Source organism: Tursiops truncatus, chromosome 3, assembly GCF_011762595.2.
Source record: "Tursiops truncatus isolate mTurTru1 chromosome 3, mTurTru1.mat.Y, whole genome shotgun sequence".
In the NCBI taxonomy this organism is placed as follows: domain Eukaryota; kingdom Metazoa; phylum Chordata; class Mammalia; order Artiodactyla; family Delphinidae; genus Tursiops; species Tursiops truncatus.
This window is the reverse complement of record NC_047036.1, coordinates 150,040,208-150,111,557: the sequence shown is the minus strand read 5'-3', so window position 1 is coordinate 150,111,557 and position 71,350 is coordinate 150,040,208. Positions and strand designations below refer to the sequence as shown.

The following is a 71,350-nucleotide window of genomic DNA, read 5'->3' as shown; positions in this document are numbered from 1 at the left end:
CTGGCTCAGCCTGGTAATTAGATCCTTCAATTGCAATTACGTTTGCAATTAGCTCAGCTGGTAATTGGAACTGGAGGTGGTAATTTCTGTCCTTCATGGAAGCTCTCTATGAATTGGGCTTTGCTCATCTGTCCAGGGTACAGGGTGGTGCTCTGGGAGCCCTGGGCTCTGTGGCGGGAGCCATAGACACTCAGCCCAGGGCTTTTGGGTTCTGCTGGAGCCCCTGGGGTGGGACGTTTTGGGCACGGCAAGGGGGTGCTTTGTGTTCTCCCCTTGAGTGCAGGAGAACACTCTGGCTTAGTGACTTGCTTCTAACCAACGGACTATGACAGAGGTGATGGGTGCCACTTCCATAATAGTTTACGAAACTCTCCATGTTGGTTTCATGGCTTGATAGCAGACTCTCTTCCTTGCCTCTGGGTCAGCTGCCATGTGGGGGAGGCCCACGTGGCAAGGAACTGATCCAAGTTCTGTGAGGAACAGAATGCTACCCACAACCACCGAGCGAACCTAGTCAGGCCTTCAGTTGAGACCGTAGCCCCTGGGCCTACACACCTTAGTTGCAGCCTCCTGAGACTGTGAAGCAGAAAAGTCAACTTAGCAGGTCCCAGATTGCTGATGCTAGACACTGTGAGATAATAAATATGTGCTGTTTTGGGCTTCCCTGGTGGCGCAGTGGTTGAGAGTCCGCCTGCCGATGCAGGGGACACGGGTTCGTGCCCCGGTCCGGGAAGATCCCACGTTCCGCGGAGCGGCTGGGCCCGTGAGCCGTGGCCGCTGAACCTGCGCTTCCGGAGCCTGTGCTCCGCAATGGGAGAGGCCACAACAGTGAGAGGCCCGCATACCGCAAAAAAAAAAAAAAAAAAAAAAAAAAATAATAATAATAAATAAATAAATATGTGCTGTTTTAAGTTGCTAAGTTTGGGGGGTAATTTGTTATACAGCAATAGGTAACCAGTACACAGACAAACTATTAAAAGTACATACGTTCTATCCTTTGACCTTGACAAAGTACACTTTAAAAACTACCTGGAAGGTCAGGTTCAAATCTAGAATCTTTAGACTCCTTGGAGATCTGTACCAGAGCACGGTGGGAGAGAACTTGGCATGAGGCCACCCCTCCTCTCTTCCACCCTGGCTCCATCCCCTATATCCCAGGTCTTGTAACATACCCAAGGGTTAAAACCCCATACGTCTCCCTCTGCAAATAGCCACCGGGGGCCCAGCCATGCATGTAGTGCACAGTCTGCCCTCTCGAGGTTAGATCTGGCGCAAGGGCTGCACAGGACCTAGAACTGGGCTTTGCACCATGTGGCTAAGGAAATCCAGGGATCTAATTCCTCCAAGTGTGTTTACAAGGCAGGAGTGGGTTCCTGTGAGCACATCCTCTTGGCCCGACAGACTCATGACCCCGGGAGGTGCAGCTGGAGGGCCAAAGAAGGATTTTCCAAAGCACAGGAACCACAGTGGGGGCCCTCTTGCTTCGCATCCATGGGAGATCTTGGGAGAGACCCTCATTCCAACCTTCTCAGATGGGTGAGGTACCCCCAGGGATACACCTGAGCAAAAGCCACTCCAGAGAGACAGGAATGAAAGGTAGGATAGAGGTCATGAAAAAATACCAGCCCAGGGTCAGGGCTGGTGCCACACATCTGCTCCCTCCTCCCTGATTCAATATTCATCGGGATCTACTCTGTGCCAAGCTCTTGCCAGGCCGAGGCAACCAAGGATTTGAAGGGCACAGCCCCTGCCTTCTCAGTGAACCAGGGAAGACATAACTCAAAGCAGAAACAGCCCTTCTCCCCAAGCGTGCATACAGGTTCTTGAAAAGCTGTGCCCAGCAGAGGTTTCGGTTCGACAGACCCTCATTCAGTGAGAATTCACTGAGGACCTATTACATGCCGGGGGCTGGGTATTAGGCAGGAAAGGATTTATCAGCACAGGGGTTATTAGAAAGCTCAGAGATTTGTGGCAGAACTGGCTGGCCGGAGCTGTGACTGCGTCCCGCCCACCAGCTTGAAGCACTGCTGCCTGAACCCACCACTTTCTGCACAGAGCTTCTTTTTATTTTATTTTATTTTATTTTATTTAACATCTTTATTGGAGTATAATTGCTTTACAGTGGTGTGTTAGTTTCTGCTTTATAACAAAGTGAATCAGCTATACATATATCCCCATATCTCCTCCATCTTGCGTCTCCCTCCCTCCCACCCTCCCTATCCCACCCCTCGAGGTGGTCACAAATCACCGAGCTGATCTCCCTGTGCTATGCGGCTGCTTCCCACTAGCTATCTATTTTATGTTTGGTAGTGTATATACGTCCATGCCACTCTCTCACTTCGTCCCAGCTTACCCTTCCCCCTCCCCGTATCCTCAAGTCCATTCTCTAGTAGGTCTGTGTCTTTATTCCCGACAGAGCGTCTTTTTAAATCAAAGGCTCTTACTGCCTTTGATCGGGGAAATTCTAAGTCACATGTCTGCATCCGAGGGGCCGAGGAAGCTGGCAAAGGCAGATGCTTGCATTCTCCATTGGGCAGGAGAAATTCACAACAGAAGATACTACAGAAAAAGGGAGGGGGTGCTCGCAGGTTTGGGCAGCCATGATTGATAGCTGCCTGCCAGGGCAAGAAACAGACTAAAAAGATGGAAGAACAAGTTTAGCTGGGAGAGAACCCAGCAGCCTTAACTCAGCAACGTGCAAAAGTGAAACATTTCCATTTTCTCCTAATAGCATGTCACTTTTGTTTTTGGAGACCACTGGTTGGAAGGAGAAGGACTGATCTGATCTTGCCAAATAAAGGATTTCAATCCTTTCCAATTCTTTGCAAGTCACATGCTATTTAAACGTTGGTTAAATATTTAAACAGCTCCAGGAGTGCTCCAACAGCAGTTGCCGCAGTTTATAACCTTCAGCTCAGCGCTTCCTGCCCTTCTCACTGGTTCGTCACCCTCCCCCGTGTGGCTTCTGCCTCATATTATTCCAGAATATAAAAATAAGACTGCAAAATCAAAACGAATCAATGTTTATATTTAAACATATTCTGCAAGCAGTAATATTATGCCAGCTGGTGAACTGCAATTGAATTCAACATTAATAGTCATTTGAGATGGGGTCTGAAAACATCTTCATATGTTGATAAGATGTGGAGTAAGTCTCCCAGGTTAGTATATCTTCATCACTCATCAAACTACAGAATTATTTAAAACCTAGAAACCTTTACTACCTTCAATTGGTGACATGTGAAGTAGTTATTTACTTTAAAATGGTGGGAGTTATAAAGCAAATATTTACTAGGTACCAAATAGGTGCTGGGTACTATGTAGACATTGTCTTATTCAATCATGACCTGATCCTTACACTAATGACCACTCCCATTTTACAGATGGGGAAACTGAGGTACACATGAGGAAGTGACAAGCCCCAAAGTTTCCTTAGGACTTGAACTGGAGCAGGAATTCAGATCTTAAGGTTTTGAGGCTGAGAGAGGAGTGGGGTTCTTCTTAGTAAAAACCTTGAAATCCAAGGCTTACGTATTTGCTTTCTCCTCCTATCTTGGGTCAAAATAGAATTTGGCTTTGTCAACAGTGATAGGGTGGGCCAGACCACAATTTCAGAGAAGTGGGAATGGGAGCCTTAACCTCCACTCCATGGCTGTTAAGAGTGATTCTGGTGTGGTTCAGTTTCTTGTGCTTGAAACAGATGGTAATGCTATTTTATAATGTTACTTTCTGTCCATGGCGGATCAAAATCGATACTTCTAGACTATCAGACATTGAGATGAGGATCTTTAAAAAAACTAGCTGATGACCCGACCTTGTGGACGTGAGGACGTGAAATCCCCGTTGAGACCTCTTCTTTGCCCCTAAATGTTACCATGGTTACCAGTGGTGAATGGATTACCCAGAAGACAGCTCAAAACCAGAATATTCTTAGTATTTCTTAGTGCCAGGTCCTCACGGCCTGCAGCAAAGATTCTATGACGCCAAACCAGTTGGATGGCTGTTGTCACCAGGTCGTAGAAGGAGCCTCCAATTAGTATGGTTTCCCATGAAGTTTGGTGGGCTATGCAGAGGGGGAGGTGGGTTTTGTTGCCAGGATGGACAGCTGACGTGCATCACGACCCCAGCCTAACCCAGAGGCCCTGAAGCATGGCACCTGACAGAGAGAGATGACACAGTGGTTTGGAGGTGTAGGAAGTCACAGGAGGGCATAAGTTGTGCCCACCCTCTCCCACCAGATCCTGGAGGTCCCAGGTGGGTTTGGCATGTGGACCTGGGATTCTGTAGCCTAGAATCAATCTCATCTTAGAAATAGGGCAGGTGGGACCAGCTGTCCCTCTAAGAGATTGTCTCCAAGTACATAGCTATTCTTATTTGCATTTTACAGTTGGTGAGACTGGCACACAGAATATGCCTTCCTCTTTTGTCTTGAGGGATTCCTGACAACAGAAGTTGTGACCACAGACAATATCCCATATTAAAAATAATTTCTTTATAATCGTGAGTTGAGGTGATCTATGAGTGATAAGCTATACTTTACATAGACATTTAAAATATTGTATTTTGTAGATATTTAACTAAGCATTTATTGGTTCTTTAATTTACTTTTTTTTCCATATTTTGGAGGCTCTGAATTTATTTCAGGTCCCAAATACCTTTGTACATCTTGGAATTGCTTGTGCTCATGGTGTCCAATGGATAGAATGACACTTCCAGCCGCATTAATGCTCACTAGCTGTGGTTAGAAACATAACATTTTGTTAAAGTATAATTTTCGAAAGATTAAAATCATGACATACAAATGTATAGTCAACATGTGACAGATTAATTTAACCCATTAATGAGGGAACAAGAAGGAATGTAGAACCAGCTCAAAGAAGTATCTGAGAAGCAGCTATATATCTGGAAAGGAAGAATCTTGAAATTGCTAAATCAGACACAAAACTGGCTGGTGTCCCACAGAACAATAAACCATAACCTTTGGCCTTATCTTTTCTACTGTACAGAAATCCTTTGCATTTCTCCTGGTCCAAAAGAAAATTATTTGCAACTTAGCACTCTTAAACAAGTTATGTAACTTTGCAGAGTCTGGTCTCTAATCAATAGTAAACAGTAAATCAAACAAAGAGATGTTCCCCTAGAGAACCAAGTAATCCCGGTCAGGACTGCTAGGTACACTCCCGTATGACATTCAAAGGACATGTTGTCACCCTTTAGCTTTATTCCCAAGTTTTGAATGAATTTTCTTAACAGTAGAAAAGGGGTTTCCTGAGCAAGTCTTTGCCACGGTCATGGCTGGACCTAGATGAATGGGTACCCAGGCAGGTAAAATAGTTCGGCACCCCTTCAAATCTATGTCTTTCAATCTCTGTTCCACGTTTATGCAGATGGGTCAGGGGAAAACTGATTTTTCTGTTAGTAAAAACTACATACAGAAAGAAAGTCGTTTACTCCTTCATGTCTATCATCCCAGCAGAGTCAGTTCTGAAAGTATTCAGCTGAACATTTCCTTTTTTTTTTTTTTTTTTTTTTTTTGGGTATCATGGTTCCTTCCTCAGGTTCCTTAGGGGAGTATCTAAATCAAATAACTTAGTGGGAGGTAGAGCAAAGAGTTTTAATTTTAGGTAATACATGTTTTTTTTTATTGGTAAGTAGTGTGATTTTTATTGGTAAGCAGCAGAAACGACTGAGTTTCTAAATTTCAGCAGATATCACTGTGGACTCCAAGTGCTCTCCGACTGCACGTGTATATGCAAAATGTCCAAAACAGGTGACTCCACAGAGAACAGAAACGAGATCAGTGGTTGTCAGAACTGGGGCAGTGACTGCCAGAGGGCATGGGATTTCTTTGGGGATGATGGAGATGTTCTGGAATTAGACAGTGGTGATGGTTGGACAACTTTGTGAATATACTAAAAAGTACTGAATTGTATATTTTAAAAGGGTGGATTTTATAGTATGTGAATTATATCTCAATTTACAAAATTGAAAACCCAGGGAAGGATCAGCACAGCAAGAGATTTATTTTTAATTTCAAAAGAGAGTGACATTTACTTTGTTGCAAGTGTAGGGGTCAATGCACATTTTGCCATCTAAGAGAAAAGAATGGTCTGGATATCAGAGTGAACATATTTGAGGCTTATTTCCATGGTGTTTCAGAGCTCCCTACCCTGCCTGCCTGGCTCAAACCATAGTTCAGCTTGGGCTGAGCCTGTCTTTAGTGACCTGTGTCAGTGGAGACAGGCTCTAAGAACGGAGAGGACCCTCTCATCTCCTCTTCCCACGTGTAATATGAGTCTAAACTTTTTCAGACCATTTGAAACACCTGCTTCGATCCACCCGGTGCTTTAGCATTTGATGTTTGTGAGGCCTGCTCATCAAATTAGAGATTTCACCACGTTGTGTCTAGCATTACGAGGCAGCCATTATTTGGAGCGTGTAACCATGAGAAAAATCCACTTCAAATAATTGTCTCAGTGTATTCATCAATGCTTTGATTCTTCATATCTCTTAAACCTACAAGGTAGATTTTATGAACACTGTGTAACCAAAATGACATCTGAGGCCTCCCGATCCCTTGAGATCTGGACAAGGTTGGTCTGATCTCACTCATTCACTACCCTCTAAGAAGTCCACAGCCCTCCCCAAAACTCTGGTGGCTTCCCAAAGGGCTCAGGCTCTCAGATTCTTACAGTTTCCTCTGCCTCTAGGTACCTAGCTCCTCTAGGGTCCCTTCTGTTATGTTCTACATGGACCCAGGTGTGAAATTCCACTTCCCAGATTCCCCCCCAAAAGCCACTCATACGAAATACGCACAAGGACAGTGGACCCTTCTGGAGATCTTTCTGGAGGAGGAGGGGTGGAGAAGGGTTTACATCACGTCAATGCTCACAAAAACAACATGAACACTAGGCATTCCCTTTTCCTTGAAGTGTCATTTGGGGCATGTGCATGATTCCCATCTTGGTGGCTCTTGTCTCCTTCCTCTTTTCCCATCCCTCCTCCTCACCATCTGCCACCCCAGACTGTGCCTCAGGAACTCCAAATTCTTCTCCCATCATTTTGCAGATAAATGTGTTTTCAGATTCATGCAGATGCTAAACAGAAAAAAAGGGGACTCAGTTAACAATAAAGGGGCCTTCTCTTAAAAAGGTCATTTAGGTTAAAAATAGCATAAAGGAGAATGTACGCAGCACCACCATTTCATGGATGAGGAAATGAGGGTCAGAAAGGACTGCATCTGTCGCTCTCATTGTCCTGTCTGGCTCAGCCCACTAGATCAGATGCACACTGGATCCCAGGGCGAAGGGCTTGAAGTAAACTCAGAATGATCTTCATCCCTAAATCTCTATGAGATATTGGGTACCCAGGGCAGCCCTGACTTGGTCTCACATCCTGGACTGAGCTCCAAGGGTGGTGGGGGATTTCCCCAACTTTGGGGAAGGGGTGGCTTGCCAGGTCTCAGCATTTGGAAGGCTCAGAACTGACAAAGCAAGAATGCACAGCCATTCAGGGTAGGGTGTGTACATCTCATGACTGGAACCTACGACCAGATGGGAGCACCAAGGGACAGCATGGCTTAGATCAGGCAGTGTTGTGAATGCCGAGCCAAGTAGCCTGGTTTGTATCCACAGGTGATGAAAGCCACACAGGTACTTAAGCGCAAGAGTGCTGAGAATGATTTGCCTTTTAGCAGTAGCAATGGTTGACGTTTATTGAGCATGTATTAATATCTAAGTTCTTTTATTGCATTGTTCTAAGTACCTTGCAAGCATGATCTCCAGCAACTCTGATGTGCAAGGAGGTAAAGTAACTTGTTCACACAACCAGATTTCAAAGCCAGACTGAGACCATGATCTACTCACCCTTTGTGGGTGCAACGAGGTGGCCGGACGTATTAGAGGAGGAGAGAAGTGAGACTGCAAAGCTAGTTGGAACCCAAGAAAGCACAGCTAGGCCTGATCCAGGCTGCTGGCCATGGAGATAGGAGGAGAGAGCACATCGAAGACCCTTTTGGAGGACCTGGAGGCTCTTTGGATCTCTCAAGCGCTGCAGAGAAACCTTTTTCAAGACAGAAGCAATTCACATTCTCTCCATGATTTTTCTCCTCTGCTCTCTCCTCACCCTAACCACCTCACCCAGAGGGAGAAGGCAAACAGGAAGGGCTGGGAGTGTGGGTGGTGGGGATAGCCTCAGTGATGTCTGCTCTGAGTGGGAAGCCACATGCCATATCCCTGCTCTTTCCTCCAAGGTTTCCTGCAGAGAAACAGGGCACTTCTCCTGTATCTGAGGCCGAGAACTGGGCCTTCTTGTCAAATGTAGCCTGTGAAAAGTCTTGGTTTTGCCTGTACAGTGTTTTTAAAAATTTTGCCATCTTTTCAAAGATCTATCTGTCTATCTACCTATCAATCATTCATCTATCTGTCTCTCTCTTATTTATCTATCTTTCTATTATCTATCCATCTATTCATTCATTTATTCTAACACTTCTGCGATATTTATTATGTGCCCAGCACTTTTCTGAGATCTTCACAAATATTAATTCATTGAAAATTACTAATAGAAATCCAGATTTATGGTTTCTCTTAAAAAATAGAATCAGGCCCCACATCCCCAAAAAGTAACATCACTGTACACAGAGTTGCTGCAGCCCCGTTCAGCTGGGGTGTTACTCAGAATATATATAATTAGTACGGCAGGGGCATAGACCAACTGCAGGAATGCTGGTCGAAATCCGCCAGTGTGCCCTTTGCTGTTGTCTTACACCAGTGAACTTATGGGGCCCCTCTGGTCATCCGAGTCTGGGAACCCCTGGGATGAGCAAGATGCGTCCTGTGACAGAGGCGTGCACCAGGGTGAAAGTGATAAGCTATTCTAAGAAGGGGCAGGGATAGCTTTGAAATGAAGGTGATGCTAAAGCTGAAATTTGAAGTATGGCTAAGGGAAATTCTTCAGGTTTGGAAGGGAATTCTGCAGGGGACATAGCCATAGAGTGAGATTGTGTAAGAGGCTAGGGTCTTGGGCTGGATGGGGAGGGTGGAGCATAGGGAGAGAGGTACAAGAGGATCCTGGACCACTAGGCAGAGCCAGACCATAGTGTGTCCCTGAATGCCCTGCTCAAGTGATGATAATTTGAGGGAGCAGGAGAAATGGTGGTGGTGGAACACTGAAGGGTGGTGGAACACTGAAGGGTGGTGGAACACAGCCAGGCAATACCAAGGCCCAGATTTGAGTCTTAAAGATCTTGCTGTAGGCCAGGGTAAAGAACGAGCATAAGGTATGTAGGAGGCTGGAAGCAACTGTAATACTGAGGAGTAGGAGTTTTAGGGAGCTCCAGGGAATTTCCAATCACTTGGGAGACCCAGGTCTCCTCCATCCTGAGGATGTCGAGCTCTGGAGTCAGGCAGACTTCAGTTCCCACCCAGGCTCTGCCACTGTAGTGCATTAGATGGTCATCCAGTTAACATTCATCCTTCACTCCACCTCAATTCCGTGGGAGGGGTAGGTATACTCCGTCCTTGACTTGCCCATGAGACTTACTTTGGTTAATGGTATGTTTGCATGCAAGATGCTCAGGAACCTGAAATGCACTTGTGTTCCTGGGCTTGCTCTCTTGTGCCCCTGCCATGTTTGTGAGAAGAACATGCCTGGGTCAGCCTGCTGGTCCCAAGAGAAAAAGAGAGACTTATGGGGCAAAGATGAACAACCCCAGCAGAGCCCATCCTTGTTAGCCAGCCTACAGCTTCATGAGTTATATAAATGTTACTGTCATATGCTGGGAGTGTTTGTGGATGTTTGTTACGCAGCAGTACTGTGGCTCTTGTGAACTGATACAACCTCTCTCCAGTGGTGTGGCTTCGGCAAGGCTGTCCTCCGCTAAAGAGACCCCAAGGAGGAAGGCAAGGCTTGGTAGAGCTCATGGGAAACCTGGAGCGAAACCAAGGGGGTCTCTGAAAATTTCTTCTACCTAAATGACCTGCCTGCACTGACTGGAGGTAGGGCATCTCTAGGAGGAATATTCTAATTTCTCAGAGATGAAAGAAGCCAGAGGGCATGGTAGAAAAGGCACAAGTGGATGGTGGGGCTTTGGGGAGCCAGGCCCCGCCTAGTGTTATTGGTGGGAGCTTGAACGAGCTGTGCCTCTCTGGAGGGGTATTCAGCAACACACATACTCCCTATCCACAGTTACACTTGTAGGTATGCTAAACACACGTGCACAGACAGACAGACACACACACGCACCACCCCCGATAACAACAGAACCCACTTGCAGGTGTACACAATGAAACATTGTTTCAGATGGTCAGCATATTATTATTTTTTAAATTGAAGTATAGTTGATTTACAATGATGTGTTAGTTTCAGGTGTACAGAAAAGTGATTCAAATGAACTTACTTACAAAACAGAAACACCACTCACAGACACAGAAAACAAATTTATGGGTTACCAAACGGGAAAGGGTCAGGCAAGGGATAAATTAGGAGTTTGGGATTAACAGATACAAACTACCATATATAAAATACATAAACAACAAGGGTCTATTGTATAGCACAGGGAGCTATATTCAATATCTTGTAATAACCTGTAATGGAAAAGCATATTATTATTTAAATAGCTAGAAATTAGAAGCGATTCAGATGTCCATGGCTAGGGGAAACAGCTAAATGAACTGTGGGTACCGATACCATGGGACAAAATAAGGAGGGGGCCCTTTATGTGCTAATATAGTTGAAACTTGAAGACAGATTATTGAGTTCGGTTCCTGAGGTGCAGTATAACTTTTATGTTGAAAACCAAGCAAAACTGAACTAAACACCATACAGCAAACTTGTTAGCAGTGGCTGCCTTGGAGATCACTAGAGGAAAAGGATGGGGAGGAGTGGTCCAAGGAACTCCGGCTTTCTCTGTAATGTCACAATTTTGAAAAGAGGCTGTGTCTGATTATTGCTTAATCCTTACAAATTAATTTCATAATATGAATGATTAAAAAAATATCTGGACTTTGGAGACAAGCAGGTCTGGGCTGGAAGCCATGTCACTTGGATTTTTAACTTGGGGTGAGCCCTGTCCCTGTTCAGGCCCCAGGTGGTGGGGATGCTAACCTCTGCCTGTGCCCAGTAGAAAAACTGGACCAGTGCCTGTGGAGGGGCTGATGTAACGTCTAGATGTGTGAAAGGGCTTGGAATTGTCAGTTGAAAGCGAAGGACTGGTTTATCTGGGAATACCACAGCCCAGAGGGCATGTCCCTCTGGGGGTCTATTTCCTTGAGAATCCTGCCAGGCCCACCGGGCACATGAGAGCCTTTGCAAAGCCCCAGGGAGTGAGGGCCGAGGTCCAGCCAGGCCAGTGCTCTGATTCACAAGGTGGCATCTCAGGGTGTGAGAAACATGTTGTTCTGTGTGACCCTGAATGGGGAGGTTGTGGTCATGGTGCAATGGCCTCCCAAATCACAAAATTATGAGCCCCGTAGGGCTGCTGGCAAGGTGAAGGGAGCCTTCTCCCAGTCACCCTGTGGGCTGTTGGTGACCATTGAGGGCTCCTGAATTATCACTGGAATGCTTGGAATTCTGGTGGGATTTGGGAACTGGGGTGGGAGAAGTGTGTTCTAGGCTGTCATTCCTTGCTTGAGTGACCTGGAAAGAGCCCCCTGAAATGGACAATGAAGACGATCAACTCTCCCCCAAGGCTCCAGACGGAGTCTGACCAGCCAAGTGTTGACTGTCAGCGGTTTAGCTGAGACGAGATGCCAAGTGGATTCCCTCCCTCCTGGCTCCGAGCATTTCCACCACCTGCCACACTTCTACCCTGCGTTTAAACACAGCCCGATGTGCACCAGGAATGTTTCCTCTTAGAAGTTCATGCTTCTTTGGTCCACATCCTTCCACATCACACACACACACACACACACACACACACACACAACTCCCACTCTTTCCACCCCGAGCCCCCCTGTCCCACTCCTTCTCTGATTCCCTGGTAATGCCTGTCTCTCTGGAGGGCATGGAGGGTCTGATTCCTTTGGGTTCCCAGCCTGTAGCCTGAAGTCTGCTGTAGGGTCTGGAGTAGATCCTAATAAGGTGCCGCTGTCAACCCACCCCTGCAGTGGAGCTGCCTGCGCTCACTCTGCCTCCACCCCCAGCCCCCTCAGTGGATTTCCCCAGACTGGACTCTGAAAGATCTTTTTATAGTACAGACCTCATCATTTCAGTCCCCTCTTGATGAGGGCCTTTCAAAGCCTTCCCGTTACCCACAGGATGAGACAATGTTCCCTAGTGCAGCTCCCTCTAGAACTTCTCTGCTCCAAGACTCCTGCGGTAGGCCCTTGTACCCACCTGGGCCTACTTCCCCTCCCGCTGTCCCTCCTCCCTTGACCTTAGCAACAATGGTTTTGCTTCTCCTCTGCTTCCCGCTGGTGGAAGCTGAACCTGTTGGAACAGGATTCTGGAAATTGTGGTTCCCAGGCTTCCAGCCCTGGCTGGGCGCCTATAAAGTGCCCCGATATTTACTGCACGCACAGTTATCATTCGGGGACACTTCCCCATCCTTTTGATACCATCTACATAGAACTGCTTGACGTCGTCTAACGACTCCATCGGTCTACTACTTTCATCTTCCCCAAGGACCTCTCAACATGCTCTGTCTTCTCTGCCCTGAAATATATCAAAATCCATTGCTGGCAGATCAGCTCCTGTAAGCTTTGATTGTGATGACTCACGACCTCTTCTCTGCCTCCTGTGGAAATGCATCAAGGTGTGTCTCGGTGCGCCCTTCTGCAGGGCCCGAAGTTCAGGATCTCACAGCCTCCTACAGCCTCCTCCTTCCACCCCAGGGGACACTGCTCACCGCCGACACTGCAGTTATCAAACGGTGACCTTGACACTGGTCAACTCCCTCCATTTTCCAAACCCTTTCATGGGTGCCTTTGGGAATCATTCCTTGCACAGAATCAATGAATTTTTTTTGTTGACCTGGTTTTTTACCTACACTTCACCCACCTACTCTTGACTGTGGAAGACTTCCCCGATTGACAAGTTTTCCATTTTAAAGATGTCTTTTTCTCCCACCTACCAAAAGCATCTCTGGATCTGACAATTTCTGAAATATTCCATTCCACAAACACTTACTGAGTGCCGACCATGTACCTGGCTCACTAGGTGAGCAGGAAGAAGATCTGACCCTTCTGATCAGCCCGCCCCTCATTTCTAACAGGGCATTTCAAGGTGAGACCTAATTACCTGAAAACTCTTTTACCTTTTAAGGCAATTTCCCAGTTGGCCTTTACCCCAACATTTTATGATAATTCTTTTTCTAAATCAAGACACACCATATGATGAAGTTTGGGGAGTATTTCCTCACCAGGAAGTGAAAAAATAAAACCGCAAGGCAGCATCTGTTTTGATAGCTTTATTGGAACACGATGGTAACACAAAACATGGATTTGAGGGCCCACCACAGATGCTTCTCCTCTAGGGAGCATGCGCCCCACTCCTGCAGCCATCAGGGGCTCCAGGAGGCCCCCAGGAGGGCAGGGGCGGCTACAGCCAGACCTGCAGTGGCAAGTGGCATGTGAGCACATTGACCTTGGCCCTGACCAGCTGAGTCTGTGATCAGCCAGACCAGTCTTGTGCTCCATCGACTTGGCCATGACTTAGAGGTTCACCTGTCTCAGACTCCTGGGGAAATTTCCAAGAAGGGGATTCTGGGGTTTCCAGAAGGAATCCAGCCAAGAGACTGAGCATCTCTGGGGGCCACTGGGGCAAATAGTGCCTTATATAGGCCAAACAGTCTTCTAAGGGCTAGACATACAAGGGTCAACAGAAATAGGCAGGACTCATGACCTCCTGAGTAGGGGAGACGGACAGGGGTCAGGGAACCACACAGATGACTGTAAGTGACAACCATGCCCATGGCTTCCAAGGACAGTTCTGTGGGTACGGGGGGGAGGACTGACCCAATAGGGAGGGTCAAAGAAGACTCCCTCAAGAAGTGATGTTTTGGCTGAGATCCTGTGGCTGAAACGGCAAGAGGAGCTTTTCAAGTCATGGAAACAGCTCTGTGTGTGTCCTGGTAGCTGGAGGAGCCGTGAGATAAAGAAACCCAACGCAGAAGGCCGCTAGGGTTGGGATGAAGAGATGGAAGGGAGTGTGGGGCAACAGGAGGCTGGAAGGCCCACCACGCGGGGCCTGAGGGCTGTGGGAAAGATGTTTTTCTGTATGGGTTTGCATTTTGCACAGCCCAGTGTGGCCGTGGGGTGGACGGTGGGCTTGGGGGAGGCCAGTGGGGAATACGGGAAGCTGTTTCAATTGTCCTGATGGAGGGGATGGCAGTGGGACTGAGCGATGACAGGGCAGGTGGAGAGAACCAGGTAAATGGTGGATACAAGCGGGAGCTAGGATACAAGAGGATGGACCACGCGGAGCCAGGAGAAAGTTGATGCCAAGATTGACCTTTGGAGCCCATGGCAGGGCTTCTGTCCAAGAAGGGGGACCCTGGGAGAGGAGCGGTGCAGGGAGACGGTCAAGGTGCAGCTGTGGACATGCTCACGGTGAGGTTGAAAGTTAGTCAAAGGCTCCCAGAAGGAGCCTGGGCTCCAGGTACACATGTGTGAGTAATCTCCTTAGAGGTAAGTCTCTTGGTACCTTCAGTGGGTGGAGACGAGGCCACAGAGGGCGAGAAATCGCAGTGAGAGGAGAAGACTCGGGACTGAGCCTTGGGGAACAGCACATGTGGTGGCTGGGGAGAGAACGGTGGGCTGAAAGAGGGACTGAAAAGGCAGGGGTGGATGGGGAAGGGGGACCACAACAGGGGTTCTTGGAACCAAGGGAAGAGTGGGCTCAGGGAGGGGCAGCGGTCAGTGAGGAGAGCCCAGCAACACCCTCATCTCTCTGGGGCTGCCACCTCCTTCACCTCTTTGGGTGTCTTCAACAACCCTGAAAATAGGAAAGGAGAGCGTAGCCCCTAGGACAGAGGAGAAAAGAGCTGCTCCAAGGTGTCCGCCGCCACACCTACGGTCCCGCATCCAGCAGAGGGTGCAGCGGGGCCAACTTCCCCACCCCTGCCTGTCATGTCCTCACCACCCCACCTCTCCCTGTCCCTCCCTGTGGCCCCTCACACTTGCCCCAGCAAGCCTGTTCCATGCCACTCCTTGTTGATAGAAAGCACCAGAGAGGGTCAGAACTGCAGCATGAAGGGACCCCCCCAGGCTCCGGGTCTGAGCCTCGCTAGCAGGAGGGTCTGCTGAGTCAGGGAAATATCGTGGCCTCTCCTGAGAGGCAGTGTAATGTTGTGTCAAGAGCATGGGCTTCTACCCATCCTCCCATTTGTCTGTTCGTCTGTTTGTTCCTTCCTTCCTTTAGCAACTATTCTCAAGTGCCTCCTATGTGCCAGGCACACTTTCTAGCTGAGTGGCCCCTTACTTCTCTGAGCCTCATTTTGCATTCCTGTAAAGACAGGTCGACCATCCCTGCCACATGTAACGAGGATGACGTGAGCTCAGGCGGGTGACGTACTCGGCACACAGTAGGTGTTCATTAAAGGCTAATGACCTTCCTTTCCCTTCCCTTCCCTCCCTTCATCCCGCAGAACCCACGAGGGAGTGAGAGGCCAATACTTCGTGGCAACAACCCTCTGCCGTGCTCAGAGGGCAGGCGTGTGTCGGCACATACGCCTCTGTGTACGCACCTGTGTGCACATCCCCGAAAGTCCCACCGTCTCTGCCCGTGACTCAGGGCCAGCACCAACCTGAGCCTTGAACCCATGGGATTCAGCAGACCCAGACCCAGGGGAGTCTGAGCACAGAGCAGTCTGCTCCATCCTAGGCCAGAGGACCCCAGCACCCACCATGTGCTCTGGGAGTCCCCAGACTCAGGCTAGGGTGTGTCCTCGGTGGTTGGGGGTTGGCTGCTGGGTCCTTAGTGGCTCCAGGAGTCAAATTTTGGTGACCAGAAGCAGGATGTTCAGCGTTCTGGGGCTGGGTCTAGACAGCCTCGGAGGGCAGCATCCTCACCGATTCCTGGGCCAGTGTCCTTAGCAGCTCCTCAGACAGTGGCTCTCCCGGCTGCTCCTCCAAGGGGCCTCCCACGTGTCTCTGGAGGAACCTAAGCGCCCACAGGCTCTTGCAGCAGCTCAGAAGATTGCTGGAGCACAGGGTGCAGGACATCGCTGGCTTCCTGGGGAGACACAAGCATAGGTTAGGGCTGAGGTGACCACTGAGCAAGGCCAGTTGGGCCAGACCTTGCCTCTGGCCTTTGCTTCTTCTAAGCCGGGAGCTGGGAATGGTGGGGTGGTATGGGGCAGGGAACCTCCCACGTGAAACAGGGACTTGTTCCCTCAACCCACAATGGGGAGCATTCAGGAGACTTGCTTTCAAACCCCAAATCAGCTTCTAACATGCTGTGTACCCTTGGTCAAGTTACTTAACCTCTCTGAACCTTAAGTGAAGGTAAAAATAACCACCTTTCCAATTCTTGAAAGGATTAAGTGTTACAAAATATGTTTAAAAGTATCCCACACATTGCCTGGCTCATGGTAGGAGCCCAGTGAATGTTTGCTATTTCTGTGTCTGAATAAAATGATTCCTGAACACCTACATCATGTTTTGCATGAGTTGGGGGAAGGCTGGGAGAAGAAGACACAAAGATTTATTCAGCCTTGCATTAAAATCAGTTGTGAATGTGTCTGTCTCTCCATTAGAATGTGTGGTCCCTGAAGGCAAGGCGCTTGCCTTTCAAACCCCTACTAAGTGGCTGCCGGCACATAGTAGGTCCTCAGTTATGTCCATTGAGTCAAGCTGATTGAAGGTCACTGAACGTAAGTTAGCCAAACACTTGGGAGGAAAGTTTTTAACAAAGTATTTGACATACATTTTCAGAAAGATGAAGACTTCCCCCATATCTGGGTATACAAAATTCCTTTGGCCTGTTGCCTGCTAAGATGTGGACAGCTGACCTGCTTTTTCCTTCCGATACTTTCAGTGAGTAAGAATTCCTTCATCGTTTTTATTTCAAGCCTTCTGAGGTCAAGAGAAAAAGCCTCAGTGTGGAGGGCCTGTGTTTTTAGTACTCAACACGCAGGTGTCCCTTTATAACCCGGAGTGGGGGCAGGCTCAGAGCTTTAATCAGGCAATGGGATCTGGCCAAACTTGGGTGGCATTGTTTTGTGTCATTGTTTCTATGATCACAAGTACTTTCTGTTTTCCACAAGTGATACTGCATTTCCATTTATGGTGATGATATAAAGTCTTATAAATATATTTCAGTGAAAACAGTCAGGTGGTGTAGAGACTTAAGTGTAAATTATGCAGTTGGGAGAGGACTATGGGCTGCACAGGGAAGGGGATTTGCAAGCAACTGTGGTTTGAGGAGTGTCCTTGCAAGTCCTGGCCCACCCTGTCTCATGCTTGGCCCCAGTGCAGGAGAAGCTAAGCATTGCTTGGTGTCCCTAGACGCTTTGCCTGGGGTCTCTGCAGCTCCAGGGCAGGACAAAATCTGGCTTGAGCTCTGTCTAAGGCAATGGCTGCTACTTCGTTTCTTGCTTCCCTGCCTTGGCTGGAGCAGTAGTTTTCTTCATCCAGTTTCAGGCTGGAAGCTAGCCCTTGCTTGGTCCTGACGCTCACTGCGGGTCCTCCGGATGTCCCGTGAAACTCGTGCCTGGCCTCAGCTCTAGCCCTCATCTGTTAAGGTATTCTGGCCCCCAGAGGAATCAAACTCACTCTCTTCCACATGGAGAGAGAGCAAAGCATCGTGCTTCCCCTTAGAGTCCATCGGAGGGGAGTATAGATCTGGATCCCTGCTTTTGTAAAGGCTTTGTGAACAAGGACACAGCCAACACCCACAGCCAACACCCCAGCTTCCCTGGATGCATGGTATGTTCTGGCTTAGCCAGTACTGGAGGCCTCGCATGGCCCAAGCTCTCTCATGGGTTTGGCCAGCCCCACCGTCCCCAGAACACCTGCCCTCACCTGGACCTCCAGGTCACACCCCTGCACTTCAGAGGCTCCGGTTCTTCTCCGTGCCAGCAGTGTACATATTTGACCAAGTAGGCAGGTATCTACCCTTGGATTAACATTCCAGATGGAGCCTGAAGTGTGATAAGGTGACTTTCACGTAGATTAGATTGAAATGATCCAAGACAAGCTAGCTCTAGGCTAGGAAATTACCTCCCTTCTAAAAGGCTGTAAAATCATTTAAAATAATATTATTATGTAAGTATCGCATGTTCATAGTAAAAAATTCAGAACATAGAGACTAACAAAAAGAAGAAAATAAGCATCTCAAATAACTCCACTACTCAGACATATCTTTTTGCTACGTGGAGATTGTGTCAAAAAATATTTTTAAATGAAATACATCAAAGAGGCTATATAAAAAACACATGTGTGTGGCTTAAAATATTAAAGAATATTAAAGTGAATACAAGTGTAACCACCTCTCAGGTTAAGAAATAGAATTTACCAGCCCCTGATTTGTTTCAGCAAATATGTATGTACCCCTGAATAATATACTGTGTTGTTCTGCCAGGATTTTACTTTTATAGAAATGGAATCATGTTTTAGGATTCTTTTCTGCAGCTTCCTTTTTTTAGTTGTTGCTCAACATTATACTTCTGAGATTAAACTCTGTCAGTGCGTGAACCTGTAGTTCATTTTCACAGTCATAAAGTATTCCATTATGGGAAGATACTCCAATTTATTTATCCATTCACCTGCTGGTGGACATCTGGGTTGTTTCTCGTTTTTATCTTCTCCCTTCTCATACTTGTTTTTGAATCTACACTCTACTGGCCTCATCAAATAAACAGGAGAGTTTCCCTTTTTCTCTTCTCTGAAGAGTTTGAGCAGGACTGGAACGATCTTTTCCTTGAGTGTTTGGTAGAACTCCTTAGCAAAACCAAGTACTACTGGTGTTTCATTCACTTTATTTATTTATTTATTTATTTTTTTGCGGTACACGGGCCTCTCACTGTTGTGGCCTCTCCCGTTGCAGAGCACAGCCTCCGGAAGCGCAGGCTCAGCGGCCATGGCTCACGGGCCCAGCCGCTCCACGGCATGTGGGATCTTCCCGGACCGGGTCACGAACCCGTGTCCCCTGCATCGGCAGGCAGAGTCTCAAGCACTGCGCCACCAGGGAAGCCCACTTTCTTTACTTTTTAATGTTTATAGGACCATTCGGGTTTTCTATTTCTTCCCAAGTCAGTTTTGGTAAGTTCTGTTGCTAGGAATTCGTGCACTGTATCTGAATTTTCCCTTGTTTGGGGCATAAAATTGACCACAATGTTCTTATCATCTTTCTTAATCGCTGCAAAATCTATAATAATATCTCCCTTTTAGTCTTAATATTGTTTGCTTATGATGTTAATGATTAATTTCTCTTTGTGGTTTTGTCAATGTTACTTTGTCAGTTTTACTTTTTGCAGCTGGTTTATTTGGTACATACAAGTTTAGAATTCTTATCCTTCTAGTGAATTGAATCTTTTTTCAAAAGATGGTCTTTATCTTTAGTAATACTTTTTGCTTACAGTTCACTTTGTCTGATATTAATATAGCTACTCAGATTTCTTTTGGTTAGTTTTGCCTAGTATATCTTATTTTTCCTTCCTTATGCTTTCAACTTTTTTGTTTCCTTAAGTCTATCTCTTGTAAAAGTATTTGTCTGGGTTTAAAAAAAATCAAATCTGGCAATCTCCATTTTTTTTAATTGGCCCAGGTTATTCCATTTACATGTCCTGTGATTACTGATATATTTTGACTAATTTCTTCAATGTGATTTTGTGTTCTACATTTGTCCCATCTTTTCTAAAATTTCCTGTCTTTTTTTTTTTTTTGCTTTGTTTTAAACTGCCTTTTTTCTCCTTCTCTTTCCTCCTTACCGTATGGAATTTCCATCCTCTTATTAAATTTGTTTACCATGCACATTTAACTTAATAATGTCTAGTGGTGTGGAGCCCGTCCTCCTTTACTTAGCTTGCCATCCATGCCAAATGTAAGTTGGGATGAGACACTAAGCTGGAGCCCCACACTGTGTAGACTTTATTACATCACACACATCTAGAGATACTTGTACGTTTAATATTCCTGGACTCCCTTATGGCCCATCTTTGCCCTGAGCTCTGACACTTGAGGCTCGGAGGTGTAACTGGGGTTCTAGGAGAGCACATAATAGGTTGTCTGCCAAGTGCTTATGGTAAACATCTTATTTTTACCTTCCCATCATCAATTCCCCTTCTCTTGGTAATAACACCTTGATTCTTCTTTGGAATCCAAACTTCCCTACTCTTTGCCCATGTGGGTGAGGTGAGATTTACCTTATTCATTGCATTGGCTCCAGGTCTGGGTACAGAGGTAAAGACAGGACCCCATCCAGCCAATGAAACTTAAGCCTAAAACTTTCTGTTGGAACGGGAGGAAAGGGAAATATTTTCCATTGGGGCTACTAAGATGGTAAGATGTAAGCTTGGAGCTCCTGGTGGCCCCATGGGGAGACTCTAACTGAAAATGAAGGCAACACAGGGTGAAACTGAGTTGAAAGCTGGAGAAAGACAAAGTTGTGATGACATTTGAGCTCCTGAATCCAACTTGAAGCTACTCTTGATTTCTTCAGTTCTATAAGCTAATTCCCTACCTCCACCAATCCCAGCCTCTTTTAACTGGGTTTCTGCAACTGACAGTTAATAGTGTCCTAGTAGCATTCTCAAATAAATGTTCTTTGAATATCTTTTCACATGAGGGTGCTATAATATGTTCAGCCACCAGGGGTCAGGACCCAGTTTCAGTGAGAAGCCTTTTGCTCAGTCTCGCTCTGAACCTCGGTCTCCTCATCTGTGAAATATGTTAATAATATCAAGCTCACAGGACTATTGTAAGGACTACAGATAATGACTGTCAGTGACCTTTTCCATTACCATCTACGGCTTATAGTACAAATTATCACACAGAACCACCGCATGCGCACATTGCTCTGTCTTGTACTTGCACCTATACACATGTCATCCCCATTGCTTGCAATTCCTTTACCTTCTTTGCTGTGCACTTTGAAGTGTTTCAAGGTTCTGTTCAGGCATCACCTCCTCTGGGAAGCTGTCTCTGAGGTTTCCCAGGATTACTGATTCCCTCCTGGCTCCTACAGCCCCTCTGCTGAGACACTTACCTCCTTGGGTTAACCATCAATTTACCTATCTCCCAGACTAAAGGCAGGTGTTGGATCTTTCGTCATCTACCCCACTGTCCAAGTTTATAGGAGGTGCTCAATCGTGTGTGTGAACTAATGAATGAAAAAGCCAGCCAATCTCATTTTCGATAGTGATTCTCCCATTTTCTGACTTCCCAAGTTCACAGATCAGCAGAAGCAAAAGCACTTCCCTGGGCTGTGGGGCAGCCCTTACCCCACTCTGTGTGGTGTCTCATGCTGGCTTTATTTCTGTATCTACCTTCCCACTCCTACCAGCCCAGAAGAGCACTGTGAGCCAGGACCTTGGGACAGACAGTGAGGCATGGTGACCATTTCAGCAAATACCTGCTGAGCACCAGCCCTGCGTTGGGAGGATTGGGACAAAATGTGAGATTTAGAAGCAGGAGTCATGCATTCAGTTTGAGGCTTCCTCACTCCCCTGCTGTCGGATCTCAGACAACTCCACCTCCCTGTCGAAGCCCATCTCCTCGTCTGTAAAATGAGCATAATCCCAGGGGAAGTGCTGTAGAAGCCAGGAGAAGTGATGGGAGAAGAGAAAGGTTTAGAAATTCCAGAAGATTCTCCCTTTCTCCCTCCTCTTTTGTTTCCCAAGACAGGTACAGCCATTAGCTGCTTTTCCCTGAGGGTCACCAAGAACTGGCCCTTGAGGGACTGCGTGTTGTAGGCTGGGCTGCTCCCTGAACCCAGACCCTTGCTTATCCTGCACCCAAGCATCTGGGGGAACTGCCACAACCAGAAGGGTAGTTTCACGTATATCTTGGGAACTGGGTCAGTGCAAAGTCCCCTCTCCTTTTTGAGGAAAGGGAAGTGGGAGAGCTTAGAAAGGGGAAATGGCCCTCTAGTGCCCTGGGAGCCAGCCACAGCCCACCAAGTGTCTGTTCCCTTGTCTTACACTTTTGCCAAAATCAGGGGTGACCCTCTTCTCCAGGCAGACCTAATTTCTCGTTGTCCTAAAATAAGCTATGAGGTGGAAATTTCAGGATGCCAAGTTACCCAGAGCCCACTCATATGAGTGTTATCTTCAAATAACTTTGTTTTCTACCACAAACCAGTACTTCCCAGTATTTGGCCGAAATGACCGAACTTCAGCCCTCCGCTCATGAAAGAAATGATTTTTTTCAGGGCCTTCTCATACTTTTCCGGAAGTAAACACAGAGGGTTTGCCTGTGTCAGCGTCTGCTTTGAAGGGTGGAGGGCCAGGGCAGGATGATGGGCGCCCAGGGCCAAGTCCATAGGTGGAGCTCTCTTTCTGTCCTTCAAGCTGGGCAAAGGCTTCCTGCAGGAGTTTTGCAAAAACAGTGTTCATTTTCATGACAGATAAGGTGGGAGAAGCATGCACCCACCACTGGGAGAGCCAAGGCCTCAGGGCATGGGTCTGGCCCTCAGTCAATAGTCACGTTGAGTGCTTACTGTGTGTTTGGGGTACCTTGGGGGCCCCACCACCCACTTCTTTACAGTTGAGGGAACTGGCTCTTCGTGGGATTAAGTGACCTGCCTGACCAAGGTCACACCAGTGCGTGGAGGAACAGGGGTCTGTGCCACGTCTGCTAGGTCCAAAGCCTATGCTCTGAGCCCTAAGAGCAGCCAAACGACAGCCACCATACACTGAGCTCCTGCTGCACGCCAGGCCTGGTTCTGGGCGTTTTGTAAATATTAGCTCGACCTCAAGGGCTAGGTACTATTAGTCCCCCTATTTGATGGAGGAGGAAACTAAGGCACAGAGAGGTTAGGAAACTTGCCCGAGGACACACAGCCGGTGAGGAGTGTTGGGCATTGTTATAGCACGCTGGGCTTGCTGCTTGAAGGAGAAGTGAAGGCGTGGCGCGGCCTACTTCCACTCAACCCTTCCTTTGCCTCTGTGTCACCCACTTTTTGCTGACGAATGAGACGGCAGAATAATAAAATGTTGAGAGTGATCATGGGTCAGGCACTTAACGTTGAACTCTCACAATATCCACGTGATACGTATGATAGAGTTACGATATTCTTATCTCCAACAGATGAGGAAGTCTGAGCCCAAAGAACTTTAGTTCACTTGCACAGCAAATAAGTGGTGGAGAACTGAAAGAGCCCAGCTTGGTCCACCTGCAAAGCTGGAGATTCCCTGCCCCCACCTCCCCTCCCCGTCCAGTGCAGGTGGACTCTGGGCCATGCTCAGATCTCCCCAGTCCCAAGGGACATCTTGTGTTTACCCTGCCCGGCTGCTTCAACCCTAAGTAACATCTATTTGAGACTGGCTGGCTTGCCCAATCCTCTCCCTGAAACTCTGGAAAGTTTTTTAAAACCGAAGGAAACCCCCAAAACCCTGCCCACTCACACCAGTGGGTGCTCATGGAAAAAGAACCCACAGTGCCCAAGGCAACTCTCAAAGTCATGTCCTCTCACTCACTCCATCCCACCCCTCTGAGGCAGGCGAAAGGTCACACCCATTTCATAGATGGGAAATTGAGGCTCAGAGAGGCTGCCATTTGCCCAAGGTCATCCAGGTGGGTCGGGCGCTGCATCCTGGGCTCAGCTCCTGGCATCACTATGCCAGTTCTTTTGACTGAAGACTTATTTGCTCTGTAGTCTCTGAACGGCTCAGGCCCTGGACGTGGGCTCACCTCTCTGATGGTTCCTCCTTAGCCCCTTCTTCTCCCTCTTCCCTGCCCCTCTGTCCATCCTTAAATGCCAGAGACCCCTTCTCCTTGCCAGCTATACCTCTGCCCTAGTCAGTCCCCCTCACAACCCTTCTAGGACCCTCCCCCTGAGTGGTGTCCAGTAAGTAATGCCTTCAGAGGTGGCTGGTGGGCCCCCGTACAGCCAGTCTAGAAAACAACTAAGCAAAGTGTAACAAAAGGCCTCAAATATCCCTCTCCTTTCACCAGTAATTCTGGTTCCAGAAATTCAGTTTCTGGGGAAATAATCTGAAAGAAACAGAATGTTCTCTGCATGGAGATGTTCATCACAGGACTGCTTATAAGAGCAAAAATAACGCCGAGACAAGGGCAAAATACAACAACAGGGGAGCATTTTAGTCAGTCTCGAGGCTCCTCATGGAGCCCCATGCCTGCCAGTGAGCTGCTGTGGACGACACTGTTCTCGGGCCTGTATATCTATTCTCTAGTAACATCCCCACTTACAGATGAAGAAATGGAGGCAGGAGAGGTAACGTGCCCAAGGGCAATCAGGCAGTCTGACTCTCCCAGGCTCAACCATTCCCAGGGCAGTGGTGGTTACTAGTCACCATCACCGGCTAGTTAGGTGTTGAACGTGGGCCAGTGTGTCAGGTGTGTGGTGTGTCGCTGGCGGGGTAGGAGAGGATACTAATTTGAGATGTAGTGGGCCTGTCCCCATTGCCAGTGCCACACACACACACACCCCGCCATTCAGGCAGTGACTCGGAACAGAAGCAGAAACAACGGTGAGAGAGTTCAAGGGCATTTGACTTTCAGGAGCCTGTGAGAGCAGTTCCCCACCATCCAGAGAGGAAGCTGGGGCAGGAGGATGAGTTAGCTGCTAGAGTGGGCCCCGCCCCCAGCCTCTCCTTTGGGGGTCAGAATGCTCATTGGAGGTGAGGTGAGGGTCTGAAAGTAGAGGGGCTTGTGTCCTACTTCCTAGGACAAGGGGGGTGGGCCTGCAGACATGGCCATGAGGAGGCTTCACGGAGCTCTGTACCCCAGGTCCTCTGCTCTCACATGGGGCACAAGAGGCCCCTAAAATCTCCCAGACCTACAGTGAGCCCTAGCTTGTGGCTGGGCCTTGGGGCCTGCCTGCTGGGCGATTCCTGGGGGCCTGTAGCAGAGGCCGAGGCCCTTGGGAGGGTGTGGCTCTTCCTCAGCAATCCAGGTAAGGCCAGGAGCAGGCCAGCTGTGTCCCCAGGGCCCAGGCATGGCATGGGCACCATGGATGGAGAAGGAAGCCATGGGGGCCAGACAGCCTCCGGGAACTTAGCTTGCCCTGGAGCGAAGGAGGGGGCAGTGGAGAGACTCTTGGATTGACTGGGTTCAACTTCCAAAGTCACCGTGTTTACAGCTGGAAGTGCCTGAGAGCCCCTGACCTGGAAAATGTACGTTTCTCCACCATCCATGAAGTGGTGGCCTGTGGGCATCCGCAGCAGAATGAAGCAAAGACTCTCACACCTGAGCGGACTCCGCGCTCTGCTCTAAGCTTCCCTCCCAAGCCAAGCATTAACGCCCTTGGTCCTTTTCCCAGCCCTGGGAGGGAGGGGCTGGGATGATCAGTCCTACTTTTCAGATGGGGACAAAGTTTCAGAAAAGGAAGTACCTGCCCATCAGTCGCCTTCCCATCGTCTGTGAGTCCCCGGTCCCTCTCTCCCCTCCCCGTCCCTCCTTTCCTCCCCCACTTCCAGCCTCCTCTGCCTAGGACGGCACCTCTAACCTCTGCCCTTCAGCTTAGGAAACTCCCGCTTGTCCCTCAGGAGTCAGCTGAGCCATCACCCCTTCCAGGAGGCTTTGCCCGATTCCTGGGCCACCCCGGGGCCCTCTTGGTTCCCATACCTGCCAGGTCCCAGCACTTATCCCACATGTTTGTACCCTAACAGCTCATCTCATAGATCCATTAGTCACCCCCTTTACCGCCCCCACACACACACCCTACGGGGAAGGGGCACTAAAGAATGACTGAGTGAATGAATCAGAGAGACTCGGCAGCCCCTAACGCAGAGACCTGCTTAGGATCTCCACACGTGGATCCTCTTGTTGCCATGATATCAGGACCACATCTCTCATGAGCGACAGAAAGGGAGTACAGAGCGTGGCTTCAGGGCTTGTGTGAGATGGCAACAGGAATGGAGTTTCTCTTTGACTGTCAGCGTTCCATTTCAATGATGATGAAGTATTTATAAATATTCTGTGTTTCCCAAGTCAGTGTGGAAAAGGGAAGTTCCCTCCAATCCTCTGGGTGCTGGGGAATGCCCTGCTGCCCACCCAGAGCGTCTGACCCTGGGTGACATTGGCATGTGCTCAGTCCTGGAATGAGGAAGGCCTGAGTCTCGTCCACCTGCCCGTGAGTCCCAAAGCCTGTGGCCCTCCCTGCAAGCTGCAGCCTTCTGCACGATCAGATGTGGACAAGCAGAGCCACATGCCACTTTTGGGAACTGGGACAAACTCCCCTGCCCCCCACCTCCCTGCCCAGAGATGGGCAGGGAGGGAATGGTCCTCACTTCTCAAGGGAGCCTCAGGCTGGGAGAAGAAGACACAAAGATTTATTCAGCCTTGCATTAAAAGGACAACCTAGGGCTTCCCTGGTGGCGCAGTGGTTGAGAATCTGCCTGCCAATGCAGGGGACACGGGTTCGAGCCCTGACCCAGGCAGATCCCACATGCCGCGGAGCAACTAAGCCCGTGCGCCACAACTACCGAAGCCCACGCGCCGTGCTCCACAATAAGAGAAGCCACCGCGATGAGAAGCCCGCGCACCGCAACGAAGATCCAAGGCGGCCAAAAATCAAAATAAATAAAATAAATTTATTTTTTTTAAAAAAAGGACACCCTAAAATACCCATTGGGTCTCAGGCACACCCTGTCCCCGTCCCCTGACACTACCTCAAACAGCTGCTGTAGGTTTAATGAACACAGCATCACCCTAAAACAGAGAGCCCTGTGACTTACTGCTGTTTCTTTAAGAGCAGTGTCATCTGCTGGAAGCCTTAGCTCTCTTTGACAGATGAGGAAACTGGGGCTCAGAGAGGGATGTGATCTTCTAAAGGCCGTACAGCCTGTCAGTGGCAGAGGCAGTGAGAAACCCCAGTCCCCTGTCTGCCAGGCTCGGTCTCTCTAGGAGCTCTGTCCTGTACCCAGTCTGCATCCCTACCTGCCTGTGACCCCTGCACTCAAAGCTCAGGTTGCGACAAGGTATGTTTTACTGAATTTGCCTGCATACTCAGGGTGATTCATTAGTATGAGAAACAGGTTCCCCCTCGCCCTCGCCAGAAGATTTTTGACACAAACACAGTTGGGGCTTTGGCATAACTTCTCTCTCTTGTTAAGCATTTATGTATAATTAGTGTTGGAATGGTCCCCTGAGTTGGATCTAAGCCCCCCATTTTCAGAGGAGGGACACGAGGCTCAGGGTCAGGGTCCAAACTGAGCGATTCAGTGGTACAGCTGAGACACAAGTCCACAGAGCCTGCCACGGACTTTTCAGCTGCTCCTTTACAGAGGGGCCACAGGACGGAAGGAAGGAAGGAAGGAAGGAAGGAAGGAAGGAAGGAAGGAAGAGAGGGAGGGAAGGAGGGAGGGGGGCAGGAAGAAATAAAGGGAAAAGAAAGGAAGAAAGAAAAATTACCCCTTACAAGCATCTACCCTGTGTTGGGAGCTTTGCACAAATTGGTGCTAAGGCTCATCACAGTCCTCACAGGGAGGTATTTTTATCCCTATTTTGCAGATGAGCAGGCTGAGGCTCAGAGAGGGCAAGCCACCTGCCTAAAGTCAAGGAGCCAGCAAGTGCTGGGGCTGGAATTGGCACCCTTTCCTTTCCCCTACACCAGCGGTTGGCAGACGATAGCCTGTGGGCCAAACTCAGCCCACCACCTATTTTGTTGAAATGGTTGAAAAAAAAGGTGCATAGAAGAATAACATTTTGTGACTGGTGAAAATGATATGGAACTCCAATTTGGGTGCCCATAAATAAAGTTTTATTGGAAGGCAGCCACCCCCATTCACTTAAGTATCGTCTGGGGCTGCTTTTGCGCCGTACCACCAGGGTTGAGTGGTGGTGATGGAGAACATAGGCGCCGCAAAGCTAACTTATTTACTATGTGGCCCTTTGCAGAAGAGGCTCGCAGAGCCCCGCCCTCCACCCTGCTGTCTCCCAGGGGTCTGGAAGGTCTGCAGGGCCTCCCTGTAGTTGCGCAGGTTGTTCTCTGCACAAGAGCATGGGGGCTGAAATCCAGACCTCTTTCTGCTTGCCAAGCTGTGTGGCCTGGGGCTGGGTCCCCTGCAGAAAGGGCTTTCTCTTAATTTGTTCACCTAGAGTGTTCACCTTTTTCTCATGGGTACAAAGCTACTAGCAGCGCCCCCGAAGGCATGGTTCCCCTTCCCTCCCCTTCACAGCCCCTGGAAAGGCAGCTCCATAGCAGTCCTGTCAGATCTTCGGCACAAGGACCCAGCAGGGAAGGTGGGGAAAGGGCTGGGGCAGGGGTCTGTGCAAAGCCAGGGAGGGAGGGAGGCTGGCGGGGCACTGGCGGGGCCTCCAGCTCTCTTCAAAGGCACAATCACCAGGGAGGTAAAGGAGGGGTTCTCTACCTTTCGAGTGACTCCTGGGGGGGCCACGATTTATTCTCCTTGACTTTTGAGGTTGTAAAAGGCTTCCCACCTCCTCTCCCTCTGCTCTTCCCATGATTTCCTCTCCAGGGCTGGGAAGGGGGTCTCACTCCCCAAATTCTCTGGAGAGACAGAAGATGAAAAGGGTTAATACCTTGTTGCATCCCGCTGTTCTGCCCGCAGCTGTGTAGAAGTGCAGGCCCCGCAGGCCTGAGAACGGCCTTTCTGAGCCCACCCAGGCGGGAGGTAGGAACGTGGGCCACCTGTGGGTCCAGGATGCAGCCTCCCGGCCCCCTCCCCAAGGGCCTACCAACTGCCAAGAGCTGCCATAAAGCCCAAGCCCTCGGTGAAGGAGAAACGGGACCATGGACACAGAAGGGAATGGGGGAAGGGAGGGAAAGAAAACACAAAACAGAACGGAAAAAGGAAAGGAAGGAAGAACAGACAGAAAAGAAAGAAAGAACCTCAACAGCATTATGCTAAATGAAACAACCAGGCAAGAAAGCACACGGATTGGGGCTTCCCTGGTGGCGCAGTGGTTGAGAGTCCGCCTGCCGATGCAGGGGACACGGGTTCGTGCTCCGGTCCGGGAGGATCCCACATGCCGCGGAGCGGCTGGGCCCGTGAGCCATGGCCGCTGAGCCTGTGCGTCCGGAGCCTGTGCTCCGCAGCGGGAGAGGCCACAGCAGTGAGAGGTCCGCATACCAAAAAAAAAAAAAAAAGCACACAGATTATCTGAAATGTCCAGAATAGGCACACCTATAGAGATAGAAAGTAGATTTGTGGTTGTCTGGGGAATGCAGGGATCGGGAGGTGGAGAGCTGAAGGCTACAGGGTTTCTTTGGGGTGATGAAAATGTTCCAAAATTGACTCTGGTGATGGTTGCACAACTCTGTGAACAGACCAAAAACCGGTGAACTGTACACTTGAAATGAGTGAATTGTATAGCATGTGAAGTATATCTCAATAAAACTGTTATAGAAAAGAAAGATAGAAAATGACAGAAAAGAGACAAAATGTAAAGAAAGAAAAAGAGAAAGAGACGGATGGCAAAGAAGGAGAATTCATGTCTGTTCGGTCTGTTAAAGCACCTGCCACCGGCCAGGAACTGTGCTAAGTGCCTGTATCCCTGACTCCATTTTATTCTCACAATTCTGCAAAGTAGGTCTGATAATTATCATAGTTTTATAGGTAAGGAAACTTCAGCTCACACTGTCAATGACTTGTCTAACATCACCCAACCCCTAACTAGCGGGGGACCAGGGCTCATACCGGGCTCCCTAACTTCCACACGGAGGCAGGAAGACACCCCAAGAGACTTGTGGTGTGACCAAGCCAGGCAGAGGTGACAAAGCAGCAGCCAGCAGGATGCCAGTGTGCAGGGGACAGCCAGGCCCCTTAGCTGGGGGTAGGGCGGGGGCTGGGGGTGGGGGTGGGGGAGAAGGGAGGGGGACCAGCTGCTCTGGGCGCCTCTGCAAAGAGTGCTCAGAAAGCCCCCTTAAGAGGTGCTGGAATCAATGTGCCAAAATGTTAAGACTATTTCAGGACCCAAATGATACAAATAAACAAGTCTGGGCTCTTGAAAGGGTAAATTATGCAAAACTTCCTTTCTGAGCAAAGCCCCCTCCTTCTTAAGAAGTGTGTGTACATCAGTCATGTAACCTTTTTACTGCTAAGGGAATTGCGGCCTCCTCTACCAGACCAGACTAGACTTTGAGCAGAAGATAAAGCCACTTCCGCCCTTCCCCAGCCCCCAGACTCTGGCCAAATGGGGACATGGCGTGGAGACGCCATGGACCGCTTCCAGGTTGTTTGAAGTCTGGATTCCTACCCCAATTCCGGGATCCCTTCATCTTTCCTGGGAGGCAGGGTGAGGGGTGTGAGTCTTTCCACCCGCAGACCCTATGATTTACAGCGGCCGGTGGATCCCTCTGTGAGGCCCGCTGCTGACACCACTACTTGGCGGGAGGCCCACAGTGATGTCAAAGTTAGAAAAGGGAACCAGGAATTTCTGAGTTCCCACTGTGTTCCTGGAACTTGGCATTTCGAGGCTTGGTTCCCTGATCTCTAAAACGACTGGTGGTACTAATCACTTCTCAGGACTCTTGGGGACCTAGAGTGAGATATTCATGCATTCATTCATTCACTTATTCATTCAACAAATATTACTGGGCGTCCTGTGCCAGGCACTGTGCTAGGTGTTAGACAGGGACCAACAGAGATGTGAGCCTGCCCTCAGGGAGCTTGCGGTCTTGGGGAGCAGACACAGAACAGAGAGGATGTCCCAAGACGGGTAAGAAGACTGCCTTGGGCTGAGAGGAGGGTGCGTGGGATGGGACTAAGCGTGGCCTGGGGACAGGACCGAGGGGCCCAGAGGAGAAGTTAGGGCAGTGGAAAGCGTCGGCCAGGGCAGGGCCTTGTTGGTCAGGATGAGAGCTCTGTATCATAGTCCAAGAGCACCAGAAGGGCAGAGCAGAGGCCCATTCCCAGCTGGACGAAATGCTGTCTCACTGGCAGCAGAAGGAGGGCGGGCCCTGGCAATGCTGGCAAGAGGCCTGTGAGGGGAGAGAGCTGGCAGTCGGGGGGCACCTGTGGCTCCTGGCCTCCCTTTGTGCCTCTTCTTCCTGAGCTCAAACTCCAGCCCCTGGGAGGGTGACAGCCGCAAGCACAGGGCCTCTGCAGAGAGGAGGAAGTACCAGCCTGCCCCCCCACCAACCCCGGAGAGAGACAGCTGGTGCCCAGGAGTCTTATCTCCCTGCCTGGGGAGATAACGCAGGGCAAGGGAGTGTATGGGGAAAGACCCAAGAGCCCTGGGCAGGGGTCCAGATGTACAGGGTCTACTCCCTGCCCCAACCCCAGCTTGCTCTGGGCCTCAGGTCACTTGCCTTCCTGGGCCTTAGTTTCCCCATCTGCTGTCTATGGAAGTAGCACTCAGAGCCTGGGCTAAATTCATGTCCATTCAGCACTTCCTCACGGAAAGAGCCTGGCTTTGGGGTCAGACGGGCTTCGGCTGGAATCCTAGCTCTGCCACGGACGGATGAGGCTGTGTGGCCCGACGTCAGCTACTTTGCTCCCAGAAGACTGCTGCTGGCTGGGGGCCCACGTTTTGAGAACCTCTGGGAAGAGGGCCTCTGCATGGCTCACTGCTACACCCCCAACAGTGCTGGCATGTGGCAAATTCTCGGTGAGTGCTTGCGAATGAATGAACTCTCAGTGGTTTGTTTCGGTGGGGGCAGAAGGGGCTGGAGGGTGGGTGTGGGCCTGGGGATGGTGTCGGGAGGTGGTCAGGGGCCAAATCATGAAGGGTCTCCAGTGCTAAGCTGGGGAGCTGGGACTTGTGGTAGCTGAACGTGGACCCCAGACGTCTACATCCTCATCGCTGGAACCTGAGAAAGTCATCTTATATGGCAAAAAGGACTTTGCAGATGTGATTAAGTTAAGGACTTTGGGATGGGGAGGTCATCCGGGATTATCCCAGTGGGCCCTAAATGGAATCACAAGTGCCCTTATTAAAAGAAGGAGGCAGAGGGAGATTTGGCTACCGAAGAGGGGAAGGCGATGTGACAATGGAGGCGAGAGGTCAGCGTGATGTGAGCAAGGGGCCATAAGCCAAGGAGGGCGGGTGGCCCCCAGAAGCCAGAAAAGGCAAGGAGATGGATTCTCCTCTGAAGCCTCCAGAAGGAACCAGCCCTACCAACATCTTGATCTCCCAAACTGTAAGAAAAGAAATCTGTCTCGCTTCCAGTCACCAAGTTCGCCGTCATTTGTTACAGCAGCCCCACCTCGGAAACGAATGCAGGCCTGTATTCAGTAGAAGCAGTGGGGGTTACTGAGCAGGGTCGGTGGGGCAGAAGGGGTGAGGTTGGGGAACTGGGATCAGAGAAGGGTAGAGGTGACAAGGGGCAGGGTAAGGGTGGACAATGGGATCAGGAAGGGGCAGACAGAGCATCCTGCTGGGGAGATGACTGCTGGCTGGCCTCAGGGCAGGGAGGATCAGACAGCTCAGCCACTGTCTCTTGGAGTCTCCCCTTGCGCGACTGTGCCGCCCCCCCCCGCCCGAATCCCCTGCAACCTCCGCCATCACCAACCAAGGGCAGACACCTGGCCCCTTGGCAGGGATAAGGGCTCTCTGTCAGGCCAATGCTGGGTTTTGTTCCCAGACGGGAAGCAGGAAGGACACACTATTGGTCATCAGGGAAGCTGGAAGCCAACCTTATGGAGGGCCACCCAAGTCCCCAGTCGCCCTGGCAGCCTCTACTGGAAAATCAAACTCGGGCTGTTCCTGGCTTCCTGGATCCCCATGCCCCCAACCATAGTATAAGGCCCTTCAGCTGGTTCCCCAGCCTTCTCTGCCGGACCCCTCTGCTCCGCGGCTGCTGTGTGTGACCCAGGCAGGCACGGCCTCTCAGCTGGCCTTGGTGGCCAGGGTGGCTGTGATGATCAGAAGAGGAGGTGGACGCTCCCTGCCCCAGCGTGCCACCCTGGAGGAACGGGTCTTTCCCCTCCACATTGGAGGCTCAGCTCAGAGGTCTGCTCCCGGGGATGGGTTCTTTGGGCCAGGTGCTGCCTCCTCTGGCTGCCCTGCACACTGGGTGTCAAGCCTGGGCACGTGCTGCTCTGAACCGTGGCCAGTCTGTTCCTCAGCCAGACAGGCGGTGGCATGAGTTGGGGGGCTGGCTTTATTTCCCTTTGTGCCCTGGCACCTGGTACAGGGGTGGGGATGAGATGCCGTCACAGGAAGATTAATACATAGAAATAGTGGCAAACCTAAAACTGGTACCTAGTGGGTGTTCAGTGAGGCCTGGCCATTGCTGGTGAGTGCCTGCTGCGTGGCTCCCTAAGGATCGGGGGTAGAGGCAGCCTATTAACCCGGGTCCCACAGGTAAGAGCAGTGGGAAGTGGGATGGCAACCAGAATGAACAGTGTCAACAGCCTTCTCTAGAGTCCACACCCCGTGCTTTGTCCTTTGTTTGTTTTGTGAACTAAATTTGCTTTGTACCAGAGTCTGCTTCCTGAATGAGGCAGTGTGGGAGGACAGGGTCATCTTATCTATCAAGGCCAGACGTGGAAGCCTTCCCGTCTGCATTTTGGAGAGATGCCTTTAGGTGGCTTGGAGGATGGATTTGAGAGGGAGAGTCTAGAGGCAGGGAGGCCTGGAGGAGGCTGGTTGCAGGAGCAATGAAGCTTGCTCCATAAGGATAGCAGTGGACGGGTGGAGGGCCCGGGACCAAAGTCTATGGCGGGACCCTCCACACCTGGTTCCTACAAGGACCAGAGGGACACAAGGCCGAGGGGTCCAGTTGGGCAGTTTCATCCCCACAATGCTCCACAGGGACCAGCACCCAGAGGGTGTGAGTGTGCAGAGTCCATGCAAGCTTTTCTCAAGTCTGATGCTCAAAGGTCGAGAGAGGACAAGTATCCTACCGGGGGTCATAGAGCCTGTTGGTGCCCCTTAGCACATGTGTGCTTCAGGTGGCTCTGGGCAGGCTGCTTGAGGACAGACCCCACATTCTACAAGATGAGGAAACTGAGGCCCAAGAGGGGCAGAGACTTGCTCAAGCCACAGAGCTGAGACCGAGGCTGTACAGTTGACTAGCCATACCTGTCCATCAAAACAGATGCCACAATGTCACTTCTACATCCCTGGCGCTCAGCACTGTTCCTGGCATGTGATAGGAAGCTGACAAATGTTTGTGAATGAATGAATGAATGGATGGATGGATGAGTCGGTCACACAGACCAGCATTCTGGGGGGCAAAGGCATGGTCTGTGGGAAGACAAAGGAAAGCGACATTTATTGAGCATTTGTATGTGTCAGATGTTCTACCAGCATCCTTTCATTTATTCCTCTCGACAGCTAGATAGACCTTGCTCAGACCTATAAACCTTCTCTCCATGTGTGAGCTTCCTCAGGCCACTCAGGTCTTTGGTGAGGTACCCCTTAATACCTTGCATGGGTTTTGTCAGCAGTGAATTGATCTCAATGTCATTCTAATCCTGTTTATCTTTTCAGCCTGGGTACCTCTCGGGGGTGGAGTCCTGGGGCATCCTCTCTCTTGCAACTCCTGCATCCCAGACATCCAATGGTCTACAAGACTATGTTTTAACAGCCTCCTAGATTTTGCTCTGTTCTCTTCTCTCTCATGGACCAGTACCACATCCCCCCTTCACTGCTGTCCCCATCTCATTCTTCTGATCCATGTCTTAGGGGACAACCAGAGCCCTCTTTCCAAAGTAGAGAGATGCTTGGGTTATACCCATGCTTGCTTCTAATCCTTCCATCTTCCCCTGAGACCTACAGTACAATGTCCAAGCCTGGCTTTCAAGGCTTTGCCTTCCCACCTTGGCCAGTCCTCTTTCTCCTTCCACTTGAGCACCCCCAAAGTAAGAGCTGACGCATAAAAGGTGCTCAGTGACGGTGGGCTGAGTGGGGTCTCTGATTTAACCCCCAGGCAGCAGCATTATTCCATGGCCATTTGAGGGCCGTCCTGGCAGATTTAGGTGAACACTTATGACCATTAACTAAGTGGCCGAGTTGGACCTCAAACTTAGGACTCCTGATTTTAAGGACAAGGTAGCTAGAAAAAAGGTCCACCAGTTCTGAGTCAGGGGAGCTCTATCCAGATCCCAGCTGTGTGGCCCTGGCCAAGTTCTCTGCGATTTGACTTACTCCTTTTAAAAATGGAGGTAAAAAGTTCTACCTCAGCGGGTGTTTGGGAGGATGGAATAACACGAGGTTTGCCAAGTGCTCACGAAGAATTCCCAGCACATAACATCCAAAGCAGCGCCTCGGGAACAGCTGTTACCATGAGTGGGACCCCGTCCCTGTGCCCCGCCCCACACACAAGCTGCCGGGGCAGTTACCTGTCTGTGGCTCCCTGGGGGGCCGTGACCTCTGTCCCACTCCACACCTGGAGCCTCAGGGGCCTCTCTTCCTGCCACCTGGGTCCTTGGCTTGGAATCCTCGTCAGCTGAGAGCTGTTGGACTTCAGAGAAGTTCTGTGGGTGCCGTGGTCGGTGGGGCTGCAGCAGAAGAGCTGCTGGTATGCTGTGCGGAAGTCTCTATTCAGAGCAGCGTACAGGATGGGGTTCAGGGCTGAGTTGGCATAGCCCAGCCACAGAACCACGGCTTCGAAGGTCTCGTTGATGGCATTATCCCCTTTCAGCCCACGGTAAACAAAGACGGTGAAGTAGGGGAACCAGCAGATGATGAAGGCCCCCATCACGGCTGCCAGGGTCACTGTGGCTTTGTGTTCCCTGATGGTGGCTGCCCTCCAGGAGCCGACGTTATGGATCCTCTTGGCCTGATCCCACGCGATCTTGAAGATGCGGTAGTAGGTGATGCACATGACCAGCAGAGGCAGGTAGAAGGTGACCAGCCCGTCCACTAGGCCATACACCAAGTTGACCTGGACTTTGCACTTTGGGATGGTGTGATTGGCACTGCTGGTCTCAGTCCTGCTGTTCCACCCCAGGTGGATAGACAGGAAGGATAGGGTGATGGAGATGACCCAAATTAGGACCAGGGAGATGGTGACGCGGACAGGGGTGACCAGCATGGGGTAGCGCAGGGGATCTGTGACGGCGCAGTACCGGTCGAGGCTGATCATGAAGAGGTTGAGGATGGAGGCCGTGCAGAGCATGACATCTAGGCTGGTATAGATATTGCAGAAGACCTTGCCGAAGCTCCACCTGCAGGACAGCTGGTGGAAGGCAGAGAAGGGCAGCACCAGGAGGCCGAGGAGTAGGTCAGTGATGGCCAAGGACACGATGAAGCAGTTGGTCAGACTGCGGAGCCGGCGGTTCAAGCCCACCGCCAGGCAGACGACTACATTGCCGGCGATGGTGATGAGGATGAAGAGGGTGAGGACCACGCTGACGGTGATCTTCAACGCAGCAGGGTCCAGACAAAAGGAAGAGGTCGTGCCATTGGACGCCATCCTGGGACCCTATGACTCCTTCCCCTGCCTCCGGCCCCTGGCTGCTTCTCTTCCAGCTCCCCAAAGGGTCAATTATGTCCACCACTGGGCTCCAAGCTGCCCAACAGAGCCAAGAGAAGTGTACAAATGTGGAGAGGCTGCAATGACCGATCCAGTGCTGTTTTTCTAGAGGTAAGTAAAGCTGTCTCTCAGGAGGTGTTGGGCATGAGCATGAAGGAAGATGAGGGAAAGCTAGTCCTTGAAGCGAGGTTCCTGGTTCAAACCCCAGTCCTCAAATGACCCCGTGGCAGAGCCGGCTTCCTCCTGGGACTGAAGAGATCTCCACTCTCCAGGTTTTGCATAGAGACTGACGCACTGGGGCATGAGTCTGGAGGTGGCTTTGGTTTTATTGGGGAGGCATCATGTGGAGACATGGCTGCAGCCTTCTCCATAGCGGGTGGCTGCTCCCATCCACATGACGGGGGTCTAGCACTGTTGCCTCTCCCTCTGGAGTCCACTGGAGAGCGTGAGCTAGAAATGCAAAGATTGAGTGTTGAGCATGTTGAAACCAGACCGAGAGTGTGACCTGATTCAAGACGAACCCTTCTAGACCTTGACCTCCCTTCTAGACGCCAGGAGGCATGGGACCAGTCCGGCACCACTCCTGAGAAGGGACAGAAGCAATCAAGATACATAGCGGGAGGAGGATGGGAGACAGGAGGCAAGGGGCTGGACCACCAAGTCATCATGTGAGATACGGTTGGAGGGGCTAGGGTTGTTTATACTAGAGAAAGAAAGATCTAGACACAGACTCTAAGCTCCATGAAAACAGGGGCTGTATCTGCTTGTTCACTGCTAGTTCCCAGTACCTGGCCCCACCAGTAGGCATTAAGCCTATGATGAATAAATGATAAAATGAATGAAAAAATAAGCAAATGTAATACATTTACTCCGATAAAGCGCCGAAAACAGTGTTCCACACTCTCGTTTTACAAAATGTCACCGTACTCTAAATGCGGCGCCAAAAGACTTTTTCAGGAAAGGGCCAGGTGGCGAATATTTTCTGTTTGCATTCTTCAAGGTCTCTGCTGCAATTACTGAATTCTTGTTTAGTGTGAAAGCACCTCCACAGACAATGTGCAGATGAGTGATCATGGCTGTGCTCCAAGAAGACTTTACTATGGACACTGAAATCTGAATTTTACATCATTTTCACGTGTTGCAAAATATTCTTCTTCTTTGAATTTTTTTTCTCAAACTCTTTAAAACAATTTCCCAGCTAAAAATGTAAATGCTATTCTCAGATCATGGGCTGCACAGAACCAGGAAGAGGACCAGATCTAGCCTGCTGTCGTAGTCTGCCAACTGCAGCCCCTCTCCACACCCGCTCTTAACATCTCTCTAAACCTCACTTTCCAGGTCAGCTGGTACAGAGCTCACTCTAATGGCTGCATAACAGTCCCCAGGATGGCTGGCTGTGCTTTATTTATCATCACTCTATCACAGGTATTCCTGTTGTTTCTAGTTCCTTCCTTCCTCCTTCCTTCTTACCTCCTGTCTCACGGCAAACATCACTTCAACAGGATGGCTGCACGTGCAATACTTCTTGGTTAAATCTCAGATTAAAGTCCTTCCTACTGGTGATATTCTATGATTCCAATTGATGCAAAACAAGCTAAGGCCCTGATTGATTCCTGGACCCTTTATCTCAAGCTGATCCTGGTTTTCCAGAGAGCAGGCAATCTCCTGGGATCCGGGAATGTGCAGAAAATCAGACTGACAGCGGAACCCCTCTCAGAAACAAGCTCATTACCAGCTGACATAAATTAAGCCTCTCCTAGGCTCTTGCCTGGAGGGGTTTTGCAACCTGAATACGAGAGGCATCATTTAGTCATAACCACTGTGTTGGTGCAGGGATCACCAACTCCTGGTCACCTTCTGCCACTCTAGCAGGCTGGGCTAGAGTGGTGGTTCTTTTTTTCTTGGGGTTTCAAATAAGAACCACCCCTGTCATGTTTCTGTCTTGCAGCCTAACTCCCAGAAGTTTCCAGTGACCTTTGTGAAGGCAGGATCTTTTGCCAATCTGTGGGTAGAATGATGGCCCTAGAGGGTCAAGGCACCCCCAAGATCACTGTTACCATGATCACCGTCATTGTCACTATCACGGTTCATATAAAAAAACACTTTCTTGAACTTTCCTTTCAAATCTTAAAAGCAATGACATGCTTATTGCAGCAAACCAAGGGTCCTGAGGTATACAGGAAGGGCCAACTATTTGGGCCATCACATACCCAAGCCCTCACACCAGGGAGGTGACCGTTGCTCACCATTTGGTGTGATGGAGACCATACATCCTTTCTCTGAGGCTCTGCAGGTACCAGACCCATGTAGGACACTACACACTGTACACACTGTACACATCTTTTACACACACTGTACACATTACATTGCTACTTCTTTTCCTCATTTCTCTTAAAATTCCTATTATATAACGGACACCCCTCTGGATCACTTAGATCTAACTCATTCCTTTGGGAACCTAGGCTGTGGCAATACAAGCACCACCATGAGAAGAGCCGTGAAGAAGGACGTCTGCGTCAGCAGGTGTGCAAGTGGCAAAGAATGGGAGACAACCCGAGTGTCCATCAGCAGGGGAATGGTTCAACCAAGGATGGCACGTCTGTACTGTAGAAGAGTCCTGGGCAAGGTGATATCATACATATTAAGTGAAATATCATCTCATCCTCACAATAACCCCCAAGCGAGGGGAATCACTGTCTCTATTTAACAGTTGAAGAGAGCAAGGCTTGGAGAGGCCAAGTGACGTCTCACCCCATTAAGTGTCCAGAGAGCCTGGATTCAAACTCAGCTCACACCCTTCCAGCCTGCCCTCATGCCCGTTCTTGCACCCGACTTCAACTTGTCCTTCTAAGTGGACCTCACCAAACAGCCCTGTAATTGTCCCCCTAACTCTGCCGTTCAGGCAACCAGGACTTTGCCCAAATGCAGCACGTCTCTTCCCTCCTGCCTTTGCCTTTGCTGTCTTCTCACCTGGAGTCCCATTCTTCCCTGTCTTCAGTCAACTACTCCCTTTTCAAGGCCTGGCTCAAACACGTTTCCCCCCACCAACCCGCCCCAATCTGAAAGTACAGCATTCTTTTGAAACCTTTAGAAAGCTGAAATGGCGTAAAGCAAAGAAGTTACCTTAGGACACATCTTGCCAACGGATGCACAAAATAAATCGAGATAAAGCACAGATGCTCAGACACAGTTCACAGCTACGGGGGCTCGATGCTGAGATGCTGATTGTGGTTCCTGGGGAAGGAGCTCTGAGGGGCGCCACCTTATGCTTGGGGTGCAGGCTGCCTCTATAATGGCTTACCGCAAGACAAACCTGAATGCTATTTTTGCTTTTCACTTTTTTTCTTCAAAGCAAAAATCCTCCTTGGGTTTCTTTCAGTTAGCAAAAACAGGTACTAATGTAGGTCTTTTGTAAAAGAGAAGTGGGGTAAAGTGAACTTTCCAAAATCAGGGGCACCCTGAACCCATCCTGAATGCCTGCAGGCTGGGGCACCCTCTCCTGCACTTTGTACTGAGTTATACGGCTGTCACCTTGCATTGTTAATATGGCTCTGTGTCTGTCCGCAAGCAGGTCCTGGATCTGGACCACCTCTCTCCCCCTTCCATCCACCTATCCATCTGTCCTGTCCATCCATCCATCCAGCAAACATTTCTTGTTGTCTAAGGGAGAGGTCCAGGGTACACAGAGTGTGTGTGTGCGTGTGAAAATGATACGGAATTCATTAAAACCGGCTTCAGCCACTTCCTCTCCCCATCTCGCAGGTTGACCACAGATGCTGCAGTTCTATGTGTCACACTGCTTCCTCTTACATCATCTCATCTTTGCCTTAAGGACCTCTGAAAAGGCACTTTCTGGAGAACTTGCTCATGGGTTGCTGTGCCCCTCACTGCTCCCTGGGGAGGCTTCTGACCTTCACCTACAGTCATCACCTAGCAAATGTGGCGGTAACAAGAGGCAGGGCCCCGCTCAGTCTGACTCATCTCATCAAGTGCCTCTGGGAGGCCACAGTGGCCAATTGGCCCTGAAGAGCAGCCACAGCTGAGTATGTTAAATGCACTCACTGTGCTCACAGGCGTGTATTAAACCCACTGTGCTGGGCTCTGCCCAGCGAAGTCTGCTTTGATCACTTCCCAATACCAGCCTTGGTTGCCTTTAAGTATAGATAGATCTTTGATGTGACATTTAAGGTTCTTCGTGACTTGGCTCTGTCTTCTCTCTTTAGCCTTAGCTCCTGCTGCCGAGTGCCCTTTAGCTGGACAACACTTTGAGAAACAGCTCTGGTGGCATTTAATTCCTCCTGGTTTTGAAAGTCCTAGGCCCATTCTGACTCTGTGCCTTTGCACATGCTCTTCCCACTGCCTGGAGTGCCCTTCCTCCCTTCCATGTCTGGGGAACTCTCACTCTTCCTTCAAGACTTGGCTTCCTCTGTCACCTCCTCCAGGAAGTCTTCCAGAGTCTTCTTGCTCCATCCCCTCTCACTTTTACCTCCCACTTATACCCACCTCTGGCAGAGGCTTGTGATTTCTGGGGTGCACAGGAAGGAGGGGTTCTTTAACCCCAGTGGGTAGAATTCTGAGTTTCCAGGGCCCTAGGAAAATTCTCCTCTGAGTGTGGTCCTTGGTGATTCCCCATCAGAATGTGTCTCCCTAGGAATGAGTTGTGGTGGGTGGAATCCAGAATATCATTACCCTCCTCCATCCTCCCCTGTGGCAGCAAAGAAAATGGGGGCTTGAAGGGTTGAAGGTCACCCCACCAGCGGAGGTATAGCCCAAAGGCCAACCGGGTCTGCCTGATGCCCCAACTCCCCTCTCACTGATCCTCACCCACAAAATCCCAGAAGAGATGCCAGAGGTGGTACGTTCTGTTTGCCAACAGAGGGGTGAAGTCATCTAGAAGATTAACTAGTCTGGGGGCTGGAGTCTCCTCCCATCAAATTTTATCAAAACAAGTCCAACACTTTTGTCTTTTCATTAGGAATTAAAATGAAGCTCCCTTTTACTGTTACCCCAGGCACAGCCACTGGGGGAGTAGCCAGCAAATTGGGGAAATCAGTTAAGGCTCCTTTGGGTTTCTCACTTGACCTTGAAGATGAATCTGATTTTCCAGGCAATCATTTACAATTGTTTTCTTTAAACGATATTCAGCAGGTAACCACTGCGTGCCAGGGACCTTCTGGGGGAGCCGGTGGGCAAGTCTGCGGAGTAGGTCGTTTGATCCTTATTCTGCAAAAACTGACACTCAGAGAAGCGAAGGGAGCCCCAGGGGCTGAAAGGCAAGGACTTAGACATTGGACAGATCTGGGTTTTAATCCCAGTGGTGTCATTTAATAACTCTGTGACCTCGGGCACAAGACTGCAACTTCTCCCAGCCTTAGTTTTCTCATTTGTAAAATGGGTATAATAATATGTCCTTCTTCACTTGGTGAATGTGAAAATGCAGAGAGTAAAGGTCTGTAAAACACTTAGTACCTGGCGCATGGCAGGTTACATGATACATAATAATAGTATAAGATTATTATTTCATAATAATAGATATTATGTTCTATTATTATCTAAAGCGGCACAACCAGGAAATAGCATTCACGTACGTTCCATATAGTTATGGAGTGCCGTTTAGAGGCAGACACTGTGCTGGGTGCTGGGGCACAGCGGTGAGCCCGGCAGACACATCCTGGAGCTTCTACGACAGCTTGGCGTGGGGCGAACGTGAAGTAACTCACGGCAGAGCTGCTGATTAAACTGCAGTGTGTTGACAGTTACATAAAGGGGCAGCGTAGGGAGCCACAGGAATATGTCGTGTGGAGACCTGACTTGGTCTGGGGGATATGTGAGTTGAGATCTGTACAGACAGGAAACAGGTAACTCAGTGAAAACGGGGAACAAGCAGATGCCACAGAGAACAGCCCCTATAAACACTTGGAGGCAGAGAGATGGTGGATTTTAACCACAGAACCATGGGAAGCCTCGGGGGTGGAGGGGGGAGTGTGAGCGGAGGCTGATGTGACTGCAAGGCAGAAGACTGCTCCGGTCTGGCTAATCCTGCTGGGACATCAGGCGCTGGGGGGAGCGGCACGGGGGTCAGCCCAGCTGGGCCCTGCTGGCCGCTCCCAGTTACCACCACAGGTAATGAGATGCTGGTGTCACTGGGCCCCTGGCAGGCAGTCCCTCAGCTTTATGAGCCATCATGTCTCAGAACGCTCCCCCTGTCATTGGCCGTTTTGAACGTCCTGGGTACCTGGTGCCGAGGGCATCAGCGATTGGCGGCAGCATCAGACCCTCGGGAGCTCTGCCCCTGGCAGGAGTCCCAAAGGGGCCTGAGAGGTGGGAGTTACGTCAGCGGGGTGACTTTCATTCTTTAAGGAGGGAAGACAAGCCTTCCAAACCCCACAGTGGCCGCCGCACAGGGGATGCTGACCCATATGACTGAGGCCCGGACGGTGGCTGCAGCTCCACTTCCGAAAGGCCGACGGCGCTTTGGGGCCCCTTCTTACCTTCACACAGGAGCCCAGGGCAAGATGTGGGCCCAGGGCCGGGAGACTAACCTAAAGGACGAGGGGGGTCCCAGCCCCCGGCGGTTCAGACACAGCCTAGCGGTGAGTCGCAGGGCCCGTGATGGGGGCAGCAAGAGGCTGTGCGAACTGGGGGAATGAGGTTTGATGCTGTGGGTGGTGGCCGGTGACAGCTGTGTGCATGTGTGTGTGTGTGCACATGTGTGTGCAGAAGGCAACGTTTTATCGGGCCTGGAAAACCCCATGAATACTAAAAACAGACTACTGACCCAGCAGTTGCACTCCTGGGAATTTGTCGTGTGACCTGGAAATGGTGTAAAATTGCCTGTGGTGACAGTATGCAGTGCAGTCATCAAAAGGACTGTTGCACTGGTTTGTTGTAGTTTTTAGATTCCACATATAAGTGATATCATACAGTATTTGTCTTTGTCTGTCTGACTTATTTCACGTAGCATAATACCCTCCAAGTCCATCCACGTTGCTGCAAATGGCAAGATTTCGTTCTTCGCTATGGCTGAGTACTATTCTGTTGTATATATGTACCACATCTTCTTTATCCATTCACCTGTTGATGGACACTTAGGTTGCTTCCATACCTTGGCTATTGCAAATAGTGCTGCTATGAACATTGGGGTGCATGGGTCTTTTCAAATTAGTGTTTTTGTTGTTTTCAGATATATACCCAAGAGTGGAATTGCTGGGTCATATGGTAGTTCTTTTTACAGTTTTTGAGAAACCTCCACACTATTTTCCACAAAAAGAAGCAGACTCAGTTATAGAGAACAAACTAGTGGTTACCAGTAGGGAGAGGGAAGGGGGGAGGGGTGATATAGGGGTAGGGGATTAAGAGGTACAGACTATTATGTATAAAATAAGCTACAAAGATATATTGTACAACACAGGGAATATAGCCAATATTTTATAATAACTATAAATGGAGTTTAATCAAAAAATTGTGAATTACTATATTGTATACCTGTAACTTACATCATATTGTGCATCAACTATACGTCAATAAAAAATAAATAAAAATTAGGGCTTCCCTGGTGGCGCAGTGGTTGAGAGTCCGCCTGCCGATGCAGGGGACACAGGTTCGTGACCCGGTCCGGGAAGATCCCACATGCCGCGGAGCGGCTGGGCCCGTGAGCCATGGCCGCTGAGCCTGCGCGTCCGGAGCCTGTGCTCCGCAACGGGAGAGGCCACGTCAGTGAGAGGCCCGCGTACCGCAAAAAAATAAAAATAAAAATAAAATAAAAAGTAAAAATTAGAATTAAAAAAAAGGACTGTCACAGGCTTTCAGGCTGATGTGGGATGGATTCCACATGTGTGGAGTGTGACATGCCTAAGGGGAAAACGTGTGTGTGCAGTCATGCATTGACACACAGACTGGCCCAGGAAGGGCACGTGTGCAAAGGGACTGATTGCTTCCAGGGAGGGATATGGGGGCTGGGCAAAGAGTGGGGGGAAGACTTCTTTCACCATATGTCCTTTGGGACCTTTTGAATCTTCTTACCTGGGGTAGATGTCACCTATTGCCAAACTAACATCCAGGCCACACGGTTTGGCGGGTGGAGAAGGGAAGAGGGAGGGCACACGGGGAAGAGGGAACAACAGCAAAGGAAAGGCAGCTGTGTGCTCAGGGGGCGCTTAGGAGCGGGACCTGGTTGATCAGGGCTCCAGGCCAGGGCTGGCGCTCGGTCTGCTCAGTCAGGAGCCCCTTAATTGTAAGTCCACCGCTCCAAGCTCATCACCCTCAGGGACCTCTCTCCCCAGTCACTGCGCAGGCCTTGGGCCGGTCAGGCCAGGCCCCTCCAATGCTTCCCCTGTTGTCTGCATAAAGATGCCAGTGCCTGCCAAGCCTGGCCCTGCATGATCTGGCCTCTGCCAACCTCTCCAGCTGATTCTCAGGGTGGGGGTGGAATTGTGGCTGTGGGTGGCGTGCTAAGGAGCTTGGATTCAGTTTTGAAGGCACTAGGCAGCCCTGAAGGTTCAATCAACAGGCCCGAGGTTGCCCAGGGAACCGGTAGCATCTGGGACCCCAGATCTCTGGATCCCAGTCAGCCATCAATCAATGAGGCCTCTCTCCCTCATTAACATCTGTAGGATGCTTACTTCATAACACGCCTGGGGCTCTCCGCACATCCTCTCACTTATGCTTTATTGCAACATCCTGTGGCAAGGGACCTTTTCCTCATTTTACAAATGCAGAAACCCAGGCTCGGAAAAGTTAAGTTACCCAAAGTCTCAACATCACCAAGTGGAAAAGTCAGGATTTGAACCCCAGTCTGTCTGACTCCAGAATCCCTGTTCTCAGTTGTTACTATTTCACTTTTCCTATAGAGAAAGAAACCACCCTTAGGGCTTTTCAAAGAGATGGCTTGAGTGCCCGGGCATTTGCAGCAGAAAATACTTCCACCTTTGCAATACCATTCCAGGGTGTCTTTGATCTTTGCGGTTGCAGATTTCTAACTATTTCCCCACAGTGGGCTGGACCTTTGGTAAGAACCTCTTAAGGCAGTTAACAGATTTCTGGTTGAGGCTGTTCATTAGAGAGAAAGGCCCTGGGCTGCTGGTGGTCTGAGTTTTTGTCCCACTCTTTCATTTCTTCTGAGCCACGAGGGGCCAGAAGCCAGGATTGTTTTCATTTTCACTTCTGTTCTCAAGCTCATCTTGTCCCAAGCACTGCAGCCTCCTGGGGGGGTGGGGGTCCCCTCTGCACCACCTGAGAGGTGAACAGACTCAAATATTGTCTGGAATTTGGGGCAGGTTCTGTAACTGTGACTGAAGAGCCCCACCCACCCTTTCAATGTGTGTCTACCAGCCCAGAAAGGGATGGTGGCATCAAAGTAGACATTTTCTTATGATGAATGTCATCACTCGAGCATCACGGTGAGGGGGAAGGTGACCTGGACCAGAGGCCAGGACACTGACCTTTTCCATTTACTGAGCACCCACAGATAATTTAATATCTTTGTGAGGCAGAGATTATTATTATTCCCATTTGACAGATGGTGAAACTCAGGTTCAGAGAGGTTAAGTCACTTGTCCGAGGGCACACAGCTGGTAAAGAGGCAGGCAGGGCTTTGACTGACTCCATAGTCTCTGAGTGTCCAAGCCAACCACCCCTCCAAGACACGCATCTAATCCAGTTCATTCGCTGACTATTTGTGCGACCGGTTCTTTTTGTGGTGTTTTCTTTTCAGTGAAAGACCCCAGGCCATTTACCTGGCTTCTGCCAATGGCTGATGTGGGAACCTGAAGCCGCATCTGGTGACAACAAATTCCCTCGGTCACTGCTTGTTGAAGAGAGTCTTTATTTCTCCTTCATATTTTTTTTTTCAGTTTAGGTGAAAGGCACATAACGTAAAATCAAAGTGTACAATTCAGTAGCATTCAGTCCATTCACAACGTTGTGTAACTACCATCTCTATTTGCTTTTAAAACATTTTCATCACCCCAAGAGGAAACTCCGCGGCCATTAAGCAGTCGCTCTCCCTGGTCCCTGGCAACCACCAACCTGCTTTCTGGCTCCTTAGATTTGACTATTCTGGACATCGTGGGCACAACGTGCACGTAACTTGGGACTGAGGGAGGATCCCTGAGTCTCTCGTCTAGCCTCTGCCTCCCCTTCATCCACCTAGGGGATCAGGCTACATATTCAAGCATCGTCCTGGACTCCTGTCTTTCCTTCATCCCCAGCATCCAACCCATCAGCAAGCCAGTGGATCCTGCCTCTGAAATACCTACAACTCGGACGCGGCTACTTTCCTTGGTTGCTGCCGTCCTGGTCCTAGTCCAAGCCAGCGCCATCTCTTGCCTGGACTTTTGCTTCCGACAGGCATCCTGCAACTCCCTTCAGTCCCCGGCACCACCCTCCTGCTTCTGTCACGCCCACACTGTCCCTTTACACACTCCCTCTGGCTCACAAGGCCCCATGGGATCTGTGCCCCACCTCTCTGACCTCCTACCTTACCCTCAGGACTCAGTGGCTACCTGGCCACAGTGCCCCTGCCCCAGTGCCTTGGACATGCTGCACTCTCCTCCTTGGGGCTCTGCCTGTGATCTGCTGCCGATGTGGATGTTGGCACCTTGGAGCAAATCTCAGTTCTGTGGAGGGGGTCCTCCTTGACCCCCAAAGCAGCTCCCTTGACCTTCCATCACATCCCTGCCATTTCTGCAGAGCACAATTTTTCTTGGCTTTTTTTCTTGCTTCCCTATTTGTTCCCTATATCTCTCTCCCAAGTGGAATGTAGGCATCGTGAGGACCAGGATCAATTTTTTTATTTTTATTTTTTTGCGGTACACGGGCCTCTCACTGTTGTGGCCTCTCCCGTTGCGGAGCACAGGCTCCGGACGCGCAGGCTCAGCGGCCATGGCTCACGGGCCCAGCCGCTCCACGGCATGTGGGATCCTCCTGGACCGGGGCACGAACCCGTGTCCCCTGTATCGGCAGGCGGACTCAACCACTGCGCCACCAGGGAAGCCCCAGGATCAATTTTTTGTTCCTGGACAGGCACTTAATGGGGGGTCTTAATTTATTAAATAAATTAATATTTATTGGATTGACTGACGCATACTGAAAACAACCATCATAATATAATATCCTATTTATGGGGCGCTTGGAAAGTGTAGGCAATGTTCTAAGTATTTTATATTATCCAATTTAATCTCTCTGCAACAACCCTCTTACATGGACACCATTACTCATCTCCATTTTATAGATGAGGAAATTGAGGTTTATGCTGTTTTGTAACTTGGCCAAAGCCCACGGCCAGCAGTGGGCTGGCAAGTGTGGGAAAGACCTGGGGTGGACTTTTCAGGGCAGGGGTTGGACAGGGCCAAATGAAAATTCTACCTTGGTTCTTCTGGGGGAGGTGAGACCCTGGATCGCCAATATTTGCAGGGGGGTCTGAATCTCTGCCACCCAGGGGCAAAACTCCCCTGCGGGGAGGGGAGGGGTGGAGAGGGCACTGGGCTGGGAATTTGGACCCTGAGTTTGAGTCCCTGGTGTGACTCTGACTTGCCATGTTACCTCCCACTAGTTTAGTACCCCCAGTTTCCTCAGCAAAAAAGCTTAGAATATTTCAAAGGTTTCCTCCAGCAACTTGATGTGTGAGTGTGTGTCTGGAGGGGGTGGGAGAGAAGGAATCAGGAGCCCCCAAACTAATAAAATAGGAGGGCTCTGGGTAGAAACAAAACTCGGTGGTCATCTGGTGTTCAGGAACCCCTTCTATAGCATCCCAGAGAGGCAGTCATCCCTGATTGCCTTGCATACTTCCAACGATGGGGGGCTTACTATCTTACAAGTTATTTGCCACTCGGTCGTGGCCATTTGAAAACCCTATAGAGCCCTACGTATTCTTTTTTCTGGAGGCATACCCCATACTGCATAATAAATGCATTGTAATATCCATAGGACATATTCCATAGAAAATAGGATTCATATTTAGCTGTTCAGTATAATGAGCTGACACTGACTAGCTGTCATAAATTTCTAATTAAACAAGTATTACTGGAAATTTTGTGGGGTCTTTTTTGTCTTTTAGATCTGGTATTTGTGTGTGTACGTGTGTGTGTGTGTGTGTGTGTGTGTGAGTTTGCAGACATTTTTGTAGGCTCCTGAAAAGCTCTGAAGGCCCAGAGAACACATCTAAGTCCCTTCCTCCGGGCAGCCCCACAGAGCTCCTGAGTTGTTGCTTCTCTATGGATAAAAAGGCCCTCAGGCCCTCCAACTGGACACACCATTGCCATTGTCACTGCCAGTATTGCCCTCACCAAAATCACTACCATCATCATCACCACCACCTCCATCACCACCAGCGGCGGCAGCAGAGCTGGGCACCAGAACCGCCCCCAGCAACATCATAGCTTCCTTTCTCTCTGTTCTTCTTTCCCCCAAACTCACTCCAGAAAGGTGTTGCCCTTCCAGCAGGGTACAGCTTGCTTTTACAAGGCGAAAGTCCTGAAGCCGGCTGGGTCACCTTAAAGATATCCACAGCAAACAGCTAACGCTTGCCAGGAACATTCACACACACTGGTTATCTTATGTAATCCTCTTTGCCCTCCCCCACTTTCCATGGCCCCTCCACAGGCTCATTACCTCATCCTGAGTCCTGCCGGAGAACTCTGTGGAACCGCCAGGGCAGAGTCACTATTACTCCACTTGGCAAAGATGCCACAGAGAGGCCGAGTGCCTGGGCCGAGGCCACACAGCCGGTCAGAGGCGGGAAGAGCCCTCTGAGTTTCCAATTGCCAACAGTGTACCCTGTCCTAAGCCTCCTGTGTTTCCCAAACCTCATACGTTCAGGTACCAAGTCCATGATTTTTGCCAAACCCACAGTTCTATTTTGTACTTAACATTTTTCTTTAAAGTGATGGAATTAATTGCAAACGGAATTGTTTTATCATTACAGTAACCACCAGAATCACTTTCCCTCAAATAGATTACCCTGAAAATAAAGGCAGTGGAAACACAGACGATGCTGTTAAATTCCGTGTAGCTACTGCTGCCTGAAAAGCCCGCCTAACCCTCTCCTAATTAGAAAGGCTGTGCTATAAGGTATTAAAGACAGATTAGCACCTAACTGATAACTTTCTTTGACACAAACAGGAAAGCCTGAAGGAGAACGGAAAAGCAAAATCCAGTTCACTGTATGATTGGATGGCTGTTGTTATCTGTGCCACTGACCACCCAAGTCCACTTCAGGACCCCCAGGACTGCCTGCCCCACATTTAAGGGAGTATTTTGCTCATGCCAGGAAGATAACACCGTGTAGTGGAAAGGAACCCGGAGCCAGTCGGAGGCTCAGTTTTCCCACCTGTAAATGGGCATAAAACCACAGCATGTGATGCTGGGAAGATGAAATGTGAAGGTAAGGGGATGGCGCTAGAGGCGCAATGGCTCCTCGGTAAATGTCCCTCCCCTCCCCATGGCCATTCTCTGGTCTTCTTGTCCTCCTCTCCTGTGAGAGAAGGCACCCGAGTAAACACATCTTCATCTGGAAGAGTCTGAGCACAGGGGCGGCTCCCGGAGTCTGAGTTTGGGGCAGAAGGCTTCTCCTCCCAGTGCACCCCTCACCCCACCCCCATCTCAGCCTCCAGGACCCTGATGAAAACCAGGTCTTTTCCAGCAGCTGCTGCGGTTTCAAATCCCAGCTCTGCTACTTGCCAGGGAGGCACTGTTCGCTGGGTGGCTCTGCCTTGAGCCTCAGTTTTTCTTCCTGAGAAGTGGGGATAATAATCCCAACTACACAAGGGTGTCGAGAGGCTTGTGGGGGTTAAGAGCAAGGTGCTCCTAGAACCAGCTACCCGGGTCCCATTCTGGCCGCATTGCTTCTCTCTGCAGCCGTAGGGAACAGCGGCTTGCATTCTTCCCACCTCAGGTTCCTCACCTGGCAGAATGGAAATAACAATAATCCTCACATTATCTGACTGTTGTGAGGAGTAACTGGGCAAATGTGTGTGAAGCCCCAGCGCTTCCCAAGCCCTCGGTGGGTGTGAACACTCTATGGATGTACCAGCACTCAGCACAATGTTGGGCCCAGAACCCGCCTTCCTGCAGCTGCCCACTGGCCTCCTTGTGCCTTCCCCTTCCAGGACCTCACCCACATCCCCTCCCTCAGCTATGCTTTCCCAGCCCCCCAGCGACCAGCCCTGGGGGACCAACTCATGGCTACTCAGCTTCTGCTCCAGATGCCAGGCTTTCTGAAGGTGCTCACGCAACACAACTCCAAAGACATACAAAACTGTAGGTTTCGCTATTATTTACGATAGGTGAATACTGCAAATGACTTTTACACGGTCAAAACTAGAAGAACAGTTGAGTAAATGATGCCGTAATGGAATTACTAGAGCTGTTGCTAACACATTTTGGAAACTATGAAATAAGGGAAAATGCTTATATTTAAGTAATAAAACAGCAGGATTCAGATTGTATATAGAGGGTGACTGTAACTACGCCTACCCTGTTAACCTGCAGGGGAGAAACACAACAAATAAAATTTATGTGTAGGGCTTCCCTGGTGGCGCAGTGGTTGAGAGTCCACCTGCCGATGCAGGGGACACGGGTTCGTGCCCCGGTCCGGGAAGATCCCACATGCCGCGGAGCAGCTGGGCCCGTGAGCCATGGCCGCTGGGCCTGCGCGTCCGGAGCCTGTGCTCCGCAACGGGAGAGGCCACAACAGTGAGAGGCCCGTGTACCGCAAAAAAAAAAAAAAAAAAAAAAAATCAACACGAAGATGCAAAATTGTGTGCTCCCCTTATGTCGAAGGTGAGAATACATATGTACATAGACATGTGTTTATATATGAAGTGTATATGTTTTCGGATAAAGAAAATCTGAAAAGCTACATCACAACAAAATAGCAAAATTGACCCCCTCCTTTGGGCAGGGCAGACAGGGCCAGGGTGGAGGGGGCCTTTGTATATTGTACACCACGCGCCTTTGTATGTTGCACTTCTGAACCGTATCAGTGTTTTATTTAATCATGAAGTGAAAAGAAAAAGGCCTAACTATCTAATAAACCTTTCGAAAAAGGCAGTATTTCCCCAAATGGGGACAGGGTGCTGCTTAAACAAAGGAATCTGTGCTGGGAATGAATCAGGGGCAAATGAAGTCAGCTGGGGTCTTACTGTGGACTTGACTGAGCTCACGGGCGTGTGCTGTGACTGACAGGCGCGATGGATTGCAGGGCTTCCAAAAAGTCAAATAAGGTCCTAGAACCCTCTCTCTGCTGCCCCCCACCCCCACCCAGCCCTATTTTTACCATGGAGCCTCCCCTGAGAAGGATGCTCCTAGGCCCCGTTGAGGGAATGCAGGGCAAGGGAAAGGCACTAAGGAAGAGAAAGTTAGGAGGCGGCTTCTGCCTCCCAGATCCAAAGGCCTCCTGACCCAGGCGGGCTGTGTGTGAACTGTCTGCACCCTCTGTGGGACTGTGTGGGTGCGGGCCTGGTGACCCAGAGAGAGGATGCATGCCTGGGCCAGAGGGGTGGACACTGTGATCATTATGGGCCCAGCGCCCCCCCGTCACCACATTCTGCAAGAGAAGCTGGAAATCGGCTTTTACGTGAATTCTTCTGGCTTTAAAATAAAATATCCAAACTTTTCAATGAAACCTCATTTTTAAATGTTGGCTCTTTTTAAAAAAAAAAAATATCTTAGAGTTCCCTGCGCATGTCCTCCACCAGCTACCGCCTATGATCTTGGCACGCTCTCGGCATTCTCGCAGAGCAAGGTCAGACCCCAGGATTTCCTTGCTTCTCTAACCACCCTCCCACCTTTCATTATGCCTTTGAGAATTCTGCCCTAGACCAAATTCATTGGTCAGTTGTTCGGGGGGCGGCGTCTGCCTTCTTCCTGGTTGAAGATCAGGCTGACATTTACCCATCTCTGCCCTGGAAGTCTGCTAAGGAGTCCAGGAGAGGGGTGACTAACCCTAGCAATGGGCTCTCTCAGGGGTAGTGAGCGCTCTGCGTCTGGAAGTGATGGTTTAATAGTGCTGTAGCCGGGACTTCTGCTCCGGCATCTAACAGCCTCCCGATGCCAGAGTCTCTGCCCCTTCTGCCCTCCCCCGCCTCAGTTTCCCCTCCCCTCCTATCACACCCTCTGTGCTCCAGTCAACCAGAAAGCCTCACCCTTTCCTTAACTCTCGACATTCTCACACCTCCGTGCCTTTGTACATCCTGACCCCTGGGTCTGGATCACCCTCTCCCGAGGCCTCTATCCTGTCTCTCAGCCACCCGGAAAATGCCACACTCAGGCACCAGCTCCTGCAGCGCCCGCGCCTCCTTCCTCATAGCTGGGACCCTGGGAGGCTGGCATCAGCTCTTCCCGTGTCGTGCATTATTTAGACTCTCCCATCTCCTTCCCATGCTTTTACCTCCCAAACAGCTTTTGGATCTGCTGTCTTCTCTCCAGCTGCAGCATTTCAGTCTTTACCCCTGCTCACCTGGACAAGAGCAAGGCCATCCCGATTAGGTGCCTGGCCTCCAGCTCTCTCCTCAGCCCCACCTGCCTCCTTGCTGTCTGAAGAAAGGGCATTTTCAAAAGTGCAACCTGATCGCCTCTATCCTCAGCCTAAAATCTCTGCGTGACTCCTGCAGCCTACAGGGCAAAGTCCAAACTCTTCAGCTCGGCATTGCAGGCTTTTCATGATCAGGGCCCTGGCAAATCGAATCCTCCATTACCTCCTTCCACGGTCCCTGGCGCCTCAGGCGAAACCTAATTGTTCTGAATGCCCTGAGCGCACCTGGAGGGTTCGCAGCTGTGTCTCCGCACACCTCTTTCTCCACCTTTAGTACCCGGACACCCTCTGTCTACCTGCCGCGCTCCATTCCACCCGAACATCCAGCTCTGCGAATCCTCCCCTGATTCCCCCCAGGGCAGTGGGTAATGGAGTCCCTGAGGTTTGCTCATGGCTTCCGGGCTGCATCTGTCCCACTGTGGGTTACACGTCTGCCTTCCCCACTACACCGGAATCTTTTGGCAGGTGTCCCATTCATCCATCTCTGTATCACACTGCCCAGGACTAGGCACAAGCAGGCCCCCGGGACCGAATGGCTCTAGTGCTCAGAGAGGGTTTGGAAGTTAGAAGATTATTCTCACGGGAAAAGTGGGTGACTCCAGAGCTGAAAGTGGCCAAGCTGGAGACCTTGTTGGAGCTGTTGACAATTCTTCCTGCTGTTCCTGGAGGCTGGGCACCAGGTCCAGGCTGCCACATGCTCCTAGAGACTGTCCCCACGGGGCTGGCGATAATCTGTCACGCCACCTGCTCCATTCCGATCCGTGACCAACTTGGCTCCAGACAGCTCTCTCTCACTGCCACGGCACCAAGCCTGCGCCCTCCTGCAGCACTGCCACAGGGAAGCCAGCGTCAAAGAAGGGCAGAGCTGAGAAGGCCCTACGAGATCAGCCAATACGGCCCCCTCTGGTTTTCAGAGGGGGCATCTGGGACCCAGAGAGGGGCATACTCTTGCCCAGGGTCACACGGGAGGCCAGTTCCTCTGGATCTTACCAGATAGTAAAAAGAACGATCAAAAGAAACCTTGAGATGTGCTAGAAAAGGCCTAGGGGTGGAGGGAGCCCCTTGAAAGAACAGTGAAGCCCTTTCTGAGGCTGACCCCAGAGCTGCTATGCAAATGATGACCTGGGCAGAGGAAACAACCAACCCTTCGACCAACCGTGCAAAGGTCTTGCATGGGGACCAGCTTGCTGCTTCGAGGCCAGTGTGGCCAGAGCAGAGTGAGTGAGGGGAGATGCAGTAGAAGGTGGGGAAAAGGCCCAGTCCTGTAGAGCCTGTACACCTTAATGGGGTTTGCATTTCAGACTAAGTAAGGGAAGGACGCAACCAACTTTCAAAAGATGATTCTGATCTGAAGAGACAGTGCTGCAAACAAGATACACAAATGGCCAATAAGCGCCCGAAAAGATGTTCAAATTCATAATCCATCGGGGGAATGCAAATCAAAACCACAATGATATCGCTTCACACCCACTAGGATGGCTAGAATCCAAACATCAGGTCGTAAGCATCGGTGAGGGTGTGGAGAAACTGGAAACCTCAGACACTGCTGGTGGGAATGTAAAATGGGAACCCTGCTTTGGAAAACACTCTGACAGTTCCTCAAAGGATTAAACATAGCGTTATCATATGACTTAATAATTCTCCTTGTAGGTATATACCCCAAAGAAATGAAAATGTATGTCCTGACAAAAACCTGTACACAAATGTTCAGAGCGACATTATTCACAGTAGCCAAAAAAGTGCAAACAACCCAAACAGCCACCAACTGATGAATGGATAAATAAAATGCGGTGTATCTATACAATGGAATATCATTTGGGCCATAAAAACACAATGAAGTACTGACACACGCTACAACATAGATGGACCTTGAGGACATCATGCTAAGCGAAATAAGCCAGACACAGAAGGCCACATACCGTATGATTCCATGGGTATGAAATGTCCAGAACAGGCACCTCTACAAAGAGAGAAAGTAGATCAGTGGTTGGGTGGGAGCAGGGGTGGCTAGGGAGTGACGGCCAATGTTTACAAAGTTTCTTTTTGGGGTGATGAAAACGTTCTGGAATTAGAGAGCAGTAATGGTTGTACAGTTCTGTGAATATACCCAAAGCAACTGACTTGTATAATCTAAGGGGGTGAATTTTCTGGCGTGCGATTTATATCTCTCTACAGCTTTTATGTTTTAAAATAAGAGACCGCTCTGGTTGGTGGTGGGGAGAGAGGGGCAGCAGGGAGGCCAGACAGCCAGTAATGCAATCACAGGCTCAAAGGAGGCACTTAGTAACTATCCATGGTTCAGGAAGGCCCTTCTCTTCTGAGCCAGGGTTTCTCCACTCAGCGTGGTTGACATTTTGGACAGGTTAATTCTCTGTCACGGCGGCGTTGTGGGATGTTTAGCAGCACACCTGCCCTCTACACACTAGATGACAGCACAGCCCTCCACCCCAGTTGTAACAATCAAAAATAGCTCCAGACATTGACAAATGTCCCTGGGGACCAAACTGTGCCCCGTTGAAAATCACTGTTCTAACCTCTCTTACTCACCTGGTGGATTCCTGCTTATCCTTTCAGAAGCATTTCAGATATCATCTTGTCTGGGGAGCCTTCACCCTTTGTCCTCTGAGGTCCCACAGTTTCCTAAACAACCCCACCTGCATGAAAGCCCTGAGGACACTGTTTACACACCACTCTTCCCCACACCCGTGTAGGGAGGGCACCTCATGTACCTTTGGGTTCCCAGCATCCAGCACAAAGCCTGGCACTTTGGAGGTCACTGCTGTGCCATTTCTTTTCTTTAAAACAAACAAAAAAAAATAATTTAATTATTTTTTTCTTTTTTTTGGCCATGCCATGCGGCTTGTAGGATCTTTTTGTTTTTTTTTTGACATTTCAAAAATGTTTTCTAATTGAAGTATAGTCGATTTACAATGTTGTGTTAATTTCTACTGTACAGCAAAGTGATTCGGTTATACATACACATACATTCTTTTTCATATTCTTTTCCATTATGGTTTATCACAAGATATTGAATGTAGTTCCCTGTGCTATACAGTAGGACCTTGTTGTTTAGCCATTCTATATACAATAGTTTGCATCTGCTAGCCCCGAACTCTCACTCCATCCTCTCCCCACGCCCCCAGCAACCACAAGTCTGTTCCCTATGTCTGTGAGTCTGTTTCTTTTTCGTAGGTACATTCATTGGTGACATATTTTAGATTCCACATGTAAGTGATATCGTGTGGTATTTGTCTTTCTCTGTCTGCCTTTCTTCACTTAGTATGATAATCTCTAGTTGCATCCATGTTGCTGCAAATGGCATTATTTTGTTCTTTTTTATGGCTGAGTAGTATTCCATTGTATATATGTACCACATCTTCTTTATCCATTCATCTGTCGATGGACATTTAGGTTGGCTAATTATAAATAGTGCAATGAACATTGGGGTGAATGTATCTTTTCGAATTATAGTTTTCTCCAGATATATGCCCAGAAATGGGATTGCAGGATCATATGGCAACTCTATTTTTAGTTTTTTGAGGAACCTCCATACTGTTCTCCATAGTGGCTGTATCAATTTACATTCCCACCAACAGTGTAGGAGGGCTCCCTTTTCTCCACACCCTCTCCAGCCTTTGTTATTTGTGGACTTTTTAATGATGGCCATTCTGACTGGTGTGAGGTGGTACCTCATTGTAGTTTTGACTTGCATTTCTCTAGCAATTAGTGATGTTGAGCAACTTTTCATATGCCTATTGGCCATCTGTATGTCTTCTTTGTAGAAATGTCTATTTAGGTCTTCTGCCCATTTTTTGACTGGATTTTTTTTTAATAAATTTATTATTTATTTTTGGCTGCGTTGGGTCTTCGTTGCTGCATGTGGGCTTTCTCTAGTTGTGGCGAGCAGGGGCTACTCTTCATTGCAGTGTATGGGCTTCTCATTGTGGTGGTTTCTCTTGTTGTGGAGCATGGGCCCTAGGTGCGCGGGCTTCAGTAGTTGTGGCACGCGGGCTCAGTAGTTGTGGCTCACGAGCTCTAGAGCGCAGGCTCAGTAGTTGTGGTGCACGGGCTTAGTTGCTCCATGGCATGTGGGATGTTCCCAGACCAGATAAAACCCACGTCCCCTGCATTGGCAGGCAGATTCTTAACCACTGAGCCACCAGGGAAGTCCAGGTTGTTTTTTTGTTATTGAGTTGTATGAGCTGTTTGTATATTTTGGAAATTAAGTCCTTGTCAGCTGCATCATTTGCAAATATTTTCTCCCAGTCTGTAAGTTTGGACATATTTTTAAGATAAAGCCAATGGTATTTGATGATGCATTGCATGTGATATATGAGAAAAAGAGAACTTTTAAGGATGGCTCCAGGAACCATACTCAATATCCCGTAACAACCCACAATGGAAAAGAATCTGAAAAAGAACACATGTACATATAGGTATCTGAATCACTTTGCTGCACACCCGAAACCAACACAACACTGCAACAACTTAAAAAATTGATTAAAATTTTTTTAAATAAATACAAAAGAAAAGGACGGCTCTGGGATTTTCAGTCTGGGCAACCAAAAGGATGGAGTTGCCAATGAATTGAGATGAATAAGAGGGCAGGTAGGTCAGACTTCGGGGAAGGACAGGAGTTCCATTTCTGACATGCTAAGTATAAGTCAGAGTTCTTCAGAGAAGAGAAACAGAACCATTAGGAGAGATATATAAATATATATATATATATATTTTTTTTTTTTCATGGCTGAGTAGGTATTCCACTGTAGGTATGTGCCACACCTTCTTTATCCATTCATCTGTTGATGGACATTTAGGTTGCTTCCATGTCTTGGCTATTGTAAATAGTGCTGTTATGAACATTGTTGTTGATGCTGCCATCTTTATTTATTTATTATTTTAGTTCCATGACCAGGGATCGAACCCGGGGCCCACAGTGAAAGTGCCGAGTCTTAACCACCGGACCACCAGGGAATTCCCTGAGCCATTTCTTTACCTATAAAGTGCAGAGATGCATTGCGTCCCCCAGGGTTTCTGTAATAGGTACTAAAATGTCAGCCAATGGAGTCTGTTGACACTTCCTGACTCTGGCTAGGAATGCAGACTCTGAATTTAGATGGCCTGGGCTTGAATCCTGTGTGACACTAGGCAAGTGGCTGAAGGTATCTGAATCTTGGTTTCTTCTCTGTAAAATGGGCTATTGAGAGTACCTGCCTCATAGGGTTATCACGAGCACACAGTAAGAACATAACCAATGCCAGATATTAGTGGTATTAAAATTTTAGTATTCCTTCTTCCTCCTAAGGTGCCCGCCAGACCTCAACACAGAGGTGTCCTTATCAAGCAACCATGCGCCAGCCCTGTCCTGGGTGTTGGCCAGGAGGAGGTGGGAGAGGGTGGGGTATATTGTCATTAGAAGCCAGACAGTTCTATGTCTGCTAATTATTATAGTATATGTTCATTGCATAAAATCTGGAAAGTTCAAAAATTATAAAGAAAGCATAAATCTCCCCCTGGCAAACACTGTTAACACCATTTGGCTTATCTCCTTCCAGTCTTTTTTATGTGCTTGTCACCAACTTGTGACTATGCCATGTATACGCATATGCATAAGCATAAGCGTGTCCCCATCCACTAAGAACTGTCCATTCTTTCTTAGAGAAGAGACTGGTGGTGGCCAAGGGGGAGAGGGTTGGGGGAGGGATGGAGTGGGAGGTTGGGGTTAGTGGATGTAAGCTGTTATATATAGAACGGAAAAGCAACAAGGTCCTATTGTATAGCACAGAGAACTATATTCAATAGCCTGTGATAAACCATAATGGAAAAGAATATTAACAAAACAATGCATATATATGTATATGTATAACTGAATCACTTTGCCGTATGGCAGAAATTAACACAACATTGTAAATCAACTATAATTTAAAAAAAAAAAGAATTTAGGCTTTTAGCCTGAGATGGGTGACCATTCAAGTTTGTTTTTTATTTTAATATTGTAGTAAAATAGACGTAACATAAAATTTATCATTAAAAAAAAGAACTGTCCATTTTTAGTAGCCACATGGCTGTCCCATAGTTTATTTAATTTATCTCCTACTATCAGACATTTAGGTGCTCTCTGGTTGTTGATGAATATCTTTCCAATTGAAAGAGCCTTTGTCCATATTTCCATCCTTTTGTTTGGATGTCCTCCTCTTCTCTTAAAACATTTTTGGCAAAGGAACCTCTCCAGCCTGCTGGGACACCCATTTTCCCATAGCAAGGAGTCCATTTTCCCATCACCAGAGACTTTCTCCCTAAGCTGAGCTAAATCCTTGGGATTGGGACTTAATCCTGTTTCCCTTTCTCTGGGGGCCTTAGTGGAGACGGACATCAGCTGGCCTTCTTTTCTCATTGGACACATCAGCTGGTAGGGTCAGTTGCATTAGTCATCAGGGGAGGATGCAGAAATTGTTCTTGCAGCCCAGAGAAGTCTAGGCTAAGGTTAATTGAGGTGAGGTGAACTGGGACAAGGTGGTAGAGGAAGGAAGAGAAGTTGGTGGGCTGGAGTGAGTCAGCCTGGTGTCTGCTTCCTATGTGGTGTTGAGTCGTGACCTTCCTTGCTTCCAGACCCCGAGAGAAATCACCTGACAAAGGCACCCCCCACCCCACTGGCAGCCTTCAGACCCACTTTCTCCAGTGATTATGTAGCAGCTCTTCCTATTACATGTTTAACAAGAAACCAACTAACCAGGTGCCAGGAACACCATTCACAGTCATATTTTGGGGGTGGTTTGGTCCTATGAGAAGCCCTCTACAGTCAGGCAGAACTGGGGCCAATCCCAGGGCAGGCACATCCCACCAGTGTGACCCTGTGGAAATCACAGACCCTGTGAGCCTTGATTTTCTTATCTGTAAATTGGGGTTGAATGGCGCCGGCTTCCATGATTATCATGATGACTACAGCCAATACTGTATACATAATGCTTTGAGTACCAGATCTTCACGGGGCAGGTGCAAGAGAAGTGTTCTTTTCTCATTCTATTCAATCTCCTCATATCTCAAGCTAGAGATGTCAATAAATCTAATTTACTAATTGCCTTTCATAACCTCCAGCAACAGGAAACTCATGAATAGAGAGGAATTCCTAACTTTCTATCACAAATAAAGAAACTGAGGCTTGGTGAGATTCAGCCAGGAGGCTTTACTGGACATAAGCTGTCATCTCAAAGATCTCATGTCTAAAAGAACCACCAAGATGTACGTCTGAGTTGGGGAGTGGGGCCCCTGACACCACCACCCCCCATTCTCTGGGCCCGGCTTCATGCCCAGCTGGACCACTAACCATCTCTGGCAAAGGAGACCAGAGAGGACCTGGCACGTACAAGTGAGTTCCCAGGAGGCAACCATCGCCAGGACTCTGGCCACGCGAGTTAGGATATGACAGGTGCCACTGGGGAATACCACAACCCGCAGGTACTTTCCCCCCGCCCCACCTCCTTACCCTCACAACCAAAGGCGGCATTAACATGGTCCTTTTCATGGGGGAGGAAACTGAGGCTCCCACGCTCAAGGTCAGCTGTACTACTTAAGAGGCACAATTGGATTTCCAAGCCGCTAAGCCGAGGCCACTTGCCTGGCTCATCCTGGAAGCTCCAGCCCCCCGGGCATCGGGCATCCAGGAGGACGAAGGCTGCCTGAGGAGCTAGGGGTCTCCTCCCCGCCCACCCCCTGCGCCCTACCTGCTTTCCTTAAGCAGAAAGTCGTGCCCTGTGCCCACAGACACATGGCCCTGAGAACACGCCAGCGCCCAGACCCGGGAACAAAACAGGGGCTATTTCGGCGAAAGTGGATTTTCCAAATCCACCCCCAAGGGGGTTTGAGCGCACATCCACCCGACCCCGCGCCCAGAGTCACTGCCGCAGGCCGACCAGGGTTGCATCCCGCGCTCGCAAGGCGTCCCAGGGCGCCACCCCCCGCCCCCGGCCCCGCGAGTCACAGAAGGTAACTGAGGCTCGCCAGCGGAGCGACTTTCCCAAGGTCAGGCACAGTCAGCGCGCGCGGAGGGGCCGGGGTTCGAACGCGGGGTCAGAGTCAAGACGGCGGCGGGGAACCGGGCAGCCGCCCGAGGCGGCCCCCCTTCCTCACCAGCGCCCGCCAGGGGACCCCACCCCGAGCTCAGGCCCCGCGGGGAGGCGGCGGCGGCGCTACCTGGAGCTGCTGCCGCTGAAGTGGCTCCGCTCCGGCTCGCCTCCGTCCAGCGCCCGCGCCGGCTGCGCTCCGGCCAGGGATGGAGCTGGCGGTGCGCTCCGCCCGCGCCCTGCGCCTCGCCCCCACTTCCTCGTCTCCGCCTCCAGCTCGCTCCTCCTGGCTTCCAACCGCTCCTTCCCTTCCTTCCCTCTCCAAGTCTCTTTCTCTCCTCCTCTCTCCTCTCTTTCTCCCACTCCGTGCGCGCGGCGCACACACACTCACATTCTCTCTTCCTTGGCTTTTCTTCCTCCCCGCACGCTCTCCCACATCCTCTCTTTTCCTTTCTCCTGGACCTTTTTTCCTTCTCTCTCTGGCTCTGACACTTTCCCTCTGCCTTTCTTTCTGTCAGGCTGCCCCCTATTTCTCTGGCTTTTTCCCCCCTCCCTCCCGCCCACTCCCCGCACTCCCCCCACTGCCTGGCCTGGGAGCCAGCTTCCAGCTGTGCAGTAACCGGCCGAGTGGAAGGGGACTTCCCTCTGTGGCCCAGCGCTGGCTTCTGCCCATAGCTGGAAGGCCTGCCCCGGGAGGGCTAGACCCACGGGGTCAGGTGGCACCCCTTCCCTTGGGTGCCCAGCTCCTAGCCACCTGGAATCAAGCTAGAAGAGAGAGAAAGAACTAGTTTCAAGGGAAAAGTCTGGATAATTCTGGGATCTGAAGTCTGGAAAGACAGAGGGCCCTGAGGCTTAAGGCACAGAGAAATCAGTTCAGGGGTTATTAATTTAAAAAAAAAAAAAAAATCAGTAGAGCTTCAGAAACCCCCAGGGTGTATTTGCTCCAGTTGAATGGATAGACGGAGAGAGAGAAGAGGTAGGGAGAGGAGGGTCTTGGGAAAAGGGGCTCTTGGGGTAGGGAAAATAACACCCACCTTCCAGATGAAAACATGGAGGCTAATGGGAGAAACCTCTCTTAAACATCAAGATGTCAAGGCTGCTGTGCTAACCACGCAGACCTCGGTGGAGCGGAGCCTGTGTGGGCAGGATGGCGAGGGCCGTGCCAGGCCTGGCTTGCTAACCCAGAGTAAGCGAGGCAGGTGGTCAGATGGGCTGCCCCATAGGATACCTGGAGGGGAGTTTCAGCAGGAGCTTGACAAAGGAGAGGGAAAGGGAGCTGGTTCTGCTGAGTGTCAGTTTCAGGCATGTGCTACTGATGATTGACACAGCATCCTAAGTCATTCTGTGACTTTGGGCCCACCCTGTGCTATGTGTGTGCTGAGATGCAGAGACTAAGGTCACAGTTCCCTGGACCTATGAGATCACAGCTTCCGGGAGGTTGCTGAAGGCTGTGCATCCAGGTCACCAGCATCTTGGAATGACAACAAGAGCCTCCAAGCTGGTCTTGCAGCCTCTACTCTTATTCACCAGCAATTCACGAAGCAATATAGGTCATCTCAAAAAAGTATAAATCAGATCGAGCCTCTCCACCCCCCTGATGAAAACCCTTCCAGGACTTCTTGTTGTCGTTGGAATTAAATCCAAGCTTCTTCTCACCATCAACGTGATCTGGCCACGGCCCACCTCTCTGAGCTCATGTCTCACCATCCTCCTCCTCCCTCTGTGTGCCTCAGCAGCAGTAGCTTCCTCCTCGTGCCCAGAACAGGCCAAGCTGGACCACACGACAGGCCATCTGCACTGGCTGTTCCCTCCGCCGGGAATGCTCTTCCCCACATCTTCCCACGGCGGCCCAAATATCAAAGAGGCCACGAAGCCTGATCATCGTACCTAAAGCAGTCACCTCCATGCCACTGGGTTTTTCCTACCATCCCTTTTCTATTGTAATGAAAACACGTATCACTGTCTAAAATTATTTTTTTATTCATTTGTTTATGTGCTTATCGCCTGCTTTAATGCACCAGAATGGAACGAGGGAAGGAGCAAGGACCTTGTTTGTGTTATTCCTGTGTCTCCTCAGAGCCTGGAGCAGTCCTAAATGATCAAAAAGTGTTGGTCAAACGAGTGAATGAATAGATGCTATAATGAAGAGGTTTAGAAAAAGGAAAAGCTGGTTGACCCTGCCAAAGGAAACAAAAATTGTCTTCAGAGAGGAGTGGTTTTCGAGGCAGATCTTAAAAGGAAAACATTTCACAGTGGAAGGGCCACAGAGGCAGAGGAAACAGCATGGAGACCCGCACAAGGCATCAAACAGCCTGGGGCACTCATGGAGTGCAGACTGGCAGGCCGGCAGGAATCGGACCGTGGGGGGCTTATAAGGACACAGGTAGGACTTTGGAGCAATGGGAGGCTGTGGCAGGTTATTGCACTGGGTGGCTGGAAGGGCTGGGATGTGCGTCCTGGAGAAGAAACGGCTCCAGTGACCTTTTTCTCTCTGCTCTGTGGGCAGAGGGAGCAGATGAGACAGCAGCACTTGGACCAACAGTAGAAATAGAATGAGACAGATTTTGGCTCTGTGAAGGATATTTTTTTTTAAAGGATCTGAAGAGGAAAATGGGCTCCATGCAGATGAGATTATTGTCCACCCATATTCAGTGCCCCTCCCAGGAGAGGAGGAAATGTCTGTGACCTGATTGGCCACTGATGTATTGGTGGATGTGATTTGTGTCACTTCTGTGCAGAGGCTCTGGGCCAGTGAGTCCTTGTCATTTCCCTTTCCTGTGTATCACGAGACTGGCTCTGTTCAGGAGATATGCCAGGAAGAGGTTGCTCCCTTACTTTGGGTCCCAGAGTGAAGTCTCGGAAGCCCAACCAGCCCCTGGTGGACACGTAATGTGAGTGAGAGATAAATTTGATTTAGGCCATTTAGATTTGCGGAGTCACGGGTAATCATGGTCCCTTGGTCTTCCTTGCTGAGTCAGAGCTTCAGTCAAGCTGGTTCCAGCACTTACTATCTGTGACAGATTTTCAAAGATGGCCACAATGTGGCCCTGGCTCCTTTGCAATGTGGCAGTACCTCCCACTGAGAGTGGAGTCTATGTCCTTTCCCCTAGTTTGGGCCTGCCTTTGATGGCTAGAACCCAGAGCAAGTAATTCTGTGCCATTTCCGAGGCTAGGCCTTAAGAGACCTTGGTGCTTCGGATTTCACTCTCTTGGGATAAGGCCCTGAGGCCACCAGGCTGCGAAGACATCTGAAGGACCACATGGAGGAAGAGGGTCAGCTGTCCCCGCTCTTATAGCCATATGGGTGAGCTCAGGCAGGCCCAGCAGAAGACCCACCCAGCCAACCCACAAAACCGAAAGAAACGACATATTCTTGTTGTTTTGCACCAGTAAGCTCTGGGGTGGTTTATTACAAAGCAATGAATAACTAGATACGGGGCCTTGGGAATCAGTTTGCATCTCTAAGCCCACTTAGGAAATAGGCTTTTTTTTTTTTTAAACACATTAAAAAACATTCGGTTTTATTAGTTAACATGTGTGAAGTTCACACATAGTCTAAATAAAACCTTTCAAAATCCACTGTCAGATCCTTAATCAAAATACAGATTACAAGCATTCAGAAACATTCTTGTTCTTCTGATATAACGGTCTGAGAATTACAGTTTTTATGGTTTACAAAACTGAGGCTAATCATTTAGAAAACATGGACGGATATTCATTTTATGACCTTTTACTGAAGGGTTACCTATACATTTCTTGGATATCTGTAAAGGTGTCTTTATTTCAACAATGTCAACTCACCATTAAATAAGCATAACAGTAACTTCTGCCTCAAAGGGTTTGGATGAGGCTCACATGAAAAAAGGAATGAATATTAAATGCATTCATTCTTTCAACACATGATATACTGGACCTACAATGTGTCAGGCACTGAGTTAACTCTGGGATACAGTGATGAACAAGATAGACAAAGATCTGACATGCTAGAAGGCATAAAAAGACAATGAACAAGCCAGATAATTTTAGCTAAAGAGAATTGCTATGAGAAAAGCAAAGCAGGGTAATGTAGTTGAACGTGACTGGGAGCGGTACTTTGTTTAAGACAGTTGGAGAAAGTTTTTCTGAGGTATTGTGACATTTGAGCTGAGCCAGGATTATGAAGATAAGGGGGAGAAGTGTCCCGTGTAGAAGGAGCAGTAGGTGCAAATGCCCCAAGGTAGGGACACGCTTGGCCTCAGCAAGGAACACGAGGAAGTTCATCATGGCTGAGTGTAGGAGGGGGAGGGACCATAGCTGGAAATGGTATTGGTGCAAGGTCATGATGAGGCATGTGGATTTCATCCTAAATGAAATGCAGTCACTGGAGGGTTTTAATAGAGAACTGACACCCTTCATACACTGTAAAGTGAGGCAATCCATGGTTGGCCACCCAACAGATTGGGATGACATTTGCAAACTCTTCCAGCTCTGAAAGTTTCCAGTTCTGTACTAAAAATCTGAAGCCCTTTGGAAGCTAAGCACTTTGATCATAGAAGACGTCGTCATTATTACTGGTAGGCTGCTTACCATGCAAGAGGGCTTTGGGATCTGATAGCCTCAAATTCCTCCTTGCTCTGAATAGGTAAGAACCATCTATCAAAGGAAGCCAGAAGAAGTTTCTCATTCTGAGGAAACCCAAATTGCTATTTGACCAAAATAGAAAAAAAAAAAAAAAAAGAGAGAGAGAGAGAGAGAGAGATTACTCATCTTTGGATGAGTAATCTCTGCCGAGTCTGACAGCTTAAAATTGAAAAAAAAAACACAAAAATTTTGCGGCAATGAACATAACGAATGACATGGTATAGCGATAATATTTACTGAAGTGGTCTGCAAAAAATTCCAATGAAACCCACTGGTTTTGTCATCAGTTATTTCTTGTCTCCGTCCTGCGCTCTGAGGTGGCTCTGGGTTTGCGGTAGGGCACCTTAGACTGTGGTTGGGATGCGTGGGGTGCACTTCCTGACCGTGATGTGCTCTGAGCCTCAAGAGAAGCATCAGAAAGGTCTCAGGGCTGGAGTCCCCAGACAGATGCAGCAGTTTCCCACCCCACTGGGGCTACTCCAAGGAACCCAACTTGGCTGTTTTCCCCGTGACTTTAAGATTGCACGATGTCCCAGTTCTGGCTCACAGGATAGGAGGTAACACAATTTGTTGAGCAGCTACCGTCTTCTGTATACTATGCTGTGTTCTTTGTATAACGCATCATCTCAAATAATTCTCACCACAGCCCTGTGAGGTAAATACTATTATTTCCCCCAGGTTGCAGATGAGGAAACTGAGGCTCAGAAAATCCGAGTTTTCTCCAAGGTCCTGCAGTTAGCTGGGGGATTCTCTTGACTACCTCCAAAGCCCCTGCTTTTAAATAGTCTGCTCTCCCAGCCCACTCCACTAGAAAATACACTGTTCCATGGGAATCCAAAGGAGGAGATGATGCATTCATCCTGGGTCTCTAACCAGCCAGCCCACCCTGTGGATTTTGGACTTGCCAGCCTCTTTAATGGCATGAGCCAATTCCTTAAAATAATTCTCTTTCTCTCTCTCTCCACATTCTATTGGTTCTGCTCTCTGAAGAACCCTGACTAATGCACACAATAGGAGCTATTAGCCACGTCTTAAAACAAGGATGGGAGACAATATTTAGAGCAGCTGGAGGATGTGTTGGTGGACACAGGCAGCCCAGAACTGAGGACTCCTGGAATAAAGGAAAAGCCAGGTCTGGGCATCATGCTAGGCTGATCCTCTGGAAGCCAGGCTGGGTCATTAATCAGAGTCCTGGGAGGCAAGGAGTTTGGAGGTGGGACTGGGGCCCAGCTTAAGAAGTCTTAGGCAGCTTGTCCCTCATCCAGGCAGGGGCAGAGAGCAGAGAGCTGTTGTCTACCACACCAATTTCCACCCCTGCTTTGTCCTTGCTTTACCTACCTTAAAGGCTGGAAAGTCCAAGACTTGTTTTGCCAGCCTCCATTATAGATAGAGACTATCATGTGACCCAGTTTGGCCAATGAGACAAAGGGGAAATCTTTGGGGCAGGGGTGGGAAATTTCCCACCTGTAACAGGAAAGAGGGATGGAAGGCACACCTTCTCCTGCTGCCCTACCTGCTTGTTCTGCTACTTCCTTCTTTGGATCGTGCAGCTGAGGCAGCCATGTTGTGACCGTGAGGGAAAAACCATGGAAGAAATGGACTCAGAACACACACGCTGTAGGGCTCCTGCACCAGCCCCGTAAACACCGACCTGCCAACTTTTTCCCTTGTGAAGTAATGAAACACCCACTGTGATTCAGGGTTTTTACAATTTACAGCTGAACACATCTTGCTTCAAGGAAGAAACATACACATGTGCAGAAAATGTGATCCCATCCGGAATCCTCAATTTGCTGCTCTTTGAGAATATGGTGACTCAATTTTCCTCTGTTGGGGCATTCTGTTTTTATTTATTTATTTATTTTAGTTTTTTAAAATGTATTTTAGGGCTTCCCTGGTGGCGCAGTGGTTGAGAGTCTGCCTGCCGATGCCGGGGACACGGGTTCGTGCCCCGGTCCAGGAGGATCCCACATGCCACGGAGCGGCTGGGCCTGTGAGCCATGGCCGCTGAGCCTGCGCGCCCGGAGCCTGTGCTCTGCAACGGGAGAGGCCACAACAGTGAGAGGCCCGTGTACCGCAAAAAAAAAAAAAAAAATGTATTTTATTGAAGTATAGTTGATTTACAATGTTGTGTTAATTTCTGCTGTACAGCAAAGTGATTCAGTTATACATATAAATATACACACATTCTATACATATATATATACACACACATTCTCTTTCATATTATTTTCCATTATGATTTATCACAGGATATTGAATATAGTTCCCTGTGCTATACAGTAGGACCTGTTGTTTAACCATTCTGTATATAATAATTTGCATCTGCTAATCCCAAACTCCCAGTCGATCCCTCCGCCACGCCAGGCATTGGTAGTTTTTAAATCTCCCCCCGTAATTCTAACATGAAGGTAAGTTTGAGAATCTGTGTCTGACCAGTCCTTCTCAAGCTCTAATATTCATACAAACCATCTAGGGACCTTGTTAAAATGTAGATTCTGATTAAATAGGACTGAGACCTGAGAGTCTGCATGTCTAAAAGCTCACAGGTGATGCTGATGATGTTGGTCCGTAGCTCACACTGGATTAACAAGGTCCCAGGGACTTCCCTGCTGGCGCAGTGGGTAAGACTCTGTACTCCCAATGCAGGGGGCCTGGGTTCGATCCGTGGTCAGGGGCCTAGATCCCACATGCATGCCGCAACTAAGGCAATTTTCCTCTGTTGTGGCATTCTTCCTTTTTCCTCTCCACCTGCTCCCCTGCCAAGCTTAGGTATTAGCTTTCTCTGGAAGTTCAGCTTCAGGCTCCCAGTCTGGATCCCATGCCCCTCCATGAAGCCTTCACCTGATGCCCCTTCGCTATCATAGCACACATCATATGGTTTTGCAATGGCCTCTTTCCACCAGGGGACGCTTTGTGAGGCCAGGAAGAAAGGGGAACGGGAGAAGGCAGTGACATTTGTCCTCCTTTTGGACGTCCACTTATGTCTCGTTTGTCCAGACCTATCACATGGCCATCCCATGTCACCCTTCCAGCCTCTATGTGGACAGCAGGCAAAGGAGAAGAGGGCTGGGAATGGAAGTGTTGGGTTGGCCATTAAGCAGTATCTCCCACACACGACAAAATATATTTTTTAAAGTTCTTTGATATTTTAACTGCATATTATTATTGTTTTTTCTAAATGGAAATACTTTCATTATTATTATTATTTTGATTCTCAAAGCAATAAAGCTTGTTTTAAAAATTCAAACTATATGGCCTTCATGAGTTTCCCAAAATCTTATTCCCAGAGATAAGCTTATGAGTAGTTTGCTCTATATCTCATTCCAGACTTTTAGCTATTCACACAAATATTTTTAGACATTTATTTGCAAAAATGGGATCATATCACATATACTATTCTGCCATCTACTTTTTAAATTTATTTATTTATATTTTTAAAAATTTATTTATTTTTGGCTGCATTGGGTCTTCGTTGCGGTGCGCAGGCTTTCTCTAGTTGCGGTGAGCGGGGGCTACTCTTCGTTGCGGTGAACGGGCTTCTCATTGCGGTGGCTTCTCTTGTTGTGGAACACCGGCTCTAGGCGCACAGCCCTCAGTAGCTGTGGCTCACAGGCTCTAGAGCGCAGGCTCAGCAGTTGTGGCACACGGGCTTAGCTGCTCCGCGGCATGTGGGATGCCGCGAGTCCAGGACTCGAACCCGTGTCCCCTGCATTGGCAGGCGCATTCCCAACCACAGTACCACCAAGGAAGCCCCATCTACTTTTTTTTAAACACAAGAGTAACATGGATATTTCCCCACATTTATGCAAATAAATCTAATGTAACTTTTTTGAAAAGTGATAGATTCTGTAACCGTGATCTACTGCTGCACAACTAATGACCACAAACCTACTGGCTCAAAACAGCACACATTTATCATCGCACAGTTTCTGTGAGTCAGGAGTCTGGGTGCAGCTTAGCTGGGTCCTCTCTTCAAGGTCTCTTACTAGACTGTAGCCAAGGTATCAGCTGGGTTGGGTTCTCTTCTGAAGGCTTGAGGGGGGTAAGGATCTGCTTTCAAGTTTACTTACAGAGTTGTTAACAGGATTTGGTTCCTTTTGGTTGACGGCCTGAGCTCCCCAGTGACTGTTGGCCTGAAGGTATCCTCAGTTCCTTGTCATACGGCCCTCCCCAACACAGCAATTAGTTTTATCAAAGCCGAGAGGCAGAGAATCTGTTAGCAGGACAGAAGTCAGGATCTTTTGGAATCCAATCACAGAGTGATACCCACTCAACTTTGAGGTGTTCTATGGGTTAGAAGCATGTTATGGGTCCTGCCCACGCTCAAGGGGAGGACATTAAACAATGGTGTGAATACCAGGAGCCAGGCATCACAGGGCCACTGTCTGACATGCTGTCCCACTTAGTTGATGATTTTCCTATTGATGAACACCTAGGTTGTTTCTAGGTTTCTCAGCAACAATGTCATCATCCTTGAACTTGCATCTTCGTGAACTGGTCCAATATTTTCTTTGGAAAATTCTTCAAGGTGGAATCTCCAAATCTAAGAGCAAATAGATTCATGGGTAAGTGCTCTCCCAAAGGTCGACCAAATGTATGCTTTCAGCCGTGTGTGAATGTTGACTGTTTCTCAGTAAGGTTGGGTATATTTTCTTATGTTATCAGTTACTTGTTTTGGTCAGGATTTTTTGGTTATCAGGAACAAAAAGCTATTTGAACTCATTTAAGTTTAAAAAAAAAAAGGCTGTTTTTTTGTAAGGACCCAGCAACACCATAAACAAGTCACTGCCTTGTCTTACGGGAAACCGAAGTCACTCATCCCCACTCCCTGCAGCTACTTCATTCACTGATCCCCCTCTGGGGACCAGGAGGGGTCTCTGCTTCTCTCCACCCATCAGCTCCTCTCTTTTCTCCTTCTTTACTGACAGCTCCTCCACTTAGAAGAGAAATCTTCCTCATTGCTTTCTATTAGTTTCCAAAGAAAACATACTTGTTATGAAAATTTTAATTAATAGAGATGTGCCTAAAGTCAAATGTAATAGTGTCATCCCCACCCCAATCCCTTCTCTCACATCTGTGGACATTCACAATTTGATGTGTATCGTTCTAGGTTTTTTTTTTTGCTCTATGAATGATGATGATGATGATGATAGCGCCCACCTACTGAACATTTAGTATGTTCCCAGCATTGTTCTGAGATATCATATGCTTTAATACTCATGAGACAACCATTTGAAGATGACTCAGTTATTCCTCATTTTATAGATGAGGAAACTGAGGTTAAGTAATTTGCCCAAGGCCATATGGCTAATATGTCAGAGCCGGGATTCCAACCCAGGCAATTTGAATCTGAAACACGCACACACATACACACACCACAAATACAAAAAAGTGTTTTTAATATAGTTTAAAAATATAGTTTAAAATATCACGTTTCATTTCCTGCATTTTTTCATGTATACGTAGATTGAACCTAATTCTTATTAATTCCCAAGTGATATTGCATTATATGGAAGGGGCAGTGTGTGGGGCAAGCAACATCCCCAATACTCTTTAATTCTCTCTCCTTCCAGTGTTGCCTGTTTGTGTCCTTTGCCCATTTTTCTGTTAGGTGCTTTTCTTTTCCTTATGGACTTCCAAGAGCTCCTTGAATATCAAGTGTCGTCCGTCAAATATGTTGTGAATA

The 71,350-nt window shown here is 49.1% G+C and overlaps 1 protein-coding gene across 2 annotated transcripts; it reads right to left on the bottom strand.

Moving 5' to 3' along the window:
* Nucleotides 1-13,396: 13,396 nt before the first annotated feature.
* Nucleotides 13,397-61,516, bottom strand: HRH2 (histamine receptor H2). Of its 2 annotated transcripts, none has more exons than XM_033853579.2 (3): nt 61,172-61,516; nt 35,315-36,900; nt 13,397-16,170 (listed from the first exon to the last, which is right to left on the bottom strand). In XM_033853579.2, exons 2-3 carry the CDS (start codon nt 36,388-36,390, stop codon nt 15,978-15,980), a joined length of 1,269 nt encoding a protein of 422 aa, XP_033709470.1. In that variant the 5' UTR covers nt 36,391-36,900; nt 61,172-61,516; the 3' UTR covers nt 13,397-15,977. The 2 variants fall into 2 exon arrangements, with proteins under 2 accessions (XP_033709470.1, XP_073658908.1); XM_073802807.1 differs by lacking the exon at nt 13,397-16,170 and adding an exon at nt 25,543-28,572.
* Nucleotides 61,517-71,350: the final 9,834 nt, after the last annotated feature.

Bases quoted from the DNA above. Each gene is read 5' to 3' on its own strand.
- HRH2 (XM_033853579.2), bottom strand. From the start codon at position 36,390: ATGGCGTCCAATGGCACGACCTCTTCCTTTTGTCTGGACCCTGCTGCG. The intron at 16,171-35,314 runs GTAACTGCCCCG...GTGTCTCCCCAG, and splicing joins CCCCAGGGAGCCACAGACAG to GAAGCCAGCGATGTCCTGCA.